Source organism: Oryza glaberrima, chromosome 7, assembly GCF_000147395.1.
Source record: "Oryza glaberrima chromosome 7, OglaRS2, whole genome shotgun sequence".
NCBI classification, from domain to species: Eukaryota; Viridiplantae; Streptophyta; class Magnoliopsida; order Poales; family Poaceae; genus Oryza; species Oryza glaberrima.
The window spans coordinates 9,890,654-9,962,742 of NC_068332.1; the positions used below are offsets into that span (position 1 = coordinate 9,890,654).

The following is a 72,089-nucleotide window of genomic DNA, read 5'->3' on the forward strand; positions in this document are numbered from 1 at the left end:
AGGATTGATTATAACTAATTTATTTGGTTGCTACAGTGACAATACATATTAAAGATAATTATGCTACTGTACAATATCCATTTTTATTTATTGGCACACTATTTAGGTTAACTATTATCTAATCATTTGATATTAATTAATTTATAATTATAAATATATTTTATTAAATAGTGAATTATATATCTTTGGAAAGCTTATGAATTTAGATGAATTTAGGTTCAAGTTTCACTCAAATCCGAGTTAAAATGAATAAGTTATGCTAGTGTAAAGATTCAAATTTGAATTAATCCGAGAAATTGCGAAAAGCTACTGTTCATAAACGATTCATTTTTAATCCAAGACATATCCACAGCCTTGTACCAACTGACAAGTGGGACCCCGGGTTTATTTCTTTTTCCTACCGAATTATTTTCTAAAGGAAAATAGGAAGAGCTAATGACAAGTGGGGCCCACATGTCATAGACTCGAGGCCATAAAACTTCTATAATTAGATTTTTAACCACCCGGATCCACATGTAATAGACACAACTAATAAAGATTAAGAAGGGAATTACTATTCACCAATTACGTGGGGCCCACTCTAATTTCTCCTCTCCTTCCTCTCTCTTTCTTCTTTTCTCTCTTTCTCTCCCTCCCGGCTTCTTCTCCCTCCTCTCTCTCTCGGCTCTCTGGCGACGGCGACCGAGCAAGGGGAGGAGACGGCGGCTTACCGACGGCGGCGGCGGCGACGGTGGCGCAAGGCGGCGACGCACGGCGCGGCACTCGGCGCGGCGCGGCGGCTTCGAGGCAATGGCGCGGCGGCACGTAGGCGGCGGCGCGGTGAAGAGGAAGGGGGAAAGAAAGGAGGGGAAGGAGGGGGGTGATGTGGGATGGAAGGGCGACGGGGGAGGGGGTTTATAGGGCGCGGGGAGGGGCGGCCGGCTCCATGGCGATGCGACGGCACGCGGCGCGTGGGGCGTGAGGCGGCGGGCGCGTGGCGCGAGGCGTGACGGCGACGGGTGCGCGGCTCGGGGCGGCGCGGGGCTCGGCGCGCGGTGATGGCGACGGGCGACGCGACGGCGACGGGCGACGCGACGGCGACAGCGGAGCATCGATGGGACAGCGACGCGGTGACGGGACGGCGCGGCGCGGCGCGGGGCTTGGCGCGCGGTGATGGCGGCACGACGGCGACGGGCGACGCGATGGCGACGGGGCGTGACGCACGGAGGGGTGGGGCTCGAGGTGATGTGACCGGAGACGGCGACGGCGCGCGGCAAGATGGGACACGAGGGGGCACGGCAGCGGCGCGCGCGGCAGCGGCGAAGTGACGGCGCGCGGCGGCTCGGGGCGCGAGGCGCGCGCGGCAGGGGAGATGGGACTGGCGCGCGGCGGGGCAGGGGCGTAGGGCGCGAGGCGACGACGCGACGGCGACGACGATGGCAACACGAGCGGCAGCAGGCAGGGGGAGGAGGAGGGCTAGGACGGCTAGGAACCAAATCGAACACCTAGGGGGCTAATGAACAGTGATAGCCGGCTATTTAACCCTATTTTAGCCTATTGCCTATATAAATTTTATTCTATAAATCCTAATTTTCAGACAAATGAAGTTTACTCAATATTTGTGTTATTCTAACCAATGGATTCACCCTAGATTAATATTACCCATATTTATTTATTTATCACACAAACAAGTTCTTTTTAGATTAATTTAGATTATTGGCCCTAAAGTGAACTTATATATTTTTGGAAGACTTTGGGGTAATATTGAATTTAATATAACGACTTGTCATGATTAATACATTAGCAGATTGGTCAAGTTTAGTTGTATAGCAATATATTTTACATGGATAGGTTCAATCTATTTATTCTATAAATAGTAAATTGAGACTCGGCACAATATTAATCTAATTGTTTAATTAAAACCTCACATAATTTTATAAAGCTTAATTTAATTATATGACCATTATTTCATGTGAATTGGTTTACCTTTATATAGACCATTATAGTTTAGTAATATCCCATTAATTACTCCTAGTGAAACTATGTTATAGATAGAGTTCCACTATAAATGGTCATCATTTCATGTGTATTTAGATGTCATTGCACGCAACACATGGTTCAAGTATTTAGTAATTAATCCATAATTTAAATTAGTAATTAACCTTCCGTTTGTCTGGCTTTGTTTTCTTGTGCGTAATTATTTGTAGGGTTAACAATTAAATATTCTCGTAAATTTATCTATTACTTAAATTTTAGATCCTTACTTTACTTTCTTTGTGATCATTTACGATTTGGCAAGCAATAACAATCATAACAACCAGCATGATGCAAAAGTTTTAAAAAGTTCAAAATTTTAGTGATTTTTATTGTCTTGAATTTTTAGGATGTTACACCTGCCTTGGTTGAAAAAGCACTGACCCTAGCCCCCAACCGTGAAGTTGGAAAACTCAATTTCCGATTACATGGATGGTGAGAACTCTTACAATACCAGATCTTACATGGTCGTTTGTCTCTGCATGATCTGACAAGGCCTTATCCGCTCTGGGCGTCCTCAGCCGAAGTTCCCTTAGGTTCCTCAAAGGCCTTGCCAGGACGGCGTAAAGGGACATGAGGATAGGTTTCAACTCTAGGTGTCGTCGTGGTAAGGGATCGTCAGGAAGGAACACTTTGACAATATTCTTTACCTGAAATTGACTTTATTGAAATCGTGAGATGTCTTACAAATTTGGATACTATTGATTTATATGTAAAATTTACATAATTGATCAATGTTCCAGGAATTTGCTAACTCGCGACCCTCGCCATCTGCAATCTTGAATGCGCCCGGCCGCAAGACTTGCGTGATCGTGTATGGTCCTTCCCACTTGGGTGAGAGCTTGTTGCACCCTACTTGGCTTTGAACCCGTCGGAGGACGTAATCGCCGATCGAAAGTGTGCATGTTCTGATGCACTTCTCGTGGTATCGGCGAAGGGCCTGCTGGTAGCTGGCTGCTCTGACGGCAACTCTTTCTCGATGTTCCTCGAGTAGATTCACATCGTCGCTTCGCTGCTCCTCCTGCTCTTCATCGGAGTACTTCTGTACTGGTGTGCTCTGATGTCGTAGCTCCGTGGGGAGCATAGCTTCTAAGCTGTACACGAGGAAGAAGGGTGTCTCTTTATTGGGTGTTGTCAGTATGGTACGGACGGCCCATAGAACAGAGGGGAGATCTTCGATCCACTTCTTATTGTGTGACATGAGTCTGTTGTAGACGCGGGTCTTGATCCCTTGTAGTACTATACCGTTTGCCTTTTCGACCTGTCCATTGCTCTGAGGGTGAGAAACCGAGGCAAAACAAATCTTGACTCCCAATCCAATGCCGTAATCCTGGAAGTCGGCACTGATGAACTAGGAGCCGTTGTCTGTTATGATGCGGTTAGGCAATCCATATCTGTAGAATATCCCTTTGATAAACTTGATAGCATTGTCGGCCTTGATTCCCCCGTGGGCGCTGCTTCAAACCACTTGGTAAATTTGTCAATAGCCATGAATAGGAATTTGTAGCCGCCATGTCCTCGTGGGAATGGTCCGAGTATATCGAGCCCCCAGCACGAGAACGGCCAAGTAAGAGGGATAGTCTGGAGTGCTTGCGTTGGCATTTTTGTGTGTTTGCTGTGAAATTGACAGGCTTCACACCGCTGCACCATGTCGCATGCGTCTTTGAGCGCGTCGACCAGAAAAACCCATATCGAAAAGCTTTTCCTACCAATGTCCGTCCGCCGGCGTGTGACCCGCAGACCCCTTCATGTATGTCCAGTAGGAGATGTTTGCTGTCATCGGACGAGATGCATTTGAGAAGTACTCCGTTTGGCGCCTTTTTGTACAGATCGTTGCCGATCATACAATAGATCTTGGCTTGTCGGGTTATCTTCTTAGCTTCTGTGTCGTCATCAGGCAACTCGTCGCTACTCAGGAACTTGATGAGCGGGGTCCGCCAGTCGTCTGTGGTCTCGATATCGGCAACGACGTGTTCCGCCTCTGTAGCCCCCGAGCTGATGTCGGGGACAACCGTGCTACCTTCGTCGTTTGCCTCTTTCACCGATGGTTTTGTCAGGACGTCCAGAAAAGTGCCAGGTTCGAGTGGCTCTCGTCTGGACACACGTCGTGCTACGTCATCTGGTTCGATGTTGTCCTTACGGTATACGTGTTGGACCTCGATCCCATCAAACCTTTTCTCCAGCTTCCTGACTTCTGCGAGGTACTTGGATAACTCGGGGCTAGAGCACTTGTAGTCTTTTTGCACTTGGTTCGCGACTAGTTCTCAATCCCCTTTCACGATTAGTCGCTTGGCTCCAAGTGCGGCTGCTGCTCTTATCCCAGCGAGTAGTCCTTCGTACTCAGCTGTGTTGTTGGTTGCCCTGAAGTTGAGGTGAATTGCATGCTTGAACTGATCTCCCGAAGGTGATGTCAAGATGAACCCTACCCTTGCTCCTTGGCTGTTGAGTGCGCCGTCGAATGCCATTGTCCATGTTTCGCTGTTGGTTTGACTGTCTGACCTATTTTCAGGCATAGTCCATTCGGTTACAAAATCAGCGAGGACCTGGGTCTCAATAGCTGTTCATGGCACAAAGTGGACATCAGACTGGCTTAGCTCGACTACCCATTTCGCAATGCGGCCGACAACGTCTTTGTTTCTCACGACTTCTCCAAGGGGGAAGGAGGAAACAACTATGACTCTGTGGGCTTGGAAATAGTGGCGTAGCTTTCTTGATGTCATAATTACCGCATAAAGCAGTTTTTGGATCTGTGGGTATCTTGTCTTCGCATCATGGAGAGCTTCACTGACGTAGTAAACCGGTCTTTGCACCTTCTCTCTCTCGACAACAATGACAGTACTCATAGAATATGGTGTGGCGGCGATATAGAGGAATAATTATTCATTAGGTTGGGGAGCAACAAGTACAGGGGGATTTGACAGGTAGCGCTTGAGCGCGATGAACGCGTCTTTGGCTTCCTATGTCCATACAAATTTGTCTTGTTTCTTCAGTAAGGCGAAGAAAGGTTGTCCTCGCTCTCCCATCCTAGCGACAAACCTGCTCAATGCCGCCATGCATCCAGTTAGCTTTTGGACTTCCTTGAGTCTTGTGGGCGACTTCATGTTCTCGATCGCCTTGATCTTCTCGGGATTTGCTTCGATCCCTCTTCCGGAGACGAGGAATCTGAGGAGCTTGCTCGATGGTACTCCGAACGCGCATTTCTCTGGGTTGAGCATGAGGCGATATCGTCAGAGATTGTCGAACGTTTCCCAGAGGTCATCGATCAATGAGTCGCTGGTCTTGGTCTTGACAACAATGTCGTTGACGTAGGCCTCGACATTGTGTCCGAGCTTGTCATTGAGTGCCCCTTGAACCATGTGCTGGAAAGTGTTTCCTGCGGTTATCAGTCCAAACGGCATCTTGACATAGAAGAATACACCGAAAGGCGTGATGAATGATGTCTTCTCCTCGTCCTCTTTTGCCATGCTGATCTGGTGGTAGCCGGAGTAAGCGTCAAGAAATCTTAACAACTCACAACCGGTTGTTGAGTCCACCAATTGGTCTATTCGAGGGAGAGGGAAGTGATCCTTGGGACACGCCTTGTTGAGATCGGTGAAGTCGACACACATCCTCCACTTCCCGTTGGCCATACGCACCATGACTGGTTTGGCTAGCCACTCTGGATGGAGAACTTCTCTGATGAAACCAGCTTTGAGAAGCTTGTCGAGCTCTTCTCGTATGGCTTGCTTTTGATCTGGTGCAAATCTCCGCAGTTTTTGTTTTACTGGCTTGGCATCGTGTCGCACCATGAGTTTATGCTCGATCACCTCCCTGGGGACTCCCGGCATGTCGGACGGCTGCCAAGCGAACACGTCTGCATTGTCGCGGAGGAAGGTGATGAGCGCGAGTTCCTATTTCTCATCCAGTGACGCCCCGATCTTGACAGTCTTGTCGGGGTAGGCACTGGAGAGCGGAATGATCTTGATTGCGCCATCTGGCTTTGGCATCTTGTTGGTTTTACTCACTTTCTTGGGCAGCTCAGCTGCGGCGGATGGGTTGGGAGTGTGCTCGACCATGTCAAGGCTCCGCTTGTCGCACTGCACTGCCAGCTTCGCGTTTCCCTGAATAGTGATTGTTCCCTTCGGCCCAGGCATCTTGAGCACTTGATACGCATAGTGAGATGCAGCTATGAACTTCACGAGTGCAGTCCTCCCGATGATGGCGTTATATGCTGTGTCAAACTCAGCGACATCAAAGATGTTTGCTTGGCCAAAAGTCACTAGTAGCGTGATCATGCCCAATGGCTTGGATGATGACTGAGGAGTAATCCAATGGAAGGGTTGATCAGTGGGCGTCAACTCGCTTCGTGGGATCCCCATCGCGTCCAAGGTACTGGCGAAGAGTAAGTTGATGGAGCTGCCGCCGTCGATGAGAACCCGTGCGACCTTGATATTCTGAATAGTGGGCTTGACCACAATCGGATATCGCCCTGGAGCGACAGCAGTCTTGGGGTGGTCTGCCTCTGAGAACTCGATCTTCTGCTCTGACCACTTCATCTTGGACGCAGCCCCCTGCCATGTCGAACAAACTTTGCGCTCCACTTTCTTGTACTCTCGCTTTGAGGAGTACGCCGTGGAACCTCTGAAGATATGCGAAACATGGAGGTCGAAGTCTGGGTATGCTGAGTTTGAGTCCTGAGTAGCCGCTTCTGCGGCCTTCTCGACTACACGTACTCGCTTGCCCTTCTCCAATGCCAATTGCTTCGTGAGTGCATTTTTAAAGACGAAACAAGTTTCCAGAGAGTGCTTGTCCAATTTATGTATAGGGTACCATATTTTCTTCGTGTCGTCGCCTTGTGGGTATGGGTACTTGGGTGGGTCAACAGGTTCTGCTGTGAGGACCTCCGTTTGAGCTTTCCGTTTCCCACTCCTGCGACTGTTTTTCTTGCTTGACTCAGGTGCGTCCTTGGCTGGTTTCTTCTCTCCTCCTGTCTTTGCCTTGTCGTTCTTGCGTCTCAGGGCGTCGTCCGCGTGAGCGCATCGATCGACAATCTCGAATAGCTTGTGAGAAGTTGTGATCCGTCTTGTCGCCAATTCCTGGGTTGTGTAGCGATCTCGGACACCAGACTTGAAAGCGCGGATTACAGAAGCATCGGTGATTTCGAGGATCGTATTTCTGCACTCATTAAAGTGCCAAAATAGTCCCTCAATGATTCGCCTGAATTCTGCGTCAACGCGTGTAGGTCATCCTCGATCGCGTGGCGCTGGTATGTTCCTTGGAAGTTAGCGACAAACTGTTGCCACAGATCTGCCCACGAGGAAATTGAGTAGGGTGGGAGGTGAACCAGCTATGAATGTGCAGATCCCTTCAACGCCACCGGCAAATAACTCGCCAATGCGTTGTCGTCTGCTCCGGCAGCATAGAGTACTGTGGAGTAGACATGAAGAAACTCTTCAGGGTCGGTGCTTCCGTCATATTTCTCTATTGCTCCCAGTTGAAACTTCTCAGGCCATCGAACATCCCGCAGAGCAGGAGTGAAAGCCCTGCACCCGCCGCCAGGGGCAATAGGTTGCTGGCGATCATACGCTCGTCGTGGATGTCTGTCCGATGATGAAGATGATGAAGATGACGATGATGATGACGAGTCACTTGGTTCCGGGGCGCGGTTTCGAAGACGACGCTTGGGTTCTCGTGAACCTCGTCGTCGCTCATCGTCGTTGTCCCGGCGTCGATCTCTGTCGTTGTTGTCACGACGTCGACCTTGACCGGTATCGCCCGGCAACCGCTGCTCACGATTAGTATGTTCGCGGCGGTTCTGGCGATCATCATGGTCTCGATTCTCGCTCGGATGTCCTCCTTGTTCTTCGTTCTCGCGACGTCGCAAGGAGACGCGATGTCGGGAACAGTTTTCATTATCTTGAGTAAGTCGCGGTTCTCGGCGTCCGTTTAGATGGTCGTGGAGGTCACTAGTGCCGTGGGGTGGAGGGGTAGCTTGACGCGGTGGTGTCCGCTGTTCAGGCTATTCCCCATTACCGCCGCCGGTCGGCGGTTGTTCCGGTTGTACCCTAGCGGCAGCCTCTGCAAATGCGTTACTGGGGTTAGCCACTGATTCCCATAGTCGTTCTGCCCATTGATCGAGATCAGCGTTCAGGACGGGATCGAAAGGGCTTTCGCTCAATATCGCATTGAGGGTCTTTATATGTTGGGCCGGCGTCGGCGTAACCGATTGATCCTCCGTTACCGTGTTGTCGCCTCTAGATGTGCTGGTCCCATCGATAGCGTACACGTTGTGTGGTGTACTTGTCGATGATGAGGCCTGGTCTTCTAGCAGATATAGGACAAACGGCTCGTGGGGATCGATATCGATTACCCCGACGAATCGATCTGAAATAATCGCTGCTCCTTGTTCCTTTTCCGCATCTCTAGGAGAGATTTGTGACTGCTGGACCTTAGGAGGTGATGTCTTTATAGCGTTGAGAAGGACCTTGCAGCTTGAGAGGTCGTGAGTCTTTGTCTTGTGGATAGGATAATAGACATCCCGAGTCGGAGAAGTACGTTAAATCCCACGCTCTTTGCAGGCACGGATTTCAGCTTGTACATCGAGAAAAACTGAACAAGTTTGCAAGGTGTGCTTGCTAGTCCTGTGAATAGGACACCAAGCTCTTGTCACCCCGGAGGTTATCCTAGTCGGCTCGTGCTTCTTGTCGGAAGGACAAGATTTGGCCGCGTTAGGATCCTTCTCGGTCTCAGATGTTATCGATGTTCCGTTCTCCGCTTCTGCGGGAGGATCTTTCGACATGGAGTCCACCGGGGTCTTACCCACGCCATTCTCGCTCCCGGTAATTGCTGGGCCAGCCGAGATCGGCATTGTGGTGTATGTTGGTATTTCTTAAAGACATTACTAGAAATATAATTTCTAGCAATGGCAAAGAAATACTTCTGGTATATTATGGTTACAGAGTTCATCCGCAAGCGCACGGATATACCATTGTAGCATTTCACCCGAGAGTATTCCAAGGGTATCGTATTTATTTTATCCCGTGGGAAGATCATATAGCGAGAACTCAACTAATAATTTATATATTACTTGTGATAATCATATTCTAAGCAGGGGTTAAGATAATCCAAGGGTAGAGTGACTCACAAGCATTACTACTCATCCTCATAAGAAATAATCTAAGCTAGGTGGAAAGAAAAGAGAAAGAGAATCTATTCCTATACTTCTAATATACATAGTATACATATATTCTAGTTAACTGATATATTAGCTAATACCCTCTATCCGATGCCCTCCTGGTACTTCGAGAAGCCACCCCTGACTGCCAAGTTCCTTACCACAGCCCGTCATGACCATCCAACCGGGGCCAAATACGGAGGAATATCCTCCCCAAGAAATTAACTTAGGATTATATATAGGCGCGGAGGAATACTCCGTACTGAGCTATCACCATCACCGGCCCAACTCTCATCCGCAATATATAACCCCAAATAATGATATCCCGTAATCTAGACACCACGTCTAAACTACCAGATACTACTCTAGTATTATCGTCATAACATAGAGTAATTGCATAAGCAAACATTATACCCGCACAAAAGCATCTCCCAGATAAGCTAACAACATATTCAGTATAACATGAACATAATGTAAAGTTGGTACTCATATATTCGGAAAGTATTTCAATACCAGAAATGTATTTAGAAGAGTATTCTAATAAAAGTACAAAGCTTACAAAAGAGGAAAGGAAAGCTACCAGAGCCATATCCGAACTCTTCCGAAGACTTCCGGACTCCTGATTTCTATTCTAATTCTATTCCACCAGCTAGATACTACTAAACTAAACTTGAGAGGAATGAGAGAGCTCTTGCTTGAGGTGTGTGAGTGAAGTGAGAATGGCAACTCCTTTTATAGCCTCCCAATGACGGTTGTGGCGGTTGGAATGGTCGGAAATGCCGTCCAACCGTCATTGGGGGCTAATCTACACTATCCAGGCGAAGCCCTGGATCGGATGGCGCTAAGGAGGGTTCGTGGTTCGGCCGAACCTGGGCCGGCCCGATCCAGCCCAATTTCGGCTGGCGGCCTCCTCTGTTGCTTCTCTTCGCAGACTTGTGAATTTTGGCCCAGTTTGTCATGTCAATTCTGAGTTCTTGGCCCATTCATGCATAAGTCTAGTTCTCGACATCGCCCGATTGATTTATCGTTGGTGTTGATGTCGATTCTCCTCCACTTTATGATCATTTTTTGCAAAAGGTTCGTAAACGTAATACTTGTGGAATGTTATTAATCTAACATATTTATGTATTGCAAGCATCACTAGTTCTCTCCTGTTTTGGTAATATTGACAGTCGAAACTGATCGATAACAACCGTCAACAGTGTAGATCGGGAAGACCATTTCGCCGACTTGAGTCCACACCAGCATCGTCGAAGTTGAACCTCCTTGGTTGATGCCGATGTTGACGTTATCGTCGAGAAGGCTTGAAATCATAGTAGTAGATCCTTGAGCACCAAGTCCCCCTACCTAGCGCGCCACTGTCGACGGGGGATACCTGTAGACTGGATATAGAGGGTATTGGGGTCCGTTGGTACGAGGATCTATGTAGTACGACATCAAGCAAATAAAAGACAAGAATTATACTGATTTAGGCCCCTTGGTAGGTAATAGCCCTAATCCAGTTGATATGGGATTATTTGATGGAAACCACAGGTTACAAAGGGAATAGCGGAACTTGATGATACAGACGAGACCGTAGTCGAGTTGGTTCGACTAGATCTCCTGGCGACTTGGCTCCTGCACGCTCCGGCTCCGTAGGCTGTGGTGGATGTGTTGGTAGTAATATTCGATGCCTTAGGTCCTGCCCAGGGGGTCCCTTATATACCACGGGTCAGTTGTTCCCCAAGTAGGACTCGGAGATATCGGACCCCTCACGATACAGTAAAGACTCAATCTCGACCGAGTAGGACTCCTCCCATCCGTAGATTCTGTTTCTATGACGTGATAGATTCCCTTAACGTATACCGTATTAGTATACATCGTACATCCAGGGGTAGAGGGTATACCTTATCCGGAACCCTGACAAGCACATTTTTTTTCCATGCGGCTAGACATCTCGGAGCTAATTGGCCGACAACAAAAATAAAAACCGTGGGATGAGATCGTTGTCCACCTGTGAAAATGATTTTCACAGACGAGACCTTATTAGGTCCGCCTGCAAAAAGTTTATAACTTATAAAAATCGCCACCCATGGACCATGTCCACCTACCCCATTACTCCCTCCCTCACCTCACGCCCACCCGCCCCTCTCTCCCCTCTCAATCTCACTCTTCCCTCCCCTCCCTCCCTCCCAGATCTGACCGGAGGAAGGGAGGGCGGTGGCGACGAGGCGCTGACGTGGCGGCGACGGCGGCGGCGGCTCCATCTCTCTCCCTCCCTGCTCCTAGATCTGGCCAAAGGTGGGGGAGTAACGACAGCTGTGCGGAAGTGGCAGTGATGGCAGCGCAGACACGGACGTGTGGGCGATGGCGGCATGGACGTGGATGCATGGGCGACAGCTGCATGGAGGTGGCTCCCCTCTCCTCCCTCTCGCAGATCCGGCCCCTACAAGGAGAGGGGAGGTTTGGCGGCAGCAGAGACCTCCCTCCCTCCTAGATCTGGCCAGAGGGGGGAGGGAGGGTCCAGCCGGATATGCCGTTGTCTGCACGAAGGAGTCCGCCGGCGACGACGAAGTTGTTTTTTTAGTTTACAAATTGATTGATGTTAATTTGCAAGTTGATGCTGTGGATTTGAAGCCAATGCTCTTGTGTTGATGTATGGATGTTTGTGATTGGATTTTGTTTCCTGGATGAAGATTTGTGAGATTTTGTGATATTTGATTTGTGATTTGAAACCCTAGGGAGGGAGCGGGGCTGGCGGGATTTTTTTTTTTTTTGGCACCGAGAGTATTTTTGCTGGCGGGGCTACTGTAGTGCCTGCGAAGATTGGAACTGTCGCATGCGAAAAGCAGGCGGTGCTTTGTTCTGCCTCTAAAAATTGGGAAATTTTTACAGGCCTTTAGGTACATACGAAAGGTTTGGCCACCTGGAAAAAGGTTTTTTCTAGTAGTAGCTCTCACTTGTTACAAATATTGTGAGCTGTTCTCGTCATAGGGTATCCATTGGTCTAGAGTTAAGTTGACTCATTGCTCGTCGGTTCTGAATTTGAATCTTCTTCCCTTTTGGGCTCTCTTTATTTCTTTTTCTTGAAGTGGTGGTTGCGTTCGAATGTTCGCTCCCTTCGAGGGCAAAAAGGGAAAAGGGATGTAGTAGACGTGATTCAAACTTAACTAGATCATTGGCATGGATTTGTATTCCTTTCACCCTAAAATATAGCAACCCAGTACTACATTAGATACATCTTATAAAGGACTAGGATATTTAATCCAGTACTAGCTTGCTATGTTTTTAAACGGAGGAGACTAAGCTACGCACGACTTTGATACACAATATGCCCCTATTATCATTTTAATTCCTGCGGCCACAGGGTTAGCGCCAAGATTCTTAGGTGGTGTTTGGATCCAGGGACTAAATTTTAGTCCATGTCATATCGGATGTCTGGACACTAATTAGAAGTATTGAACGGAGACTATTAATAAAACTAATTGTACAAATGTGAGCTAATCCACGAGACAAACGTTAAAGCCTAATTAATCTATAGTTAGCACATGTTTACTACAGCATCACATAGGCTAATCATGGATTAATTAGGCTCAATAGATTCATATCACGAATTAGTCTAATCATGGATTAATTAGGCTCAATAGATTCATCTTGCGAATTAGTCCAGGCTTATGGAATGAGTTTTGTCATTAGTCTATGTTTAATACTTCTAATTAATGTCCAAACATTCGATGTGATAGGGACTAAATATTAGTCCTTAGTGCTAATTGGACCTGATGTCGAGGTCCATTATTGTTATAGTTAATGTCAGGGTTAATTCCTTGAATAGGTTTCATAAAAGGGTCTAAATATAACAATTGCTGGACATTGGTAGGGATGAAAACGGATTGAATATGGTCGGAGATTAGCTCCATCATATTCGTTTTCATATTTTTTTCAGAATCGGAAACCCGGAAATGAAAACAAAATCAAATATTATCGAATATAAATATGGAGCGAATATGAAGCAAAATGAATACGGTGACGAATATTAATCGGAATATAAAAACCCCTCGCTACTACACAAACAATTTTTGTGTATGAGACCATATGATTTTTGCAAACGAACCATAACTTGCCGCGTCGGCATTTCCACATACGACTCCCTAAGACGCTAAAATGAGCTTATTTTTGCATGCGGACCACATAAGAGCCCGCATGGAAAAATCTTAAGGAGCCCTATGCGAAAATAAAAATTAAAAATATGAAACTAGTTTATCTCACTCGTATGAACTTCAAATTGGATGATTCTTTTTCCTAAATGTTTCTAAAATTATGCTCTATTATGTTATTGTGTTTTTACTACTATTATTTTGGCCATTTTTTCTTGTGACTTTGTTTTATCAATTAAAAATTTGAATTTCAAAACTTCAAATGATATTTTGAAGCAGTATATAATTTCAGCTGAAAAGGTCATGAACATAAAAGTTGTAGAACTCGTTAAGACATACAACTTTTATTTTGGTCATTTCTTCATCCGACAAAGTGATAGTAACATTGTTCTCAAAATTTATAAATCTCTCTCACAGTTTATAAAACCAAAAAAGAGATATGTAAATTTTGTGAATAATGTTACTATCACTTTGTCGGATGAAGAAATGACCAAAATAAAAGTTATACAACTTTGTTGTTAATGACTTTTTCAGTTGAAATTATTTAGTATTTGAAAATGTTGTTTGAAATTGTTATATTTTCAAATTCAAATTCAAATTGTTCAAACAAAGTCATATAGAAAAACGACCAAAATAAAAGTTGAAGATATTGATAAGTTATACAACTTTGTTTTTGACAATTTTTCCATTTGAAATCATTTACTACCCGAAGAATTATTTGAATTTCTTATATTTTAAAATTCAAATTTTATATAGTTAAATGAAACTCGGTTGGAGAAATGACTAAAATAAAATTGGTAGATCTTAAAGAGTTCTACAACTTTGTTTTTTACAACCTTTTCATATGAGTTCATTTAGTATCATAAAATTTAATTCAAAATTCGTTTTTTCCAAAAGAAGTCTGATTTGCTTCCTCCTAGATTGGGCTGGCTTATGGGCTATGGCAGCCTTATGTGTAAGTCAGATATCCGATTCCGACGGATATTACCTATATCATATTCGTTTTCATATAAAAAATATCTGAATCCATTTCCGAATTTGAAAAATTTCCAGATATATCCGACCGAAACTATTCAAATCCGAAAAAAGGTTCGGTCGGACGGAAATTATTCGAATCACTTTCTAGCCCTAGACACTGGTAAACAAACAAGCAGCAACCGTATGGGCTTGCATCTCAGTCCGTACGTGATACGGTGTACAATGCTATGCCATTGTTTCACACACCTCACCTTGAAAAGAGAAAAGTAAGCTGTTCTGAGAAACAAATCTTTGCCATCATACATGAATGTCTATTCGGAATACCAGCTAATTGCAGGGTTTGCAATTTCAAAACTTGTGTTTCTGCCGGTGGGGACCGAAAGAACCGAAATTTCAGTTTTTTTGAATTTTTAACATATTTGACTGAATTGAACAAATTTGACCAAATTTACAAATGTTTGGCAAAAACCGAAAATTTCGGGGAGATTTTGACCTTGCCGGTGGGGGCTGAAATCGCAAACCATGGCTAATTGTTGGCAACTTTTTTCATGCAACCAATTACGATCTAGAACCTTTTATGGTGATTTGGAATCACCAACTATCTCGATCTAGAAAATTACATCAAGATAGGTTTGAAGATCAAAACTAGCTAGTCGAGCCGACTTAGATAAAATAGAGACCAAAGGGAAATCTTTGACCTTATAATTTTAGTTGGTTGTACCCTTAACTAAATAGCAGGGATGAAAACGGATCGGATATAGTCCGCTATAAATATGTTCGAAGTAAGAATATGTTAAGGGTTTTTAGCTATCCGGTAGATATGGATGCCGATGCAGATAGTGATGTGTGGATGCTGATGTGTGGATGCAGATGAGGATATGGTATCAGTAATATCTGACAGTTGTGGATTATCTGTTTTTTAATCGGATTATCTAGTGAATATTTTGACGGATAATCCAAAATTTGCAGCCCATGTCACCTCTTAATTTGGCCCATGGTCATGGGCAATTTCTTCCACAACCCATCTAGGTCCAGCACACCATGATGTAGGTTATCCACCACATCCTATTTATCGATCGATATAGATAACAAACTCTAAAACTCACAACCCATTGCTGCACAGTGTTCTCCCATCCCATCCAACCCTCCCACCGTCCCACACCGACGCAGGGCACTGCCACCCGCGATCTCCATGCCAACGCATTCCTATATCAATGTGATGTGTTGGTACTGTTTTATTAGTATTTGAGAAATTTAAGTGAAAGGTCACGTAGCTTAGTGGTTGCAGTTATAGTATCCCGAAATCCTGAGTTTAAATCTCAATAGAAGCGAATTTTGGATTTAATTTGGTTGTTTGAGGGGCTAAGTTTTCAATTTAAAAGACTGCATATATCCGGTTAGAAATAGAGAGGCCAGATAAAATATACCCTTCTCTAAAAAAAATATTTGTGGAATTTATATCTTATCTGTCATGTGAATGTGATGTATTGTGATGTTGGTGTTTAATGGGTTGATTAATTGTTTATGTACAAATGACATGTTAATAACATCGTTAACATGATATTGTGATGTGATGTATGCTATCATGTGCATTCGGATATTTGTACGTATTGTTGCCCATTGTATTGAGGAATAAATGTTGTACCGATTGTATATATACGTCACATCTGATACAATTCACTCCGCATCTGTATGAAATCCACACCTATTTTGTATCCACTTAAAAGTATGCTATAGGATATGCTAATACTACTACCAGTTGAATCTGATCTGTTTTCACCCATAATAAATAGTGATCAAATAAACATCTCATCATTTAACCATTCAGCTACTGAGGGAAATAAATAGGCCCTAAATTAAAAGGGTTAATTGGATTCATGCCATTCTAATTTTTATGGTTTTAAAAAATGAAATTACTATTTATCTATTTAGAACCATATCATTACAAACCCCTTGAGTGTTTTCTACAAACTTTTTGGATCAAAATGCCCTAGTCTTCTTCAGTTGGCATCCATCTCCTTTTGTTCCCCCCTAATTCGTACATACCAATTGAGAAAAAGCAAAAAAAAACTCTGAAATTTTTGCTCAATCCAACGAGTAATCATCGAATAGAATGTGCACCAACATGACACTGATCTAGATCTCAGGCTGATTCGATCAAAACGAGGAGAAACCAATTCGGAGATGGAAAATATCGCTGCCAAATTGTAACTGATTGGAAACCCTACCCGCAACCGCCCGTATTCATTGCATCATCCTTGCCACTGTCGTGTTGGAGGCTCGGAGCCTAGGACCTGATGTAGCCTGATTTCCTTGCACCCGCGAGACCCTGTCGCCACAGCATACCGCTCCTGGTCCCATTCCTGACCCTGCCGCAGCCAACGGATCTGTCACTCGCACAACTTGCCGCAGTCGGATCCACTACCCGTGCCAGCCACCGAAGCTTGCCACTACGACATAGTTCGTCACCCGTCCTCCTCCTATCCTCGATTTGTCCCCATCCTCCCGGTGTGTGACTCTAGCTACGTCGCCACCAGCTTGTCGATCCACGCCATTGCGGCACAGGAAAGCTTGAGCTCGACCACCTCGCTGGAAACATCCCGCACAGCCTATAGCCTCCCTGGCACTACCTCCGCACACATCGGTCATGGCAGGTGCGTGGCGATGTGCGGCGATGCATCGAGTGGCACATGCTGTCCTAGCTTGGAGAGAAGGGTGGCGGTGGAGGAATGGAGGAGAGAGAGGCTGAGCTACAGCCTGTAGATAATTAGGAAGCGAGAGGATATGACGGTTAGAGAGGATGGGCTGGAGAATAGAGAAGGAAGATGAGAGCATTTTAGCCTAAAAGATTTGTACTGAAGGGGCATGTAGTATATCAAATAACATGAAAATTATAATGCTACAGTTTTAAATAGACGAATAGTAATAGTATTTTTTAAAACCATAAAAGTTGCGGTGGCATGGATCCCATTAACCCATATTAAAATGTTTGTGGTCACACCAACCACATCGTCCTTAACACTGATTTATTAATCTATGAATAAAGATATACAGTATACTATATGTAGTTTGACTGCATAACTATGTACCGGTGCATTAATTTGGATAGACAATATATACATACACGTGTTTACTATTTATTTCTAGTGCATATTTTTACAACCATATGTGTTTATATGTTTTTTACAATCACGTGTTTAATGGCACCAAAGCTATGGGTATTTGCGACGAGACACCTGGATTATATTATTTCGTTAGCTAGCCATGAATTCCATGAGGTACGGAATGATACATGCGCTATTAGCCTAGAACTAAATATTTTTATCAACAATATATACAAGAACAATTGCAACGCAGTCATCATCGTGTCATTAGCAGAATAGTGTGAATAGAACAATCGACGATAGTGACCAAAGAAAAGATTTAAAAAAAACCTCTACTGGTCTTAAAAATGTACCAACAATCTATGTGATAGGTATTTATTTGAAGCTACCAAATAAAATAAAACAAATACAATCACCTGGTTGTCTGCCACCGATTTGGATGCACTGGTGGAGAGTTGCTTTTTAGTCCCAGTTCATAACCCCTGCTATCTTTAGTCCCGGGTGAAATAACCGGGAGTAAAGATCGATCTTTAGTCCCGGTTGGTATCGATAAGGCAGTCCTAGGGCAGTTCCTATTTTCTTTTTATTTTCTCTCAAATCAAGTTGGATGTATATACCCAAATCACACAACAAATCCCCAAATTCCCAAATCTGATTGCCATGCATATACCCAAATCCCCAAATCAATGTAACATCCCAAATACAAATCCTAAATCTTACAAAACATCACAAATCTTAAACAAATTGCACACAAATGAAATGCATCACAGATCGATTATACATCTTAGATTTATGCAATGAATCACAAATTGTAATAGAAGAAATTATACATCTCTCAAATCACAAATAAAAAAAAGGGGGAGAACCGGCTGCATGCCACGGCCGCCGCCTGCCGCCGCGCCGGTCGCGGCCCAGCCGCCGCCGGCCCTCGGATGTGAGGAGGAGAGGGGAGGAGGAGGAAGGGGAGGAGGGAGAGGAGGAGGAAGGGGAGGAGAGGAGAGGAAGGAGCTAGATCTGATCTGAGAGATAGGAGGAGAATATGAGGAGGAAGTTGGTCTGGGACTTAACCGATTAGATGTGGGAGAGAAATATTTACTTCCAGTTGGAGTTTTTAACCGGGACTAAAGATAGATCTTTAGTCTACCAATCGGGAGTAAAGATCAGACTAAAGTGGTAATCTTTAGTCCCGGTTGGTAGTACCAACCGGGACTAAAGATCCTCGGCCTCCTGACATGCCTCTGATAGGCCACGAACCAGGACTAAAGAAAATTTTTTTAACCGGGACTAAAAACAATTTTTAGTCCCGGTTCTTTTTGGATCCTTGACTATTGTGGAATTTGCCAGACCGACCAGAATGATGCATGCTCCCATCGACGGTGGTGATGTTGTTGTTCCGGTTGGAGGGGCGCGGTTCTGGATGTCTGTGAACAGAGGCGCGACCCACGGGATCGGAAGCGATGATGCGGGAGGGGGGCTGGTGGTTCGGTGCGAGTTGCTCTGAGGCGACCAGAGCGAGGCGGCGGCGACGACTGGTTGAGTACTGAGCAAGGACGTCTTTGACTGGGGATCGGCAGTGCCTGCACTGATGCTTGGAACGACGATGATTCTGAACGCTTGAGGCGAGGCCACACGGCTAGTGTTAGGGAGGGTCAGATGGGGCGTGTGAATGCGGGGAGGGGGAGGGCGCGATTGTGCAGGAAGGAGAAGGGAGGTGGGGTGAGTCTGGTGCGTTGGATCGGAGTGGGATGATCCTAACCATTCCATGCTTAATGAGGTATATGTAAAGCATTGGCACTTAATGTAGTTATTGTCTAAAAATATATGTCATTATATTTTTCCCATGTTAAATTAAACAATCTGGTAAGCAGATCAGACCTTTAAAACGTAATCAAGGTTAGCAGTCACCTGATATAAAATAAAAATGAGCAAAACCTTGCTATGTCATTGTTACAGTTAGAAATCCTTCATTGATCTGGCAGCAGAGGATCACACGTATATGTCACTACATTTATCTATACACCTATCGGAATCATCTATCAACTGTAGACACCAGACCAATTGCAACGCTGTGATCATCATCGTGTCATTAGCAGAAAAGTGTCAACAGAGCAATCCACAATAGTCACCAAAGAAAAGATTAAAAAAAACCTCTCTGATTGGTCTAAAAAATGTACCAACAGTCTATGTGATGAGTGTTTTGAAGCTACCAAATAGAAAAAAAAACCAATCCAATCACATCACATGGTTGTCTACTGCGACACGAACGGGGATGCTGCTCCTGTAGACGGTGGTGATGTTGCTGTTCTGGTAAGAGGGGTGCGGTCCGCGATGGCCGTGAACAGAGACGTGATCCGTGGGATTGGAAGCGACGATGGGGGAGGGTGCTACGGGTGACAGTGGTCCGGTGTAAGATGCTCTGAGGCGACCAGGGTGAGGAGGCAGGGTGTCGTGCCGTCAGTCTAGCGAGGGCAGACCGATGGTGGGCGAGGTGGCGGCGGAGACTGGTCGAGGACAGGGCGAGAACAGCTTTAACTGGGGATCGGCATCACCTGCACCGACGCTTGCAACAACGACAATTCACAACGCTTTGAGGCGAGGCTGCGGGGTTAGGGTTAGGGAGGGCCAGATGAGGCGCTTGGATGTGGGGAGGGTGAGGGTGCAACTGTGCAGGATGGAGAAGGGAGGTAGGCTGAATCCGGAGCGGGATGATCAGGACCGTTTTACGAGGAATGAGCTATGTAAACATTAGCACTGAATGTAGTTATTGTGTAAATTATCTATCATGATATTCTCCCATGTTAAACTAAACAATCTGGTAGGCAGATGAGACCTTTAAGACGTAACCAAAGTTAGCAGTCACCTGATAGAAAATAAAACTGAGCAAAATCTGGCATAATTATTATTCTAAGCATATCTATGCTATATCATACATTCATATTTTAAATTACATTAATGTAATGCTAATTTCACCTTTATTGGAACAAAACATAAAATAAACTAATTGTCAAAGTATGATATTGAAAACCATGTAAAAAATATAAGTCTTAAAATTTAAAATTTAAGACATAAGGAGTAAATTGCATGACTCGTGCACACGAATATTAGGGAGGCACTATTAGGGCAGTAGCAGTTTAAGCACCTCATCTGAGTTACCTTGTACACCACGTAGGACAAATGCACATCGAATCCACTACTCCCACAGTGCAAAATACTTTCACGGGAACCCCAACCCAACCACCCTGAACTTTCACTGGCCTTCTCTCTCCCACTTTCCCCTTTCTCCTGATTATCCCCTTTCCTGGCCACAGAAAGAGAATAGGCGGCCCCAATCCAATCGACGACGACAAGGTCAATCGGCGGCCATCAATCGGCAGAGCCAACAGGGGGACACAGTGGCGGTCGAGGAGGCGGCGGACCCACCGACCGAGCTCCTTGGCACGCGAGCGAGGGACGACGACGACGAGAGACGACAGCGACGGTGAGGCGCGTGAGTGGGCGACGACTTGACGATGGCGGCATGGATCTGGAGGGTGACGAGCTGACGACTCGACGAGGGGAGCGCAGATCCGGAGGGCGACGAGCCGATGATGGTGGCGCCGATCTGGAGGGCGATGACGACGATTCGACGACGGCGGCGGCACGGCAGCGACCCCGGCCCTCCTCTCCCACTCCCATAGTAGCGGTGGCATCCTTGGGGCCGAGCGGCGCTGGCATCCTCAAGGCCTCGCGAAGAAGTGCCGGCGAGAGGACGCGGGTGGCGGCGCTGATCAGGAGCCGCTCGTGGTCGTCGTCCTCCTCGCTTCGTCTCCAATTCCCGCCGGCGACGAGGTTTCGGAGGGCGGCGGCACGGAGCGGAGCGCGTGGACGACGACGAGGTCGGCGACGCAGAGCGGAAGGGTGCGAGGGAACCGCGAGTCGGAGGCACGCCCTCCACAGCGCAGGCTCCAACCGTTCTCTCCGCCTCGCATGGTCTCGCGCGGGCGAGCGGCTCATGAAGGACGTGGAAGGACGCGGTCGCGCTCGCCACGTCCGCAATTTTCCTAGCTAGCACAAGTATGTAATTGTTGAAACAATATTTTGGCAGTATAAATGGGGTAGTGCACGAGACTTATAAGTGGATGGATGTGGAGACAAAAGATTTGAACAGGTTCAGGCCCTCTCAATGAGATGCAATATTCTACTTCTGGTTGGGGATTTGAATACGCCAGGTGTTGTATTAATCTGATGATCTAGTTGTGAATCTCTTGCCCTATAGGGCCTCCTACCGGCCTTATATAGGATGGGGGCAGAATTACAAGATAGAAACATTAACCAATACGGTATCGGTTTCCTAAATCTATTTTACAATATTATCAATCTAGAACTTTATGTCGTTCCGTAATATACAATGAAACATTATACCCAAGTCATGATGTGTACATATTTCATAGATACTTCCTCCGTTTCATACTATAAGACTTTCTAGTATTACTCACATTCATATATATGTTAACGAATCTAGACATATATGTGTGACTAGATTCACTAACATCTATATCTATATGAATGTGGACAATCCTAGAAAGTCTTATAACCTAAAACGAAGTTAATATAAGTTATTCTCTATAACTAGTCGGATAACCATATCATGTGCGTATCAGGTACCCATAATTCTCAGTGTAACGCTCGATGAGCACTGTGAAAGGCCTTACCCAGCAAGAACCAATGACACATGAGGTTCTTTTTTTTTTTCTTTTGTACTCTTCTCAATTGTTTATTACAACTGTCGTGACTGTGCTTTACACCCCGAGTAGTACGTGCCTTACTCGTGCATCACATACTCCCTCCGTCCCAAAAAAGACAAACCCTGAGTTTTCGTGTCCAACGTTTTGACTGTCCGTCTTATATGAAATTTTTTTATAATTCGTATTTTTATTGTTGTTAGATGATAAAACATGATTAATATTTTATGCGTGACTTGTCTTTTTAATTTTTTTAAAATTTTTGTAAATAAGACGGACGGTCATTTGACGGAAGGAGTATACGGCACTATTGCATCCATCACTCCTATCAATAATTTACTATGGGTCCCGAGTAATAGCAATGAGACACACACAAGTTGTACTGTGTAACCTGCTCCACTGCCCACTAGTGACGCTGTGACTTGTCCATTAGCCTGCCACCCCAGATCCATGGCCTTCTTGTCGGTCTCGGTGTTTTTTTTTTTACTTTTTACACATATAAATTTAATGGCGGTTTGGTTGTCGTCACTTGCCAGGGCCACACCATGTAATCTATAAAAACGTATCCAAAGCTAAGCCCAACGAATGAAGAGAGAAAATAATAATGGCAGCTCCCACCTCCATGGCGAACGCGGATGGCGAGAGCACGCGCACCGGCTACTGCGCCGCGACCAAGTCGTTCCGCAGCCTCCGGCCGCCGGTGCCGCTGCCTCCGCCGGACGTCCCGCTCTCCTTCCCGGAGTTCGCGTTCTCGCTGCTGCCGCGGTCGTCGTCGTCGTCGTCGTCGTCGTCGTCTCTTCTCCCGGCGAACCCGGCGCTCGTCGACGCGGCCACTGGCGAGGCCGTCTCGTTCCAGGCGTTCCTGTCGCGGGTGCGCGCGCTCGCCGGAGCCCTCCGCTCGCGCGTCGGGCTGCGCGGCGGCGACGTCGCGTTCGTGCTCGCGCCCGCAGGGCTCGACGTGCCCGTGCTGTACTTCGCGCTCCTCTCCATCGGCGCCGTCGTGTCCCCCGCCAACCCGGCCCTCACCCCCGCCGAGGTTTCCCGCCTCGTCTCCCTCTCCGGCGCATCCGTCGCCTTCGCCGTCTCGTCCACAGCCACCAAGCTCCCCGCTGGCCTCACCACCGTCGTCCTCCTCGACTCGCCACACTTCCGCTCCCTCTTGATGGATTGCGGCCAAGCCCAAGGACAGGAGCCGCTGCCGGTGGTGGTGGTGCGGCAGTCGGAGACGGCGGCGATCCAGTACTCCTCGGGGACGACGGGGCGGGTGAAGGCGGCGGCGCTGCCTCACCGGAGCTTCATCGCCATGGTGGCAGGGTTCCACGCGCTGCGGGCCAAGGCTCGGGAGGTCAGGACGCTGCTCGGCGCCCCGATGTTCCACTCCATGGGGTTCTTGTTCGTGCTGCAGGGCGTCGCGCTGGGGGCGACGACGGTGGTGGTGACGGACGCGGTGGCGCGGGCCGGGATACGGGGGCTCGTGGAGGCGGCGGAGCGTTGGGCGGTCATGGACATGACGGCCTCGCCGCCGGTGGTGCTGGGGATGACCAAGCAGAGGTGCCGGCTGCCGGCGCTGGAGCGGATAACCTGCGGCGGCGCCCCGCTGCCGGCGGCGGCGATCGAACGGTTCTGCCGGCGATTCCCCCACGTCGATTTGTGCATGGTGAGTCACCGTCACGTACAGTCTGAAAACTTCTTTTCTGGTAAGCTGCCTGTTTCTACCTTCTTTTCTTGCTGCTGAAACTACGCTACCACCGAAACACCAAACACTAATGCAAACATGTAGGAGTAGTAATATAACGGCAAAAGTTGATGTATTTCAGTTAAATTAAATTTTTACTGTTAATTGGATAAAAAAATACTCAAAATTTATACTACCTTCATATTTTGATGTATGACGCCATTGACTTTTTTTCAACATTTGACCATTCGTCTTTATCAAAAAATTTATGTAATTATCATTTATTTTACTGTGACTTGATTTATCATCAAATGTCCTTTAAACATGACATAAATATTTTTATATTTACATAAACATTTTAAATAAAATAAATGGTTAAACGTTAGTTGAAAAGTCAACGGCGTCATAAATTAAAATACTAAAGGAGTATGTCACCATGCTGACACGTTTTCAGCCCTTCTCCCCGCTCCCCTGTTTTTTATCTACTGGTCCAACCAGCACGTTGATGTAAATAATTAGGCGCGACAAGTCGTTTGTACGCTTGTAGAAAGGAGAGCATCAGTGCGTTACATATTCTGTATATAATACCAGGTGAAACGCCGCACGTTACTGTGAAAATTTACTATGATAATCATGAGTAAAAATAATATGTAAGATAATTTAAACAACATGAGCTTACATAAAAATAAAAATAAGTTTACATAAGTTGATGTGATTAAATCTAAATAGTATGTAGAATGATTATTTAAATGTAAAAGTAAGATGACGTGGCTTTATGAAAGAACAGAAAATAAAAGATAATTTAGACCATATAATCTAAGGGCTAAAAAATTTGACATGATATGACTTAATAAGAGAAGAAAAAGAGAGATAATTTGATTCATAGATTGATCATCTAAGGAAAAAAAAATAGATGTGATATGACTTAACGAGAGAAAAGAAGAATAACATGAAACTAAGTGAGGATGAACTATGTAGGATATTATAGAAAAAGATGAAGAGATATATTGAAATATTATGTGAATTATGTGGGGTGATTTAACATGCTTACATTTTAAATCTCTAAAAATTAATAAATTATTAAATTATAGATAATATAGTACGCTTGGATGATACTTAAATGTAATAATTGTTAGTGGATAATGATGTGACATCTTTGTATGCTAAGTTTTTGAGAGAATAAGTAAACAACATGGTTATATCATATATGATTGAGGCAATTTAGTTGATACTAAATGGGAACATATCTTATGCACGTAAGTTTTTCGTGCACACTCCATACACACAAAATAACAAATATCACGAAAAATTCTTGAAAAAAATAATCGGAATTGAGTTCCTTATTAAATATATGACGTTGATCTTTTGATAATCTGAAGATCGGACTTGAGTCCCTCGTAAAAGGATTTAAATTGCAATAGTAGTTTTTTTATTCTAAACATGTGAAGTGTGATCTGTGTAAAATAATTAAGAGCCAATTAAAGATCGATGAGGTGTTAGAAAATCTTCCCTCTGATCTCAAGACGGACCAATAACCGATATTTAAAGGCCAGGGAGATTACAAAGCGAGCCGCTCTGAAGTCGCTTTTCTTGTTTGTCTGAAGTCGCTTTTATTTTTTGTCAATTCACGATGTCTTTGTACTTTGTAGTTCGTACTCACCTATTAAATCTGTACGACATGTAGCATTAACAAAAGACAAAAACTACAAATGAGTAGTATGACCCTAAGTCTATATTTGATACTAGTTTGACCAGCGTGCATCTGCACGTGAGATATATTTTAAATAGAACCCGGATTTTAAAATTATTAAATCCTGGTAATATTATAATTCAGATTAATAACTCAGTATTTATTATTTTTGAATTTTTAGTTATCAGATTATAAAAAATTGATACTCCAGACCAAGCACAACTCAATGTTTATTAATTGATTATAGAAAAAACAGTATACTAAGCTCAACATAATCATGGAGATTACATTTCCACAAACCGTACAACATGGTATTTATTAACTTTTGAATTTATAAATTGTTAAATTTCAAAATCTATAATTCAGACTCCGTATGTACTTAAGTACAACTTAATATTCACAATTCCTTTGGAGGATCCAGTTCACACAACAAAGGGGGTGGTTGTGATGCTGCTACGTATATGCATCTCAACCGGCATGATTGACTAATACCGGGGAAGTATCCGATGCAACCACCTAATTCGGTGCAATAATGCAACTTTCATCCTACACCGTTCGATCGAGAAATGGACGTCCAAGATTCGTCCACGTCACCATGAGTTAAAATTTAACTCTCGTTAAATTTTAACTCACGAGTGAATCTGCGAGTTAAATTTTAACTCAGGGTGACGTGGACGAATCTCGGACATCCATTTCTTGATCCAACGGTGTAGCATAAGAGTTGTATTATTGCACCGAATTAGGTGATTGCACCCGATACTTCCCCGACTAATACCATCCCATTATATTATTCGTAACCCACTATAATATTATGAATCTAGATAGACACATGTCTAGATTCATAATACTAGAATGTGCCGTATCCCATACTAGCTAGGTTTTTTTAAGGGACGGAGGGAGTAACACCCACCATCGTGCACCATGTTCTTCCTTACATATACCCCTCCGTTCCAGAAAAAACCCAATCCTACCTACAAACTTAGACATATGCGTGTCCAGGTTTGTAGCTAGCTAGGGTTTGTTTTTTTTTAAGGACGGAGTAGTAGAGCATAAGCAGGGTGCTCCTTTTGCTGCTATCAAGAAGTGATAAGGAGTTGATAGGCTCTGTTTGAATCTCCTGAAGATGAATATGAAGATGAAGATTAAGTGTTTATGTAAAACGAGGTGGTAATAACTTGTGATTAATTGAGTTTTAATTATTACAAACCTGAAAAATGGATTAATATGATATTTTAGAACAACTTCCATATAGAAAATTTTCGCACGAAACGCGCCGTTTAGTAATTTGAAAAGCGTGCCATAAAAATCCAAAACTTTTATCTCTCCTCAATTGGGTTCTCAAACAGGGCCATAGTCCTCGTGGTCTCGCACCAAAGCTGATGATAAAGTTTGGCCCACGAAATATTTGACGTACGATAATATCTCACCTGACAATGTTAAAAAAAATGAATTCGTAGCTACGAGCTTGGACACATTTGTGTTCAGGTTTGTAGGTAGGATTGATTTTTTTTGACGGAGGGGCATACCCGTAAATGATTGGTCCCGCGTGTCAAAGGACTGCGTTCCTCTGACGATCTCACCCCACTTAGCTCTCAGGTAGTGATACTAGAAAAAAACATGTGGCGTCCAGCTCCTCGTTGGTATATGGGGCACTCAATTTGTAACATTTTGGATTTGGAAGCGCAAGGTTTAATTAGAAAATCTACGGATTTTAATAGAAAGTTCGAGATTTTAAAGTACAAAAGTTCCTTGTTGATTAAATATAAAGTGATTTGGTGTCCTCCTTTTTTTTCTCTAAAGACATAGCAGAATCGTCAAACAGGACATCAAAAGTGGGAAGTTGATAGGATTTCTATTCCTCACTGTCGTATAGGAGCGAGAAAATGGATGCGCGGAAACTTTGCTAGAAGAGGAAATTCAATAATTCCTCCCGCATGGAAAACGGAATGATTCATTAGCGTGTGATTAATTAAGTATTAGCTAATTCTTTTTTGAAAATGGATCAATATGATTTTTTTAACAATATTCGTATAGAAAATTCTTATAAAAAACATACCGTTTAGCAGTTTGAAAATCGTGCGTTGAAAAATGAGTGGAGTTGGGAACTCACTCAAACGAACTTAGCCTTAGATTCATTATGAAGGGGCTCAAGATTATTTTCTGTCCTCCTTGACTAAACTATTTTGGTCGATGTTAATTCAATCCAGGGTTATGGATCAACCGAGGCAGGTGGCATATCAAGGATGATCAGCCAGGAAGAGTGCAACCACATAGGCTCTGCTGGCCGTGTCACTGAGAATGTCGAGGTAAAGATTGTTGACCATGTAACAGGCAAGCCATTGCCTGCCGGGCAGCAAGGGGAGCTTTGGGTGAGAGGGCCTGCCGTCATGACAGGTGATCATAATACACAACACGAACCTCAGGACTACTACTATTATTGTGCAATAGGAATTTAACATTGAGAATGATGTGTCAGAGGAGACTTATATATATGGGATCCGGTGGGCGGTGGCTAGCAGTTTCGAATCCTCCCTTATACAAAAATATTTGGGGGACTGTCTATTCCTTCCAAATCTCGTATTTTTAGATTGATATGTCAACTGCCCCAATCTTTCAATGAGTATGAAAATATCAATTTGGTGGAGGTAGACTTTTCATTGATCAAGCTACCAACTAAGCGTGACTAGAAAGCCCCGGGTAATCGTCAGGTCGTCATAACCCTTCATGCACAGCGAGTAACCGCGGCTGTTTGTAGCTGGATCTTCGAAGTTATCTGAACCAAATCAACGCTATCATAGACTTATATTGAGAGCTTGAGAATGCCTCGCTAGAGTTGACTTACACTTTTGTTTTCGCAGGTTACGTGGGTGACAACGAGGCCAATGCAACCACCTTTGATTCTGAAGGATGGCTGAAAACTGGTGACCTTTGCTATATTGATCAGGACGGGTTTCTTTTTGTAGTTGACAGGCTAAAGGAACTGATTAAATACAAGGCCTACCAGGTTTACTCGACATCCCTGAAAGAAGTGTCAAGTAGTACTACATTTGCAGTTATTCGTATTAATCATTTACTTGTAAATAAATGTTTCTCAGGTACCACCTGCAGAGCTGGAGCTTGTCCTGCATTCTTTGCCACAAATTGTTGATGCTGCAGTTATGCCGTGAGTGCACAAATCACTGGTCATCCTACCTGATCATTTCGAAACTAATTTACACATTGTCCAAATCAAACCAGTGGTTCTATTCTGTACATTCTGCAATAGAAAAACTAATAGATACAAAGCATTTTTTCTTTCCTAGTAGTACATTACATGCGTAATTATATAGAAAAATATCAATGACCGAAAGATGGCTGGTGCGAAGAATTGGGTAACCATTATGATGGTGTTCAGGTATCCTCACGAAGAAGCAGGGCAGATACCAGTAGCACTTGTCGTAAAGCAACCAGGAAGCAAGCTTACTGAAGCAGAAGTCATGTACAATGTCGCCAAGCAGGTAGCTCCATACAAGAAGATCCGGAAAGTGCTGTTTGTTGACTCCATACCCAAATCGCCATCTGGGAAGATCTTGAGAAGGGAATTGGTAAATCATCTGCGGTTGTGTGAATTGTCGAGATTGTGACTGTGCGAGTGTTGTACCCTATAGTTCAATTCTTGTGTCAAAAAGGAAAAAGTAAAAAAGAAAATGTGCTGCAATTGTACCGAAAGAAGAATATTGGATAAACGGAAGGCTCATAACATATGTTTATGAGGGGCTGCACTATACTGTCGAACATGATGCTGGTGTACAAAGAAAAGTAAGTTTGTTGAGATTGTTTAGTGGGATTAGCTACTTGTATAAGAAGCAATAAACAAGTCTGTCTCAGTTTCTCTCCCTTCTGCGCCATTGCTTCATGTCACACCTGACGGTGTATCACTCGAAGGAAAAGCAGGGACGCATATGAAGGAGAAGCAGAGGTGACAACTGACAAGCTATGGGGCTTCGAAATTTCGCGGAATTCGACCGGTTTTCGTCGGAATTGTGAACACTGTTAGTAGCCTCGTAAGGTCTGGTTTAGTTTCCAACTTTTTCTTCAAACTTCCAACTTTTCCATCATATAAAAACTGTACCACACACGCAAACTTCCAACTTTTCTGTTACATCGTTCCAATTTCAATCAAACTTACAATTTTAGCGTGAACTAAACACACCCTAAATGTGAGAGGCCACCGATCACGTGGGACCGTGTGTGTGTGAGAGAGACAAAGGGGTTAAAAGGAGCAGTGAGCGATGTAATCAGAAATACAGGAATGAAATTAATAAACTATCTCTGTTCCTCCCCAAATTTCTTACTGCCATTTCCACTGCCTAGTGGAGTGCGGCACGAGATACCATAGTCGGCAACTGGGACACTACAGGTTGGTAGTAGAGTTTTCCGGCCCTTGAAAGTAGCAAGTCCCTCGCACTCTCTCGATCCAGTTGGTAAAATTCCTACAGCTGAGTTGGAGATCCTCTTTTGGGTTGAATGTAGTAAATTCCGTGCTCGGTTCGACTAGGTTTGGAGGAGCTGTGGGCCCCTGGTTTTGTAGACTGAAAACCTCATGTGTTTTCTCGTACCAATGTCTATATCAACAGTTGCTGCACACATACAAAGTTGAGATATTATATAGTTCGTACTGAATAAAGGTTAAAAACTTATTAATATCTTTATTGGAGCCATTATGGCTATAAATTATCAAGAAAACAACAACGGAAAACCGAAATACCAAGGTATTAGCAACCGTTCAACATGCCCACAAGCAAGTTGAGTGTGTGTCACGACCTTAGTTGTAACCGGCACTCTGTTCATCGTCCTTAGGACCCAAAGAAGGTCTTCCTCTTCCACCATACTAAAGCTGAAAAAAAATGGAGAGGCGTGAGTACAAACATTCTCAGCAAGGCACCGCAAGCCACTGAGAACAAGTGCATCATGTATAGGGGATTAGTCAAATTGTTGGGTATGCGGTATCCGGGTACCTCATAGTGGGCCTTCGAGTTGTAAGTGTAGGGTGGGCCGAATGACCTAGGCTCATCCGTTTAACTTTTAATCTAAGAAAGGGATTAATGATAAGGCTATAAATCTTATCTCGTGTAAATAGATGGTGGGTACCCGGATAATAAGGGAAACTGTACCATCCTTAGTCGGTCTCCCGACATCTATATAAGGGGACCTAGATCCTTGAAACGAGTGATCGCTACGTGCTATTGCTTACGCCATATTGCAAAACCATCTACACAAATTTACACAACTGGACTAGGGTATTAGATCTTGCTGATGGCCTAAACTAGTATAATCCCCATGTTACCATCTCTCCTTGATCTTGTGCACCCCATAAGTATTATTGCCGATCCATAGAACTGACAGTTGGCGTGCCAAGTAAGGGACGCTAGATTGTGTTCTCTAAGGAGGAGATGACATCCACCATAATCAAGATCATGAACCGTGCTTGGCTCCCCATCGGAAGCAACATCACCTTCAGCTCTCTTCGGATCTTCGTCGACAATTCTAGCTTCCTCACAGGTGCACCGACACCGTATGCTTCGCCTCGAAGCAGAATTCCGCTTTGGCCTCCTCAACTTCATCACCACCCTGGGTGGCCTCCTGAAGCCAATTACATCGCACGAGGAGATGACTCCATCATCCTCACCTGGTCTATTCCAAGAGCTCGATCATGGTTATCCTGCTCCACTCGGCATGAAAAACGTTGTTGTCGTCACCACCGAGTACCTCACTGACATTGCTAAACTAGTCTCATCTTATTCGAGGACCACTCAGGCTCGTGAGCTTCACGCCGTCAAATCCGAGTGCCTCGAGAACTCGGCCCTTGTTGGGTTGGCTTCCTCGATGAGGCCATTAGGCTCTCAGATTCCAACCTGGATAGTTCGGGGAGCATCTCCGAGGAAACCTCCCCTCCTCGTTGCACTATCTTCATCGTGTGAACAACAATGGTAATTGAAGCCGAGACCCGAGAACGAGAGGCCGAGGAGCAACGCCTGAACTAACAGTAAGAAGAGCTCGACAAACATCGGGTAGACCTCTGTCTGAGAGGCGGAAAGGCAAATGACACCATCCTCTAGACCGAAATGGGGATCATGAAGTATCCAAGACACCCTAGCATAACATTGTGGCGGCCAAGCTGCTTTTGGATACCGTCCAAGACAAGTTACGCGAAGACCACGCTATCAACTCACCTGTCGCCCAGGTGATGGCCATGGTGGAGGCACCTACCACAACCAACTCGGCAGCTCAGTCTTCCGAATGGCCCATGCATCACCCTAGCCCTAGGGCCTGACCTCCACATCATTGTCAACATTCTCAAGCTAGGAGCTCACGTTCGATTGTCCCGACTAGCGACCTACGCGAGAAGATTGAAACAATAAGAGGATGAACGCGGACCTCCGCAACATCATGAACGAATGATGACGCAGGCGCGACATGGACCGTGCTCTCATTCGTGATGAAGCACCTAGTGAAGGCGTTACCCGTCTGTTGGTATTTCTTAACGGCATTACTAGAAACATAATTCCCAGCAATGGCGCAGAAATACTTCTGGTATATTATGGGTACAGAATTCATCTGAAACCACACGGATATACCATTGTAGCATTTCACCCGAGAGTATTCCAAGGGTATCATATTTATTTTATCCCATGGGAAGATCATGTGCATGAACGATCCTTCGGCGGTTATGTCTAGATAGAATGCAGACTCCTTATCCAAACCCGTATGGAAATGTTGCAGTAGCACATACTCGCGTAAGGACAGGGTTGGTCCAGACTGCACTAAATTAGTGAATCTGGACCAGGTTGCACCAATTGATTCGTTTTTTATCTGCTTAAAACTGAGAATTTCTACCCGAAGGGCAGTAATACGAGTAAATGGGAAGAAGGCAAGACAGAATCCGTCTCGCAACTTGTCCCAACTACCGCTTACACATCCAACGTCAGAGGTGTACCATTGCTTTGCTCTCTCATAAAGAGAGAACGGAAACAATTTCCACCACACAGTTTCTTGTCTCATGCCATGAATCTTAAGGCACGAGCAGACTTGTTCAAAGTCTCGCAGATGATGGTAGGGATTTTTTAGATCAGAGCCAGAAAAAGGATTTTTCCTAACCATACTGATTAGCTCAAAAAGAGGTTGCTCCATAGTCGAGAAGAGTTTGACAGGAATACTTCTCTAGGATAGCGGGGGGAAAGGTAGAAAAAAAAGTAAAAAGGATACGAGGATGAACTGGGTTCGGAACTGATCAGCAACCGTTCCCCGGCAACGGCGCCAGAAATGCTCGTTGGTATTTCTTACAATCACACATAAAATCTGCAAGCGCACGGATATACCGATGTAGCACTTCCCCTACAGAGTATTCCGAGGGTATCGAATCCAAAGGAACGTGTGTGGTCAGATCTTCCTCCGATTTATCTAAGGACACCAAGCAAAATATAGGCCAGGATAGAGAGGATTTTCTAGTGTGAAACAATGTCTAGGGAAAGCTTAACTTTAATCCTAATGCAATACTTCAGGCGCTGGCAACCCGCTGTTCCCAGATGTCGTTCTATTACGTACCCGGACAAGGAGGATTTAAGTGATCTTGAGGGCTGTCACCACCTCTACACCTACCTCAAACGTACTGTGGGATATGCAGCAATTACTGGATAACAATTGCCTAAACACCACATCTAAGCAATTAATATCTACTTTAGTATTTATAACCCACCAAAGCAATCACTATATTTTAATTGATTATAGTGTACAATAATCCCGTATGCTAATTAGGAACTAACCAAGAGATAATTCTCAAAAGATAAATCTAAATTACTCAGGAAGAATATTATATTGAATTCAGAGTAATAAATAGAATAAAAGAAATAAGAGAAGATTACTGACAACTCTGGAATTCTTCCGACTTCTTCTACTCTACTCTCTTCCTATTCTAGTATACAATATAGTACAATAGAGCGTCTTATAATTCAGCTCAAGCTTGGAAGTGTGTGTGTGAAGTGAGGGAGTGATGTCCTTTTATAGGGTAGTTATGACGGTTGTGAGAAGGAGAAATGTCCGAATTGCCCCGCAACCGTCATCAGGGAGTGATCTGGAGCGTCCATGCCAAACCCCAGGATCAACGGTGATCAGGGGGGTTCAGCCTCCTAGCTCGGCCCTCCTGGCCTGGCCTTCGGCTGGTGGACTCGCTGGACTCTCCTCTATCCATTTCTCAGAATTTTGGGCTGATCCACTGATGTTTTGATGAAATTCACAACCCATCCTTGTATGGATGCAGAATTCTCCTCACTTTAGTCTAGATTTCCTCCCAACATTGGGGTTTATCCTCTACATACAAATATATACAACACTTGTGGAATATGTGAGATTAAGCACCTATCACTATGTTGGATGTTTTATTATCTGAACTTTATGCAGATGTTGGCGGTATAGAATTGACATTTAATAGCCGTCAACAGTGGGGGCGAAGAGATGTCCCTCCCCGAAGCTTGGTTTTCACTCAAGGTCCTTGATAAGGATTGAACCCCTGGAAGCGGAAGTACGCTTGAAGGTCATCGTGCTGTGCTGCATCATGTTGTTGATGTTGGCGAACTAAGCATTAGCAGATTGTTGCCATTCTTGCGTTTGTCCTATGTGTTCCGTGAAGTTGTACTGGATTTCTCCCGTCTACACATCAAGGGTGTCCATTCTCCTAGTTATTTCACCCAAGTCCCAACGAGAGGAACTTGAGCACCATTCACTTGGAGATGGAGGCACACCACTTGATCTAGGAGGTTGGTTGTCCCCCCATTGTATGTCATGAGGTGCACGCCACCGGTCCTCACTGGCACTTGCCTAGCTTGAGACTCCGATGCTGTGGCGTGGAGCTTGGGTCCATCCAGGTGCATCCCGAGTTGGTTCCCAACCTGCCTCATACATCTGTACGGGTGTTGAGGATGATAAACTTTCTCGTTCATTTCTTGTCATGTTGCGTGTCTCCTGTATGCTCCACTTGCATGAGATTCTTCTATGGTCTGCAGCGGAATGGTTAGTTCATGGCAGTTGTACAAATGATACCCCACATTCGGCAACGGGATTTCATTTATACAACGGGGAAAAGGTATATCAAAGATCCATCTACTCTATGTTTCAGAATATGCCCTTGTACTAGATAATTCTGATCAATACACGGACGAGCGGCTGAGATAAAAGCAATTTGGTCACTAACGACCCCTAGCCCTTTTGCTATCCGAATAATTAGAGAAGTGCACTCAATAGGAGCAGAGAACTTTATACTTTCTAACTATTGCATTATCATACATTTCACAGGAGAAATTTTGATCTTTCTAACAATGGCAAACATGATAATCAATTCAACCCCCCTAAGGGCAGTCCCAACCCTCCACCTAGGATGGTGTCTATGGCATTAACTACATTGCCATGTAGGACTTTTAGCTTATAAGGCACTATATTAATTAAGAGAGAGAGTGAAGAGAGGAAGAAACTGGGTCTCATGCAAGACACAGCTTCAACACGAGAACCTATACACTAGACACTATCAAGTTTTGCATTGGGAGAGAATAGTGTCTTCATAATAGATGAAGAATAAATATGATTGGTAGAGAAGAGAGATGATGTATTTATTAATGGCTCACTTTAAGAAACCATGGGTTGTAGAGTGTAGTTTCTATTGTGATGTATTATTGACATGGCACCATAGACACTGTTTATAGACACTATGGGTTGGGACTGCTCTAATGGGTCTAAGATCACCTCTAGGAAACAAAGTCATAGAAATCCATTATGCATGAGCCTAAGTGTAGGATTATGGATATCATTCGTCCTAGGTTTCTTGCAAATTGGAGCACCAGAAATATCTTCCCAAAACCAATTTTTCTCGAACCCAAAAATTCCTTTCTGCAGATTAATTTTACAGGAATCGTGAAAACCAAGAGATTTGCTCATCTACCACAGCAAATCTTTGCCAACCAACAGCTTTCCAAATAGCACGAAATTCAACATCCATACCTATCTTTTTTAGCAGCTCTGGAGAGTATTCTCGAGTGTGAGCATACTCCCGATCACTCAGCATGCAGTAGGCTTGTCTTTCCCGATCACCGACAAGGTCGAGGTCGATGTCGTTCAGGAGTCGTCGCGGAACTTCGGCGTCTTCCATCGAGACATCGGCAGATGAACGAGCACTAGACTCATCATGATGAAGAGCCAGACACCTTGAACAGATGAGACAATCGCCTCCTCATTCTGCACAATGGAGCAAGAACGGACTAACTCGGCGAGGGTTAGAAATGACAAAATTTTCACCCGCCGGCTTGTCTCACCAAAGCAACTTGTATGTATGCAACTAAGTATTTGAATTTGAGGGAAACTGTCAAAGCTTGAATGAACTTGAGAGCAAACTTTGGAGGGGGAATGAAAATGTGTTGAAATTTGGTGGATTTCCCTCTCCCGGCCGGCTAGCTTAAGTAGTGCACCCACAACAGTCAAAACTGACCTGTGGGGCCCACTAGCCATTGCCTCAAAAAGGAGGCAGCCGACCGTTGGGCTGGTTGGTTCGGCTGAACCAGTGGGTTCGGCCGAACCCCTAGTGGGCCCAACCGGCCCCACTTTCGGCCGTTGGGTTTCAACGGTTAGTGCGGTCGTGGCACATTGAATTTTTGTTGAAAATTTGTCTTGGTTTGCTCTGAAAAGTTTATTTGAAGAATTTCTTCAAAATTCAAAAAACCTAAATGCAATTTTGAAATTCAAACATGTGATGATGCAAAAATTCAATTTTTTGGAAATAAACATGCGGATACATACCAATTTACCTGTTGGCGAAGGTCGCGTCATTTAAAGTCCGATGTGCAAGACTGTACCTCCTTCCGGTTTAGTGCGCGGATTTTCCACCTGTCTCCGGAGGTGATGCAGCGGGCGTCTTGGGCTTCTCCTTCCATACCTTCTTTGGCTTTGGTGCGGAAGGCGGCTTCCTCTGAGCCATCTGCTCTGGCCTCTTGGCCGGTTACTTGCTTTTACCGGCGTCTTCCAATAACGGTTCCTGGGCATCGTTGTTTCCTTCTCAAGGAAATTCTGCATGAACCTTACCAGGCTATCCGTCTTGGGTGGTTCCACTTCGACCACTTGAATATTCTGCGGGTTTGGCCCATACTTTATTCTGACCATGGAGCATTGTTCCGTCCTCAGCCGGAACTCAAACTTTTCCTCCTTCCCGTTGATATGGAAACGGATACTCCCCGTTCCCACGTCAATATTGGCTCCCGCGGTGCTAAGGAACGGACGCCCCAAGATGAGCGGTGTCTCTTTTCCTGTGTCCATCTCCAACACCACGAAGTGAACCGGGATAAAGAAATCCCGTATCTTGAGTCGCACATCCTCCGCTATCCCTGCCAGGTAACGGACTGACGAGTCAGCCAGTTGTAGGCGCATCGGTGTTGGTGCCAACACCGTGAAGTTGAGCTTGTCAAAGACGTCCTTTGGCATGACGCTGACACTTGCTCCAAGATCACATAAAGCTTGGTCGAATTGCTGTGCCCCGATCGAGCAGGTGATCGTAGGACACCCCGGATCCTTCTTCTTTTCCAGGAGCTTGTGGAGTATTACTTTGCTGCACTGCTCCGTCAGCTTAACCACCTCTGTTGTTGGGAGCGGTCTCTTGTTGTTGAGGATATCTTTAAGATAACGGACATATGTTCGTACTTGCATAGCATCCAACAACGGCACGTTGATGTGGATCTTCTGGATTACTTCAACAAAACGAGCAAATTGCTCATCCACTGACGGTTTCCTACCCCGTTGAGGAAACGACAGCAATTGTGTGTCGCAGTACTCCTGCAGTACGGTCTTTTCTGGCCGAACCTCTTTGTCAGCCGAGTTACTAGATGGCACTTCTCTTGCTATCCCGTTTGTTTCTGCAGGGTTAGGATATGGCGGATCACGAGTGGACTTACCTCCCCTCGTCGTGATCGCCTTAACATTTTCAACAGAGGAGTCAGGTTGCCCCGAAATCCTCCCGGTTTCATTTGCAGGGACATAGGATGTCAACTGAGCTAGCTGGGTTTCTATCATTTTATTAAAGCTCAGCTAGTTTTGGAAAGTAGAAGCGAAGCCATCTAGCTTAACATTAATGTTTTCGAGGATCTTGTCATTAGCAGCGAGCTTTTTGCTTAACGCATCAGTGGTTTTAGCTTGCGCAAAGACGAGATCCTTCAAGGAGGGCTGGTTAGAGAAGTTACCGTTGTTGTTACCTCCTTGATAGTATGGGCGTGGTTGGTTCCACCCCTGACCTCCTTGTGGATGGTACCCGTTGTTGTTGTTGCCCACGTTCATCGCCTCTTCACGGGTTTCTGGGCAGTCATTCCCAGAGTGACCCGTCTTGCCGCAGACCTCACACATAACGTTGAATCCAAGGCCATGACGGTGCCTTGAGGCCGTTTGTCGTGGTCGTCCAATCGCTTCATGAGGAGGTCTAGCTTGGCAACAAGTAATTCCATCTCCTTGACGGTGTGCATGCCTCGCTGACGGGTCTAGAGTTGTTCCTCGCTCCAACCCATATTGGAGACCATCTTCTCAATTAGATCAACGGCTTCTCGAACCGTTTTAGAGAAGAAAGCTCCTCCAGCTGCCGCGTTCAGGTGATCGCGGGACATGGGCGTAAGTCCGTTGTAGAAGTTCTGCAGGATCAGCCAATCGTCCATCCCATGATGAGGACAGGCGGCCACATACTCCTGCAGACGTTCCCATGCTTCAGGAATGTACTCATCCCTTGTCTGGTGGAAACTGGAAATTCTTCCGCGAAGGGCATTGGTTTTGCCCTAGAGCATTTGTCCTAGGTGTTGACAGTAGCACGGTTGGCATAGAACCACTGCTTCGCTCTCCCAAAGAGGGAAAACGGGAACAGCTATAGCCTGACGGCGTTTGGACTGACGCCCTTTATGGTGTACGTGCTACAGATCTCTAGGAACTGTTGCAAATGAGCATTGGCATCCTCGTTAGGCTTGCCACAGAACGGGCTAGCCTGCGCCATTGTGACGAGGCTGGACTTCAAGTCGAAATCCACATCTCCCATGTTGCTCTGTGGCCCAATGGCCACATTGTCAGCGGAGGGAGCAGCGAACCCACGAAGGGTCTTGTCAGCCATAGTCTTGAAAGTCGGTTGCGCGGGTACGGCTGGTTTCTCTGTCGGTAGAGTTTTTTGCGGAGCAACGACTCGCGACCTGACGCTCCGGAAGAAAGCTTCTGGATTTCCTTTGAAGTTTTCCGGCAAATTGAAACTAGTCATGCACTACCCTGTTTTCACAACAAAAGTAAAAACAACCAAGATTAGCCTGCAAAGGAAAATGATTACACAGAGGTAAATATAAAGTATTAGTTCAGGTAATCTCTATTATGAATCTTTCCCGGCAACGGCGCCAGAAATGCTTGTTGGTATTTCTTAACGTCATTACTAGAAATATAATCCCCGGCAACGGTGCCAGAAATGCTTGTTGGTATTTCTTAATGTCATGACTAGAAAAATAATTCCCAGCAATGGCGCAGAAATACTTCTGGTATATTATGGTTACAGAATTCATCCGCAAGCGCATGGATATACCATTGTAGCATTTCACCCGAGAGTATTCCAAGGGTATCGTATTTATTTTATCCCGTGGGAAGATCATGTAGAGAGAAGTTGAGTAATAATTTATATGTTACTTGTGATAATCATATCCTGAGCAGGGGTTAAGGTAATCCAAGAGTAGAGTGACACACAAGCATCAGCTACTCATCCTCATAATAATTTATCTAAGCTAAATGGAAAGAAAAGAGACAGAAAATCTATTCCTATATAAAGTATACATACATTCTAGTCATCTGATATACTAGCTAATACCCTCTATCCGATGCCTTCCTAGTACTTCGAGAAGCCACCCCTGACTGCCGAGTTCCTTACGACAGCCCATCATGACCATACAACCGAGGTTAAATACGGAGGAGTACCCTACCCAAGGAATTAACTTAGGATTATATACACGCGCGAAGGAATACCCGTACTGAGTTGTCACCATTAGCGGCCCACCTCTCATCCGCAGCATATAACCCCAAATAATGATATCCCGTAATCTAGACACCACGTCTAAACTACCAGATACTACTCTAATATGATCGTCACGACATAGAGTAATTGCATAAGCAAACATTATACCCGCACCAAAGCATCTCCAGATAAGCTAGTAGTATATTCAGTATAACATGAACATAATGTAAAGTAGGCATTCGTATACTCGGAAAGTATTTCAGTACCATACATGTATATAGAAGAGTATTCTAATAATATTAGAAAGCTTACAAAAGAGGAAAGGAAAGCTACTAGAGCCATACCCAAACTCTTCCGAAAGCTTCCGGACTCCCGATTTCTACTCTATTCCTATTCCACTAGCTTGATACTACTAAACTAACTTGAGAGAATATGAGAGAGCTCTTGCTTGAGGTGTGTGAGTGAAGTGAGAATGGCAACTCCTTTTATAGCCTCCCAATGACAGTTGTGACGGTTGGAATGGTCGGAAATACCCTCCAACCGTCATTGGGGGCTAATCCACACCATCCAGGCGAAGCCCTGGATCAGATGGTGCGGAGGAGGGTTCGGCCAAACCCCCTGGTTCGGCCGAACCTGGGGCCGGCCCAATCCAGCCCAATTTTGGCTGGCGGCCTCCTCCGTTGTTATTCTCTGCAGATTTGTGAATTTTGGCCCAGTTTGTCATTTCAGTTATGAGTTTTTGGCCCATTCATACATAAGTCTGGTTCTCGACATAGTCCGATTGATTTATCGTCTGTGTTGATGTTGATTCTCCTCCACTTTATGGTTATTCTCTGCAAAAGGTTAGTATACCTAATACTAGTGGAATATTATTATTCTAACATATATATGCATTACAAACATCACTAGTTCTCCTCAATTTCGGTAATATTGACGGTCGAAACTGATCGATAACGACCGTCAACACTGTCATGCCAAATACCTTCCCAATGGGCGTTTAGTGGTGCAACTACCCGTTCAAGATCATTCGGGTGGGGCTCTAGATTATCGACATCCCCATGTAGACCACACCAATGGGGTCCTAGCCTTCACCAACTCTTTCTGCCAATTGACTTGGCCCTCTAACTTCAAGCCGACAGGGATTGAGAAATATGATGGTAAATCGGATCAGCCTCTTAGCTGTCGGTATACTCGATCTCTGTGAGAGCCACAAGAGGAGATCAGTTGGTTATGGAAAATTACTTGCCGATTATGTAGACATCAGTTACTCGGGCCTAGCTAACTACCCTCCCTGAGCGCACTGTCGGTTCTTAGGCTCATCCCAAAGCCCAGTTCATCACCAACTTTCAGGGAACCTTTCCTCGCTCTGAACGCCTTGGGACCTATAGTGGATAGTCCAACGCAAAAACAAATGCTTCATGGACTACATCAGGAGGTATACAGAGAAGCACAACACCATCCCACACGTTAAGGATTCGGAAGTCATCGCAGTGTTTCATCAGGGCGCCAAGAATGAAGACTTCATCAAATGGTGGGCCCGAAAGACCCCGACAAGTGTGCGTCATATGTTTAATCGGGCCAACAAGGATGCTAACTCTGAGGCAGCGGTTACGGCCCACCTTGGCAAGCATGCTGCTCCTAACTCCTCCAGAAGAGACTACCCCAAGTCCTCCAAGAACAATGGAGTAAAACGGAAGGGTAAAGAAACTGTCAACATTGTCAAGCGCGGCAATTACAACAACCACCAGCCTCGACCGCCCAAGGCTGATGACTTCAATAGAATCATGGACGACCCATGCCTCTATCACCTGAGGTCGAATCACTTGGCGAAAGACGACTACCTCCTTGACGCCTACTCAGGATATCATCAAATTGCTCTAAATCCAAATGACTGCTTAAGACATTGTTCATCACTCCGTTTGACGCTTACTGTTACATAACAATGCCCTTCAGACCCAAGAATATTGGTGCTAACTATCAGTGCACCTTGCAAAACTGCCTCCACACACAACTTGGCCGCAACATTGAGACCCACGTGGACAATGTCGTCATCAAGTCCCAAGTAAAAGAAGACCAATCGCTGATGTAAAGGAGATTTTCGACAACCTATGTACATTAAAGATGAAACTCAATACAGAGAAATGTACCTTTGGCGTCCCCTCCAAGAAGTTACTCGACTTCATGGTGTCTCATCGCGACATCGAGGCAAACCTAGGCAAAAAAATAGCTCCATTATATGGAGCCTCCGGTGGTGAACTAGCAGTCAACCTCGAATTCCCTCACCTCAAGCAGTAGAATCAACACCTCAAGTTCACAAGAGCCAGATGTGGCGTCTACGGGCTTGTAGGCGCTAGATCTGGAGTCGGTGTTGATGAGTAGCTCGGCAGAGCTCGGCCAACCACTGTGGAGACCTCGCCTCATCGACTCCGCCACCCTTCCTAGCCATTGCCAGCGTTGCATCCCTTCTCTATGAGTGGCTAGGAGCAGCAAGTGCTGGTGAAGCAAACCGATGACGATATCTATGGGGGGATTTTTTTTTTCTCTTTTTTCTTTTCTTTTGAGAGAAGAGTGGAGGAGGGCACATGGCGGGGCCGGATAGAGGCGAGCGGTGGAGGAGCGTGGTAGTGGCCAGCGGCAGACGTGCTGGGAATGGCCGGCAATGATGAGGAAAGGACAACTCCTCTCCTTGACGACAACGAGGAGGCGAAGCGCTCCTCTCCTTTTTTTTTCTTTATCTTTTGCTTTTCTTTTTGTTCATCGCTTTGCTATGAAAATGTGATGTGGGGGGATTTCAGTGTTTCTTTAGAATTCAAGAATTTTTGGTTCTGGTACTTGTTTGTGTAAAGAATGTTGGGTGATTTTTAACACTAATATTATTTATAGTATGTGATAAATTGTTCAAAGCTATTGCCTAGTTAAATATGATATTTTAATATTTGATATTATAGAGGTAATCTTACCTAACTAGATGAAGAGGTAACCATACTCAAATCGATCCAGCCAACCAAATAAAATCTCATCCAAACCGTATCTCTGATGAAAGGAACCAAACAAAATCTCATCTCAATGGAGCTAAACTGATGCAAACAACCAAACTGTTGAATGTGTATCTCCTCATCTAGGTTAAGTTTAGCCTGGATGAGAGAGATGAGCCAGGCTAAAGGAATGCAAGTAACCAAACTCACCCTAAAAGTACCCCAATAATTGAGGGGGAGCCAGTTGAGACCGGGTAAATGGTATGGAATCTCAGAACAGGTATGCCTCACCTTCCCATCAAGGAAGAAAACGAGCAGATGGAGTGCACACCAACGCCGGTACACTAAAAGGATCATACCCATGTCAAAGAATCAAACAACAAGAAGAAGCATACGAGAATTGCATACCCCCTTATATCTATGGATTCTTGCAAAGTGTTTCATGCAATCAATAGGAATTGGCAATGAGACCCATTATGGGCAATGTTCTTTTCATATAGCAAAACCTCATTGTAGTCAACCGGAAGTTGAAAAAACAATTAAAAAGATCAACCCACAAGTTGAGTCGTAGTTGACAATAGATGGCTAAAGAAATTTTCGATTGGGCATTCGCATACTAGTATTAAAAGCCTCAAACCAAGATATGATCCGAATATCATCGCATAAAGAAAGAAAGCTCACTCTTTTGGAATGACTTTGTGATAATTTTGGTAGAAACCAATGCTGCTTAGGCCTGTAAGCCTACAACAAGTGAAGAATGAACCATAGTATATAATAATGTGAAAATACATAGGTTCCTCGCACATGGTTCCCCATTTTTAGTAACATGGTTCGAATATTGTCCAAACCCCAAAATCATTATCATGAAGATAATGATATGTACGTCGCACCAGTACTAACGGATTATACGAACTCTATAAGTCATGGAAAAATCATGCAAGATTGGACCATTGGAACATCACTCGTATTATCTTTTGAAAAGATATAAGTAATGAGTTCAAATTTAAAGAATATGAAAAATTTAGGGGGAAAATTTTGCTAGCCTATTAACAAGACTTGATCCGAAGAATCAAGTATCCAAAATTGATTAAGAAAATCAAAGCAAAAATTTGGGTAGATTTTACTCGTTTTCCCTTGGATAAGTTTTCCTGCAGTTTCTTATCAAAGTTTTTAATGAGACAATCCGTGAGAGGTGCGACATACATGCATGTCAGCGTGTGCTATGTACTCTTTCTCCAATTTTTCCCACTGGGTTTTTATAGAGTTTTAGCGAGGCATAGACATCACACCGTGAGTGCCAAGGGAGAGTGTCAATGCAATTATTGGGCCCATCACCGAACTTTCCATATATGAGATTACATTGTATAAAGAGGGAAGGGGATGATCATTTGTACACTTGGATGAAGGAATTGGAATAAGAAAGGGAGTCCCACCCTAAACGTTGTGTCTCCACTTTTATTCTTAGATTATACAACCCCGTTGTACTACTCTGCAGCGAGGCTATATAATATAAAGCATATGTGAATGCCTTGTCACAGTGGTAATTAAACCTAACCAAAATGTAATTAACTTTTTTATAAAACGGACTAAGGTTAAAGTTACTTTATTAAAATTTTCACCGGCCTTACTTTTTTTAGCATACCATGTTAAATCAGTCGAAATTTCTATTTTTTGTATGAACATATGGTATGCATGTTTCAACATAAATAATTAATTAATGCATGCATGTATGTATCATGCCGTAATCAGCCTCCACGATTTGTATACTGGAAATAAAGTTATTGTTCATTTTTAGCCTCCCTGATTTGTTACAGAAATGATGTTAACTTTTTTCATATGATTTTCTATTTATAATATCTATGTATAGAAAGTTTATATGCATAAAGTTTATACGTAGAAAGTTTACATGTGCATTAAGTTTGTATATAGAAAGTTTATTTGTAGACTTTTTAAAAATATCGAAGGATTTTTAATCAAAATTTGTTATAATTATCTTGAAGAATTATTTTTTTATAATTTTTTTGTCTTATTTAGGATGAATTTATCTAGTGAAATTTATAGTAAAAAATATTTTCTAGTAGATAGAGTTATTAGAAATAATAATAACGAAAAAAATATGCATAAAATTCGCACACATGGCGGCTTGGCCTATTCGACCGCTTGCTTGCGACCGCCGCGACCACTCGCCGACTAGATTCACCCGACGAACAGCCCTAGTAGAATCTAGAAAAAAATTTAGAAATATAGTTTTTTTAATAATTTGTGTTTATACACCTGTATGGGAGGGTTTATATACGATAGTTGCTTCGGTTCCACGGAGCAAAAACGCAGAATAGGCCCGGTTCCACGGAGCAGAGGAGCAGGACCACCTTGCTCCCGCGGCCCTGCTCTATGGCAGAATGGTGGAAAGCAGGATCTCCTCGCTCCCGCAAAACTGTGGCACACCACCAAAGCGGTTCCGCGTCCCAGATGCACGGCACCGATCCGGTCCCGCTGCTCGCGCACCTGATGATGTAAAAACACGAGGCCTGGGAGATCTGCTTAACTCCAGTGCAGGTCCAAAAGCTTGCCTTTAGGTTCGTGAGCGTGCCAGTTGATTTGATCCTGCAATCAACAAGAAATAAAGACAAAGAAACCACGGTTAAATCTATAAACGATAGTCGATCGGCTAGTGGCTGATGACATATCATTTATCTTTAAGCCGATGTCATATGTGAATCGATCGACAGTCATGGATAAGTAAGAAAGAACTAAATCTACTCGATCGGCTATAGATACTAACAATATATAATCCTTATGTCAGTATATACTTAAATCAAGTGATTGGGATAGATCGGTCGCCATGCCGAGACAGTATAAATCACTTAAATCGAAATATATATTAACAACAAGACTATATATGTTCATAGCATAGCCGATCAGATAGATCTAGCATGTATCGGCTAATACTCCGATACCACTCTATATTAAGATATTAAAGCAAGTGGAATATACCAAACAGAAGCCTAATATACTTACATGCAACGAGATCTTAATATAAAGGATAGATTTAACATGTCAATCGAGCATATAAGATAAAAGTAGTTAAATCAGGTAAGATTGGCTGAAACCCCGATACTACCCTAATTGGCAACCAAAAAGCAGGCTAGAGATTATGATTCTAATCACGACTTATAAGGTCAAACCTAATTGATGCAGCTATAAGTATGAAAAGAAGGACAATATCTAGACAATCAAGCCGTTAGATATCTAGACAATATCTAGACAATCAAGATTTACCATAAAGATGGAAGCACAAATCCCGAGAACGCAAGCCACCATAACAAGTTTTACCTCTAGTTGAAGATCGAAACCGGTGCAGCTCAACCCGAAAGCAAGAACTCGTCGAAACAAAACGAAAGTAAAAGGGTGGCGATGTGCCGAGATTGTATTGAACGTGTGTTGTTTGATTACATAGGGCTCGGGGTTTATTTATACCCAAGATTACAAAATATGTCCATATCGGACATGACTCTTATCGCTAACAAACTCTAAGATACCATAAGTCTTTGCGGCAGACTTTTACCCAAACATATCTCTAAGGAAATTACATGAAATATCCTAATTAATAGATACAATTGACTTCTTAGGACTCTATCCATGCATGGAAACCCTCATGAAGCACATCAACCCAACACAACAACGTATGCCGTATCATATTGTCGGATTCGGCTCAATCGGCTAACCTTGTCCAACTCAGACTCTGCCGATCCTGGCCGCAGCCGATTCGGATTTCAGCCGATCCCTACTCTGTTTCCGGAGCGATCTCCATCTAGAACTCCGCTTCGATTCTATCTTCATCTTTGATACTTAGATTACCAAATTTTGTCGCTAACACATGCCCCCCAAGTACGGAATATTTGGTAATGTTTCGGATTTGCTTTATCTGAGACTCCGAGAGAATATCGCACTTGCCGTTCTTCCGACCGTTACCGCCTCGCTTTAAATACTAACCGTTGTCCCCGATGTTGTCCCTCAAGTACATCTTTACTTTATCAATTTTCCTTGAATACTTATTTAGTAGCCGACTTGAATCTTAACTAATCTCTCCCTTTACTTTGCAGACAACAGAATCTTCTACTCCACGCAAAAGCAATAGTGGCAGAGATATTGAGTATGCTCCAGGCCTCTTGCCAAATGGTGGTGGATTAACTCCTCCAGTCATCGGCTATCATGCCCCCAAGACCTCATGTCTGCTTCAAGGACAGATGAGAGAACCAGCCAATGTTGGCAGGAAAAAAGATCAAGGCACCAGCAATCAATCCATCTGCTCTGGCTCCCAAGAAGAAAGCCAAGAAGCAAAAGCCTAAGCCAGCGGATGCTTTGCCAGCCTTAGATCCATCCATTGAGCAAGCTCTGGATGAAGAAGATATTGAAGAGGATGTTGATCAAGCTGCAGCCGAAGTAAGTAACACAGAGAAAACTCCATCGGCTTCACCCAAGCAAACTCCTCCAACTCCTTCTGCCCCAGCTCATTTTTTAAGGGTAAACATCTCTCCCTGACCTCCTTTCGCAACTATTTACTCATAGCCAATTTCTTATAAATCTTGTACTTGTAGAAAAAGAAGACTGCTGTGAGGAAGAAATTGGTAGCAACAACCCTTAAACCAGCTCCTCCAGTAAGATTGTCGTATAAGTTCTCTCACTTATTTGATCATAGCCGATCTTTCATAACACTTTGTCTTTTGTAGCCCCCTCATTCTCCTTCACCTCCTATGCAGCCCGAATCAAGTGATCATACTCCATCAGCCGCAGGCAGTCATAATGTTGAGGAAGAAGAACAACCCACTGCTCCTACACCCATCGGCTTCACCCAAGCAAACTCCTCCAACTCCTTCTGCCCTAGCTCATTTTTTAAGGGTAAACATCTCTCCCTGACCTCCTTTCGCAACTATTTACTCATAACCAATTTCTTATAAATCTTGTACTTGCAGAAAAAGAAGACTGCTGTGAGGAAGAAATTGGCAGCAACAACCCTTAAACCAGCTCCTCCAGTAAGATTGTCGTATAAGTTCTCTCACTGATTTGATCATAGCCGATCTTTCATAACACTTTGTCTTTTGCAGCCCCCTCATCCTCCTTCACCTCCTGTGCAGCCCGAATCAAGTGATCATACTCCATCAGCCGCAGGCAGTCATAATGTTGAGGAAGAAGAACAACCCACTGCTCCTACCATCCCAGTAAGTTTTGTCTTCAAAGAATCTCAAATCGGCTGTATAATTTGTCTTGATGCTTAACTCTCCTCAACTTTCTTTCTTGCAGGTCTTAGCTGATCTGTTCTTGTTTGATATCAAAGACTATCTTGATGAAGAGACAGAAGATGATACCACCAGCAAGGCTCTAGCTCCCTTGTCTGATGACGTGAAGAAAACACTTGAAGACATTTCCCATCGGCTAGAGCAGTCATCACTAGACAGCTTGGTGGTAGGCTGTGGGTCGAATAGGACTCGGGTCCATGAAGTTCAAGCTCTGATCCCTGATGAACTAGCCAACGCCCTTACTCCAGTCGTTTATCTTGAGCAACATCAATTTAAGCTGGGGAAGGCCAAGCAAAGATTAGCCAATCGCCGAGAGCGCAGGGATATTGAAGCTACAATCCAGGTCAATCGGCAGCTTGTGCATGAAGAAAAGCCCAAGCTTGATCGGCGGTCTAAGGGTCTGATCAAGTCCAACATTGATCGGCTTTGACAGGGTTACGGGTAAGGTATACCCTCTACCCTTCGATATACGTCACATATCAATATGGTATACTTGCGCGTATACGGACGTTTTCGGCATAAGTTAAGGAAATCCATTATGGAGTTCACAGATGTAAGGAGTCCTACTCGGATAGAACTGGGTCGTCATTCTATCGTGTCGGGTCCGATGTCTCCGAGTCCTACTGGGAGACCAGTTGACCTGCGGTATAAAAGGGACCCCCCCGGGAGGACCTAAGGCATCGAATCTTACTGCCAACACATCCACCACAGCCTACGAAGCCGGAGCTTACAGGAGCCAAGTCGCCGGGAGATCTAGTCGAATCAACTCGACTACGATCTTGTCGGTATTGTCAAGTTCCACTATTCTCTTTGTAATCTGTGGTTTCCATCATATAATCCCATATCAACTGGATTAGGGCTATTACCTATCAAGGGGCCTGAACCAGTATAATCTTTGTTTTCTGCCTGCTTGATGTCGTATTACATAGATCCTTGTACCAGCGTACCCCAATACCCTCTATATCCGGTCTATGGGTATCCACCGTCGACAGTGGCGAGCCAAGTAGGGGCAATTGGTGCTCAAGGTTCTACTGCTATGACATCCAGCTTCGTCGACAACTGTCACGTCCCAAAACGACCCTAAAATATATCCTTTAAATTATGCCTAGAATAATTAAAATCCATGTGAAAGCCTCCAAAAATTAAAATGTGCAAAGTAAAAGACAAATAAGGCTTAGAGGATTTTTGTATATTTCCTAAAAGCCTAAAATGTGTAAATAAATTTTAGTGGAATTTTCAGGGCACAAATAATAATGGTTAAGAAATAAACAAAGTTAAAAAGGTTTTATAAAAAGAAAAACCCTAAAAAGTCCCCTTCCCTCTAATGGGCCGGCTCGGCCCATCTCCCTCCCCCTCTCCCTTCTCTCCCCGCGGCCCACTCGGCCTCTCCCCGCGCGTGCGCCGCTGACGGGCAGGCCCGCCCGCCACCCTCGCTGACGGGTGGGGCCCACCTGTCATCCCCGTCCTCCCGCCACTCCCTTTGCCCCGCCCGCGCCAAGCGCCGCCGCCGCCGCCGAATCCACCGCATCCCGCCGTCCCCATGTGCAATAAAGTGGGGGGAAATATTCCCCGTGATCCCCTCCCCCTTTCCCCCCATTTTTCCCTCTCTCTCTCGCATTCAAACGGGCGGATTTGCTCCCGCAAATCTCACCGGCGCCATTGATGGCGGCCGGACCTCCCGGCCGGTTTCCTTCCTCTCCCGGCCGCCCTCTCTCCCTTCCAACCCTATTTAAACCCTCCCCGCGCCTCCCTCGCCCATTTCCACCCCTTGCCGTACCGTCTTCCTGCCGGAATCGAGCTCGCGCCGTCGCCATCTCTCTCCTCCGTCGCCGACGACCTCCGGCCGACCTTCTCCGCTCGCCGGGACCGTCTCCCGCCCCGGCGTCGCCTCCTCCGGCTTCGCCGCACCGCCGTCGACCCCGTCCACCCCCTCGCCGAGCTCGCCGACCGCCGGAACGCCGCCGACCCCGTCGACCCGAGCCGCGCCGCCACCTTCCTCCGCTCCGGCCGCCTTTTTCGTCGTCGCCGTCGACCTAGGGTGAGCCGTGGACCGCCGCGTCTTTTCCCCCTTCCCTTCCCCTCTCTCGGCCGCTGCTCCGCCGTGCCTATGGCCGCCGCCGGCGACCATAGGGGCGCGGGTGCCACCTCCCACCGGCTGCGCCGTCGTGGCCGCCTTCAGGCGCGCCGAGTGGCCGCCGCGTGGGGCCCGGCCGTCAGCCGCCCGCGCCCTCGGGTGTGCCTGACGCGTGGGGCCCACGGCGCCGGCGGGTGCGAGCCGAGTGCGCCCGGTCCACCGTGGACCGTGAGGCTGCCGCGTGGGCCCCACTCCCGTGGACCCGGTCCGCGCGCCCTCTCCCCTCGGCTGACGCAATAAATCCTTTTTAAATTAAAATTTAAATGAAGAAATTCGCAAATATTCACTTAAAGAGCATATAAACTTCAAAGGGCCGTAACTTGGCCATTTGAACTCGGAATTGGACCGCTCAAGTCTCTAATTTTTCCTTAAGAAGTCAAGAACCCATTTTTGTGCTTTGTTCCTGCTTGTTATATGGAGTTTATTAGAGTAAAAGCCTTTTTCCTTTCCATTGGTCGTGTAGACGCTGCAGCTTCGGAAGATCCGCTCTACGTGGAGGTTGAAGCTGATGTTTGGGAAAGCGAGCAAGGCAAGTCACATCATCCTTGAACATATTGAATTCCAGTTTATAAAATTATTTTGATTTAAATTATTGCATTTTCGCTTTATTTAAATTCCCGCGTTATCACTGTTTTATTTAGCCATGCCTATTTACCTTTGTTATGGCCTTATTATTATTGCTATTGTTATTATTACCTTGTTCACCCTAGGAAAATAAAACCCCAACTAGTAGGTACTCTATTTATGGTTCCACTAGTATAAACTTAGGTAGATGCTTCGCTGGTTAATTAGGCAACATTAGGTGGTTTACAACTCTAGACTTTGGGAATATTCATATCACCTGGACACTATGGAATGGTTGGATTATTGTGGAATTGGATTCACACCTCCCCCTCTATTCAAAATCCTCAAAATGGTTTTAGGCTGAGCTCGGGGTGCATGGTTTTGATAGTAGCACCTCGGCCACATAAGGACCGGTCTTCGGGCCTCTGTTGCAAAGCACTACCGTACTTCCACATGTCTAGTGGGTAAGGCTTAGTTTGTGGCTCAGTCTGGTTATAAACAAAAGTACACGGATGGAGATGGACGAAGTCGGGGGTCGATGGACATCTCTAGGGCAAATGAAGGCTACACGAGCTGCGGCCCGGTAGTCGAGATGTCATGGCACAGGGCTGGTGTTCTGCTACTAGGGGCTCAGTCCTGCCTACCTGTCCTGGAGGTTCCGGCCGTAGGTGGGGTTGGGTCGGTACTCTTGTCTATGGCTGGGATGGGTTGGAAACTATGTCATGTCTTCTGTCCGTATGCCGTGGTGGTATGTGGCACGTGGTTACACGTGAGGAAGACATGTCTTGTGGGTAAAGATGTACACCTCTGATCAGAGTATAACCTATTCGAATAGCCCGCCCTCGGTTATGGGCAAGCCTAGCAATGTACCTAAGTTAGTGTTTTAAATTCTTAAAACCTGCTTAACAACTAAAATGTGAAATGGTTGGCCTGGGTTGGCTTGGGACGAGCTGGGACCCAGGGTCGGGTTACCAGTTCGGTCTGAATCATCGTAGGCCTTGGGTTAAGGCAGGTTCGTGTGGGTTCACGGCCTTGATTAATAATCTTGTATAGCTCTAGGATCGTGTTTACCAAATAGCTTGAGCAACTAAGTGTCTTTTAATGCTGTTTACTGCAAACCCTAACCCCCTATATTATAACTCCCTTGTACTCCCTTGCATTTATTCTGCACTTGTGGGTATGTCTTGTTGAGTACGGTGGTTGTACTCAGTCTTGCTCAATTTTTCCCAAACCCAGAAGAGGAGTTCCTGGAAGATGAAGGCTTTGGTGTCTAGCTCGTGCCTGCCGTCAAGCGCTTGTGGTCGTCGCCCTAGTCTTCCGTTGTTTTTCGTTTGTCTTCGTGTGTGCTGGGCCTTCGCCGCCCATGTAATAAATTATCTATTTACGCTTCCGCTTGTTAAACTCTGTATTGTATCAACTTTTGGTGTACCTTGCCTCCTGGGACCAGGAATAATACACGCACGTAAGGAACGCCCGTTGGGTTATTTCCGGTCGTGACAATATGCAAACACTATACCCGCACCAAAGCATCTCCCAGATAAGCTAGTGGTATATTTAGTATAACATGAACGTAATGTAAAGTAGGCATTCATATACTCGGAAAGTATTTCAATACCACAAATGTATAAAGAAGAGTATTCTAAATAGAGTACAAAGCTTACAAAAGAGGAAAGGAAAGCTACTAGAGCCATACCCGAACTCTTCCGAAGACTCCTGATTTCTACTCTATTCCTATTCCACTAGCTTGATACTACTAAACTAAAATTAAGAGAATATGGGAGAACTCTTGCTTGAGGTGTGTGAGTGAAGTGAGAAGGTGAAGTCCTTATATAGAGGTAGTTATGACGGTTGTGGAAGAAGAATTGTCCAAAGTGCCCTCCAACCGTCATTGGGATGCAATCCAGGACGTCCACGCCGAACCCTTCATCCGACGGCGCCAGGATGGGTTCGGCCGAACAACCAGGTTTGGCCGAACCATGGGCTGGGCCATCGCGGCCCATCTTCGGCTGGCGGCCTCCTCTACAGCTCCTTTATGCTGACTTGTGAATTTTGGCCCAATTCATCGTGACAATTCTGAGTTCTTGGCCCATTCATGCATAAGTCTGATTCTCGACATTATCCAATTAATTTATCATCCGATTCAATGTCAATTCTCCTACACTTTATAGTTATTCTCCGCAAAAGGTTAGTGAACCAAATACTAGTGGAATATTATTATTCTAACATGAATATGCGTTGCAAGCATAACTAGTTCTCCTCCATTTTGGTAATATTGACGGTCGAAACCGATCGATGGCGTGGGCAGCGGCCAGCTGGGCGAGCCGGTAGAGGGGGAGGTCCGGCGGCGGTCGCCCTCGTTGGCAGTGGTGGTGGCCGTAGGCTAGACCAACTGGCACCATCACAGAGCACGACGCGAAGCCCGTCGGCCCGAGGGTGGACAGGAGCCCGCCGAGCAGCGCCAGGACTTGGTCTCAGTGAAGACCATGGGGAAGCTGTCATCGGCAAGCGCATGATGAGGGAGGAGATGGGGAGGCCGGCGGCGAGCGCGCATGGAGAGGGAGGAGGCGGGGTCGGCAGAGGGGGCGGGGAGGCCGATGTTGACGGTCGTTACCGATCAGTATATTATTATTCTAACATGTATATGCATTGCAAGCATAACTAGTTCTCCTCTATTTTGATAATATTGACGGTTGAAACTGATCGCCGAACCCACCGTGCCGCCGTTGGATCCAGGTTTTGGCTGGACGGTTGAGATGAAGCCCCAATGACGGTTGGAGGGTATTACTGACCATTTCAACCGTCACAACCATCATTACCTGCCTATAAAAGGAGCTTCTCTTCTCACTTCACTCACACACCTCAAGCAAGAGCTCTCTCATATTCTCTCAAGTTAGTTTAGTGTTTTTAAGCTAGTGGAAGAGGAATAGAGTAGAAATCGGGAGTCCGGAAGCCTTCGGAAGAGTTTAGGTATGGCTCTAGTAGCTTTCTTTTCCTCTTTTGTAAGCTTTCTATGAATTTTAGAAGATTCACTGTGTTTTTAAACGGAGCACGGCTAAGGGGCGAGAGAGAGAGAGAGGAAAGGGAGGGGTTCCTCACCGATGACGATCGACGACAGTGAGTGGCGGAATGAAGATGGCGACGAGCGGCCGAGCCTTGGGATCACCTAAGGAATCAAAAGAGAGGGATTAGAGAGAGTGAGAGACCATGGATGGCTAGGACGCCGGCCGAAGGCGGCGGCCATGGCGAAGCTCACTGGTGTGCGGTGCGAACGGGACTCTTGCGGCGGAAATCGGCGGCGGAGGGGCAGACGGCGTGGCCCTCGGGCTCGCGAACCCGACGGCGGCGATGGCACGGCTCGGCGCGGCGGCTAGCGGCGGCTAGTGGTGACCAGAGCGGTGGCGGCGGCGGCGGAGAGGAGGGCGACGGCGCTAGGGTGGAGGAGGGCACGGGGGAGTTCGGCGAAATGGGGAAAAAGATAGAGGGAGGGGCGGTGATGCTTAAATAGGGAGAGAGAGGGCCGGACGTGGCCGGGAGCGGCACGATTTTGCCGGGCGACGTGGGGGAGGTGGAGGTGGAGAGAGAGGCGGGATTCAAAAATTGAATCCCGGCCATCTTGTCGGCGCGGGCGAGCGGGAGATGGGGTTGAGGGGCGTCGGGAAGGCGGGCGCACGCTCGGGCGTGGCCGACATGGCGCGCGGAAGGCGGGAGAGGCGGGAGCGGCGGTTGGGGAGGCCGGCCTCCTCCCCCGGCCGGAGGTTGGGGGAGGACCCGACAGGTGGGCCCCACCTATCGGCGACCCCGGGTCAGAGGGGAGGCACGGGCGGCTGCTAGGCCGTGGCCTTCGGGCGGCCTAGCGGGGAGGGGAGGGGAGAAAAAGAATGGACCGGCGACCCATTAGGAAAAAAAAAAGAGGGGAAAAAGAAAAAGAAAAGGGGAAAATGAATTTCTAGGGATTAAATAATTGCTCGGGCTCATTTTTAATTGGTTAAAATTATTTCTAGAGCTCTAAAAATTCCACTAAAAATCCTATTAGCATATTTTGACATGTAGAACCCAAGAAAAATTCCACATGCCATTTCCGATTATCATCTGCATTCATTCAATTAGGGTTTCTCTCTTGCTTTTACACAGGTAATTTCTCGAGAACATTTATTAATTACTCTAGCCTTGGGAGAAGAACTTCAGGGTGTGACAAACGGCTAGTAGGCCCCACAGGTCAGTTTTGACCGTTGTGGGTGCACTACTTAAGCCAACCGGCCGGGAGAGGGAAATCCACCCCATTTCAACACATTTTTATTCCCTCTCCAAAGTTTGCTCTCAAGTTCATTCAAGCTTTGATAGTTTTCCTCAAATTCAAACACTTAGTGACCGGGAGTATGCTCACACGCGAGAATACTCACGGGAGCTGCAGAGATTTGCTGTGTTAGATGAGCCTGGTTCTCGTTTGCTTACTTTGCAATTTTTGTGCACTTTGAAAGAAATATAAGATGGAATTTCCTTTCGCTTTTTCCATAAGGAATACACACTTACATGGAAAGGATTAAGTACACTTCTGGGTTTTCACGATTCCTGTAAAATCGATCTCTCGAGAAAAATATGTTTTGGGAAGATATTTTTGGTGCTCCAATCTGCAAGAAACCTAGGACGAATGATATCCATAATCCTACACTTAGGCCCATGCATAAGTGGATTGCTATGACTTTGTTTTCTAGAGGTGATCTTAGACCCATTAGGGGGGATGTATTAATTATCATGTTTGCCATGGTTGGAAAGATCAAAATTTCTCCTATGAAATGTATGATAAGACAATGGTTAGAGAGTATAAGATTCTCTGCTCCTGTTGAGTGCACTTCTGTGATTACTCGGATAGCAAAAGGGCTAGGGGTTGTTAGTGACCAAATAGCCTTTATCTCAGTTGCTCGTCCGTGTATTGATGAGAATTATCTAGTGCAAGGGCATATTCTGAAACATGTAGTAGATGGATCTTTGATATACTTTTTCCCCGGTTGTACAAATGAAATCCCGTTGCCAAATGCGGGGTATCATTTGCACAACTATCATGAACTAACCATTCCCCTGCAGACCATAAAAGAATCTCGTGCAGGTAGAGCATACAGGGAAACGCGCAACATAGCAAGTAATGAACGGGAAAGTTCATCATCCTCAATACTCGTGCAAATGTATGATGCAGGTTGGGAGCCAACTGGGGATGCACCCGGATGGACCCAAGCTCCACGCCATAGCATCAGAGTCTCAAGCTGGGCAAGTGCCAGTGAGGACCGATGGCATGTGCCTCATGACATACAATGGGGGGACAACCAACCCCCCAAATCAAGCGGTGTGCCTCCATCTCCAACTTAATGGCGCTCAAGTTCCTCTCGTTGGGACTTAGGTGAAATCACTAGGAGAATGGATACGCTTGATGTGCAGACCGTAGACATCCAGTACAACCTCACGGAACACATAGCACAGACGCAAGAATGGCAACAGACTGCTGATGCTCAGTTCGCCAACATCAACAACATGATACAGCAACAGCACGATGACCTTCAAGCGTACTTCCGCTTTTAGGGGTTCAATCCTTATCAAGGACCCTGAGCGAAAGCCAAGCTTGGGAGGAGACATCTCCCCCCCCCCCCACACACACTGAGGTAACTTGTATCACATTGCATATTTCCCTTTACAATTGCATATTTGCTTTACAATTTGCATCTTATAAACCTAAAAACAACATAAAAATTTGCAAAATAGAAAATACCAAAAAGATAGGCTAGGTAAGACAAACTAGTTCTCTTTGTTGAAATGATGAATAGTTGCTTTGTTTTATATATCTTATATATGGGTTCATAGGTAAGTGCTCTCTTAAATGTCAAATATAAATAGCCAACAATTATCTGGGAACCTGAGGTAAATGAGATGCACTTGCTGATCTGAGTCTAAGTTGTTGCAAGATATGAGATAGTAAATAAGAGTTGCTATGGTCCTAATCCTAGTTTGACTTGAATTCCAGATGTTTTGTTTTTTAAAATGATAAATTTGAAAGTTCCTCATTTGATGTAAATTCCTACTAGAGCCAAAAATGTGCCATCTTGATTAAACCATTTTGGTTACTTGCCATTCCATTAAATTTTGTCAAATTCTTGTGACTTGTGTAGATACTTCTCATGCTCTATGATCAAGATCATACACCCACATATATGCACATGCTAAACTCCTGAACTGGGAACTAAGCAATTATCCATTCCATTTCCATCCTACCATCAAAATAAATTCTCCATGCTTTCATGTACTTTCTTCTCCTAAAAAGAAAGTCCTTTTGAAAAAAAAAGGAGGGAAAGGCATGGTTATGAAATTAAAAAAATAAAGTTATGCTCTATCAAGCATGAGCATGATAAAAAAGAAATGCAGCCATGCCCTCTCCTAATCAATAAAAGAAAGATTTTTGGGAGAAGGAAGTAAGTACAAAGGAGAAGCATTTTCTTTATTTCCTTCATATGCCATTTCCACCATATATCACATACACACTTTGTACGATCTTGATCTTGAGTATGTTTAGTTATCTGCTTTAGTCTGAGTTTTTGACTTAGTAATAAATGTGAATGCAAGTATGCCATGTTTGATCCCTACCGAGCTTCACATATCAAACCTTAGAGTAGGAATAAAAAAGGGCAAAAATGGTGAGGAATTCATATTGATACACTTAGAGAGACTGAGTGAATCATATGAGGAACTTGGCTTTCTTTTGCAAAATCATTTGAAAACTTCCGGAATAAAAGTTGAATAAAGGTTGGGTCATTGGTGCTCTGATTGCTGTTCTGTCTTTCAACTGCCCAATGCAAGGAGAAGCAGTGTCTCGTGGGAATCAGGGGTAAGGATAAGCCACCGTGCCAAAGATTATTTAATCTGAGAGAGCGTACATATACCTTGCACCTGTACCTTTAAGATATACAGCATAGTAGCAACTTCTGATGAACAACCAAGATTTTGTTTCCTTTTGTCCTTCACTCGGGACGAGCAAAGGTTCAAGCTTGGGGGGGTTTTGTTGACGGTCGTTAGCAATCAGTTTCGACCGTCAATATTACCAAAATAGAGGAGAACTAGTTATGCTTGCAATGCATATACATGTTAGAATAATAATATTCCACTAGTATTAGGTTCACTAATATTGAAGTGAAGACCATGGGGAAGTTGCTGTCGGCGAGCGTGCGATGAGGGAGGAGATGGGGAGGCCGGCGGCGAGCGCGCACGGAGAGGAAGGAGGCGGGGTCGGCAGAGGGGGCGGGGAGGCCGATGTTGACGGTCGGTAGCGATCAGTATATTATTATTCTAACATGTATATGCATTGCAAGCATAACTAGTTCTCCTCTATTTTGGTAATATTGACTGTCGAAACTGATTGCCGAACCCACCGTGCCGCCGTTGGATCTAGGTTTTGGCTGGATGGTTGAGATGAAGCCCCAATGACGGTTGGAGGGTATTACCGGCCATTCCAACCGTCACAACCGTTATTACCTGCCTATAAAAGGAGCTTCCCTTCTCACTTCACTCACACACCTCAAGCAAGAGCTCTCTCATATTCTCTCAAGTTAGTTTAGTGTTCTTAAGCTAGTGGAATAGGAATAGAGTAGAAATCGAGAGTCTGGAAGCCTTCGGAAGAGTTCAGGTATGACTCTAGTAGCTTTCTTTTCCTCTTTTGTAAGCTTTGTACTTTATTTAGAATACTCCTCTTTATACATTTATGGTATTGAAATACTTTCCAAGTATATGAATGCCTACTTTACATTATATTCATGTTATACTGAATATGCTGCTAGCTTATCTGGGAGATGCTTTGGTGCGGGTACAATGTTTGCTTATGCAATTACTCTATGTCGTGACGATGATATTAGAGTAGTATCTGGTAGTTTAGACGTGGTGTCTAGATTACGGGATATCATTATTTGGGGTTATATGCTGCGGATGAGAAGTGGGCCGCTGATGGTGACAGCTCAGTACGGGTATTCCTCCGCGCGTGTATATAGTCCTAAGTTAATTTCATGGGGAGGGTACTCCTCCGTATTTAGTCCCGGTTGTATGGTCATGACGGGCTGTCGTAAGGAACTCGGCAGGGGTGGCTTTTCGAAGTACCAGGAGGGCATCAGATAGAGGGTATTAGCTAGTATATCAGATGACTGGAATGTATGTATACTATGTATACTAGAAGTATAGGAATATATTATCTTTCTCTTTTCTTTCACGTAGCTTAGATATTTTATTATGAGAATGAGTAACTTATAGCTTGTGTGTCATCCTACCCTTGGATTATCTTAAACCCTCCTTAGACTTTGATTATCACAAGTAACATATAAATTATTAGTCAAGTTCTCTCTACTATGATCTTCCCACGGGATAAAATAAATACGATACCCTTGGAATACTCTCGGGTGAAATGCTACAATGGTATATCCGTGCGCTTGCGGATGAACTCTGTAACCATAATATACTAGAAGTATTTCTGCGCCATTGCTGGGAATTATATTTTTAGTAATGACATTAAGAAATACCAACAGCCAACGAGCTCACCTACTCCACTCGGCGTGCGCGAAGAGGGAGGCTGCGGGGATGCTAGCGGCAAGCACGCACAGAGATGGATCAAGGAGGTGATGCTTGGGGAGGGGGGCGGGGAGACCGACGAGCTCGCTCGCTCCGCCCATCGCGCGTGAAAAGGTAGGAGGCGGGCGCACGGAGAGGGAGGAGGTTGGGCCGACGAGGGTGGGGCAGGGAGGCCGGCGAGCTTGCCCGCTTCACCCCGCGCGCGCGACGAGGAAGGATACGGGAATGCTGGCGGTGAGCACGCACAAAGAGGGAGGAGGCTGGGCCGACGAGGAGGCGGGGAGGCCAGCGAGCTTGCCTGCTTCGCCCAGCGACAAGATCGAAGTGAAGCGGCAACAAGGTGGCCGAGCTCGCCGCCCTCCGCCACGAGAACCTCGCATCGCTCCGTGCCTACTACTTCGTCGGCGCCGGAGCTCTGTCCTCCCTCCTCCACAACAGCAACGGTGCTGTGCGTCGCGCGTGCCTCGGCTTCACGTCGCGGGTGCGCATCGCGCAGGCGGACCCGAATGGTGTGGCGTTCATCCACGGCGACAGCGTGGTGCTCCTCAAGATGCTCACGGGGAAGCTGCCGGCAAACACGGTGCCGGGGTTCGACGGCGTCGACCTGTCGCAGTGGGTGCGCCGTGGTGCAGGAGTGGATGGGCGAGGTGTTAGACGCCAGCATTGCCGACTAGGCATGCGCAGATGAGGAACCGACGAAGAGAAGAGGGGGATAGAGATGACGTGGCAACATGACATATGGGTCCCACGCTGACTCAGCCGCCATGTAGGACAAAAGCCAGGGTCAAAACCACCGAATGACCTATTGTGACCAGTTTTGAATAGTTAAGGGACGTCGGATATCTGGTTTTGCGGTTGGGGGATGATCTTATAACTCAATGACAAATTGAGGGACCTTCTATGTACTTTTTCCTAATTCTTTTTGGAATAAGTTCACTGAGTCCCTTCAGTAGTGCCTGAATCTGATTCTAATCCCTGAAACCGGTTTGTACTGTCCTTCGAACAAGGCAGTTCACTATCAAGTTAGCCAGTAATTAGCTGTTAGTTGGTTATTCAATATTGCATCTCGACGATAACAGCACGATAATGAGTAAGTTCCAATTCCCAGTTAACGGAACAAAATTTAATGGCTGGACAAGATCCAGCATGTTCCTCAGTTTTTGATTCAGATAAGCAATACCGGGTAGTTTTACTGCTAATCACAAATTAGAACATACAAAAACCGGTTACCAACAAGGGTTACAATCTCCCACAGAACAGATTCCAGGAATACAACATTACCAATAAAAGATTAAGTCATTCCGTTCTGGGTTGTCTGTTGCTGAGGGCCTTGACCCAGCTGCTGCGTTGCCGGTGCTGGTTGTTGCGATGAGCTAGCTTGCGACTGTGCTGGTGGTGCCAGCATAGGTTGATAAGCTGGGTACTGTGGTGGCTGCTGGTATGGCATGCGAGGTAAGGGCATGTAACCGCCATAAGGTGGATAGTAGGGGGGATACTGACCACCATGGTAATATGGTGGTGGCGGCTCAGGATAACTCTGTCCTGAGCTGCTTGATGCCTGACCTTGCCCAGCCTGCTGTGGACCTGGTTTGCCATCGCCCTCCTGTGACTCGACCAAGGCACCCATCCTCTGGGGATCCATCGAAGGGTACAGTGTCCGCTCTGCCGCTGGCGGTGCTGGAATGTTGAAGTAGTATGATGCCGAAGCAGGTTGCTGCTGGCCTTCCATCCCAGGAGGTTGAGGCTGGTCACCACTCTGCTGCTGAGATATTACAGCCCTAGGGAGCATTCCTCCATGTGCAACATGCCCTTGCCTCCCAGCTTCATCTTCCTCCGGTTTTGGTGCTTGAGGCTTGCCCCACATGAGCTTCAGACGCACACCCTTGATGACTAACTTGTTAGCGAGCTCCTCTGCAGCTTTCTCAGCACCTTCTCTTGTAGTGTAAGTCACAAATGCACAAGCACGCTGCAGAACCATTCTTATGGTCTCAATCTCACCATGGGCGTAAAATTGATCCCTCAAATCCTGCTCAGTGACTCGACTATCAAGGCCACCAATGTAAAGTGTCCTTATACTCTCATCATCTGGGGGTGTCAGGGATGGCATCTCACCAGCCTTACTCAAAAGCTTCAAAGCAACTGGATCGTTAACTCTGCAAAGTGTAAGAAAATAATATGTCAGAGAACGCAGAAGAAATAATATATAGAGAGGACTAAGTGCAATATGAACCAATGAGTACAGAGGTTTAACCCAGCTTGTAACAGGGAGTAAGTCAGTTCATCTCATGAACATGATTTTATAGATCTGTGCTTGGTGTGCATCTAACAAGATACCCATGTGTTGTAACAGATCGTTTAACATAAAACATAATTATGAGCTCTCTTGATCATAAGAAGAACATCTGGCCTCTACTTGGCTGGGCAGTGTTCTTCATCTGAAAAGTGAAAAGGCAAAGATTTGAATGAAGCTTCTCCTCTTGCACAAATTTCAGCTAGCAGGAACCACATTGACCTGATCGAGGAAGGTCATTAATGCCTATAATTTTCATTCATAGTTTTGCTCGGTGTCAGGAAATATTTTGGATCCTTCATGGACCCCATAAATCTAAGTTCATGAATATAGGACTTACGACCCAATCCGAATAAAAACATGTCACCAAAAGAATCCAAAATGGAGTATATGATACAAGATATAATACAGATAATCTCATATGGTATCTGCGTAAGAAAACCATTGCCTCGTACTGTAGATATATTTTGTGTTTGTGATTCTGTTTTATTTGATCGAGGCGATGAAAAGCAAAGCAATAAGAAAATTGACCACAGAAGTTCTTCCTCGCAAAAGCTGCACCAGCACTGCCTGCTTTTCTTCCTCCCTTCTCCATATTCTCCCTTCTAAATCCTTTCTCTTTCTTTGTCTCAACTCTGGACAACGTCTCCTGCACCTGCTGCTAGTGACGACATTCGAACTTGAGAGGATACAAGTCAGCTCACGTGAAGGCATTGACAGGCTCTTTCCCATTCCTCTTCCAATCCAAGTAGCACACCTGAGCTCTGCTAACTCACTCGTGGAGAGAGCAGCACACGGTGGATGCCTTCACCTCCAGACTCCTCTCCCGTAGAGGGCCTCCACCTCCCATCACAGCATCAGCTCCCTCGCCTCCCCATCATGCCATCACTCCATCCATGGGACAGCGCCTTGGCTTGTCCGCTGAAAACAACTGCATGTGGTGGCCTGTACCAGTGACTCCAAGCGATGCCCTTGATTCTTCTGCCAACCAAGGCAGCCGCCGCTTCCTCGATCAGCCCAACTGGAACACTTGACCCTCACAAGGCTCCCACTGTAAGCAAGTCAAATGGCTAGGAAAGGGGAAAGGGGAACTGCAGAGTGCTCATGTGGGAGCCACCAATCTCATGCACCACATGTCAGTTGGTGGTGGTGGAGGCAGAACTACCGCCACCACTAGGAATGTTTGAAGGAGTATAGATATAGATAAGCCCAATTTTCATCCATGTTTGGATAGAGAAATTAATTGAAATATAGAAATATCTCTTTTACTTTATCAATCCATAGACATTTTTGATACAATTCATATCCAGAGGTACAAGTAACTGCATATGCTGGTTTGCATCCTGAGACACTACACAGGGATTTAATTCTGATGATACAATCTTAATATAAAAAATAGAAATAACAGGTCTAAAAGGTACAAAAAGAGATCAATATGCATCTTTGGAGTACAATGATGAAATAATCGTTAATTGAATAATCGTTGCCTCTGAATGAGATATAGAAATACAGCAATATCTATAGAGAACTACAAGAAACATGCAATTCGAAAAATTGTATGCACAATCACTACAAACATACCCGTAGTAACGATCTTTGATGTTCTGCTGAGATAACTCTCCAGTTTCAGGCATCTCATGTCGATAAGGGCATTCAGCACCTCTTGTACATTCACCACGCACATAGAAACTACAGACATGGGCTCGATTCCTCTTGTAATATGGCGCTGTTCTCTGGAGTTTCAGAATGGTGTCGTTGGCACGTGCCTTACCATTGGAAGAGTCATAATCAATTCCAGCTCTGGCCTACATTTTTGATAAACAATGCATACCATTAGCAAAGCAATGGAGAAAAATAAGTTGCTCATGAATGATGTAATCAGAAAACACGTGTAGGTAATCTGTCAGATCAGAGTACTTCAAAAAGTGAACAATTTTGTTATTGAGATCCATAAGCTTAAGGTGCATTCATTTTGCATTTCTCAGTGGATCATGGTAGACCATTGATTTCTGGTGTAAAGAAAGCCCATTAATTTCTTTAATGTGTTATCCTACTCCTACAGTACATTAATTTCTTTAATGTGTTATCCTACTCCTACAGTAGAAGACAGTAAGAAACGAAGAACACTGGGGACACACCTAGTTGCAGGAGGAAAAAAAGTGAAAAAAGAACAGGGATATGGATGTAAACAATATTTAGTTGAGTATTGTAATTTCTGAATGTTGGTTTAGAATAATATAAATGATAAGTGATGAAAAAGGAGACATACCCTGCGATCATGCTCTTCCGCAAAGTACTCGCGGTTCACGTCACTCCTTGGGATTGCATCGTTTGAATTAATAGAAAGTGCTGTATCCCTGACCTGGACCGGCAGACCATATTCAAGATCTAGAAGGCAGACCTGGCAGACATTTTTCAGTTTGCAACAAGTCTGGCAGATCTCTGTCTTCTTGTACCTTGCATCCCGGCCAGGTCGCCAACGGAAGACAGTAAAAGGACGTGCACATATTTTGCACTCTTTATCGTATTCTGCTCTTAACTGCCAAGAAAACAAGAAAGCCAGTAAATCTTGTGCCTACGTCAAGAAATGAAGGAAAGTAAAGATGAAAACAAGGATAATTTGATTAAGGCAGCCAATGTCTGACATCTAGGACACATTCTTGGACCCTAATTCAATGTCTTAGCTTGATAATTTCTCATTCTGTTAGCTACGCCAAATTACTTGAAACAACTTTTATAATCATGCTGACTTCATTGCAACACAAGCACACCAATTTCTCTAATTATACTAACTGACATGAAAATGAAGAAGTTAAATTCACCTCAGAGCTCTGATAGAACTATCAACAATCATTTTAGTTGGTCTCAACTAAAATTGCTACACACTGACTGTAACGCTCAGTCCGCCGAATCAAACACCTAGGTTTGCAGCCGATCTACCCGAAAGTCCCCAACACACACAACAGAAACCGCACCAAACCAGCCCAGATTACAAATCCCTCGGCCGCAACGCCAACCCACCCACGGCCACGCGGAGGAATCAAATCAACCAGAGAGGGTTAGGGTTTGGGGGCGAGGTTACGATACCATGCGAACGTAGGGGTTGTCGCCGAGGCAGGACTCGCAGATGATGGGGAAGTCGGAACGCTCCCACCCGTCCGCCTGCGCGTCCCGCAGCAGCCGGTGGGCCATCTCCGCCTCCGCCGCGCCGCCGAAGCCGCCGCCGCCGTCGAGAGGGAAAGAGAGAGAGAGAGAGAGAGGAGACAGCACGGAGCGTGACCAGGCTCGAATATACACGCGCTAGTCGCTACGGCTTGCTCCATCTCCTCTTTCGGCCTGGATTTGCTGCCTCGTTTGGGCTTCATTAGGCCCGTTTGGTGAGTGGGCCAGGCCCACGCTATTTTTCAAGGTGCTTTTGCCAAGGTCACATTGTTTACTTCTCTTTGTCTTAGAATTGAGGGTCCTTTGATTTGGAGAAAAAATATATGAATTTTGGAGAATTTCAATATTATAAGAAAATTTACTATGAAGGCCTTTGAAACAGAGGATTAAAACCTATGTAATCCTTTAAAATTCCTATGGAATGGACAATTTAGCAAGAGCTCCAACCTCTTGGAAATTTCCCTTTAAGTCTATCTCTCTTATTCGATTCTTGTGTTTTTCTTGTGGTCCAATCAAACGATCATTCATGTGTTTTTCCTGTATTTTATAATTCTCTGTTTTGCACTTTCATTTATATTAGAATCCTATGTTTTTCATATTCCTTCATTTTTGTATTCCTGCCACTACTGGAGAATGCATCTTTGATGGGTTGAGAAAAACCCACAATAGTCCCTGTTCCAATAAGAACTGAGACAAAAAATACTCTTTAGTCCGGGTTTAAAAGTGTAAGGGGACTTTATGATCTTTAGTCCCGGTTGGTATTATCGACTAGGACTAAAGATCATTGTTCAAAAAGCTGTCAGGCCCCCATTACCTTTAGTCCCGATTGTTTATACCAACCGGGACTAAATACCGGAACCGCCTCGATCTCCTATCACGCCTCGTCCTTATGTAGTACTACTAGTACACCAACACTCCTCCTCCTAACTCTCCTCCACACACTCCTCCTCCCCCCTCCCCTGCTCCCTTCCCCTCTCGATCTGAGCTAGGCAGCGGCGGTGGGCAGCGGGCGATGGCAGCGCACGAAGGGGAGGCGGCGGGCGGCGGCGGTGCCCTTCCCTCCGCCGGATCCGGCGGAGGAGAGGAGGTAGGCGGCGGGCGGTGGGCGGTAGGCAGCGGCGGGCGGGCGGGAGGCGGCGGCGGTGCCCACCCTTCTGCCGGATCCAGTGGGAGGGGCGACGACAGGCGGCGGCGGGCAGCGACTGCGGGAGGTAGTGAGCAGCGGCGGCGGTGCCTTCCCCAGCAATGAAGATTTTTCATGAATTTGTTTGATTTTTTTGTGAAATTGTTTAGTAAATAATCTGTGGATTTGTGATGTATGTGTGGATTTGTGGAGTATGTGTGAATTTGTGATGTTAATTATACATAAATTTGTGATGTCAATGTTCGATTTTGTGACGTTGATTTATGTGATTTTGGTGTGAAATCAATATGCAAAGAATAATAAAAAAGAAAAGGAGTAGAATAGGGATTAGAGAGCCCGGCGTTATCCTCTTTTGTTCTAGTTGGTAACTTTCCCGGTTGGTAACACTAACCGGGAATAAAGATCCATCTTTACTCTCGGATATTTTAACCAGGAAGATGTGCATCTTTAGTCCTGGATTCGTGGTCCCGGTTGGGGTTACCGACCGGGAGTGATGCCTCTTTCTCCAGCTGTGTGCGATTCGAAGGAGTCCGTAATCATTTTTTCCCCAGCAGTTTGTCCCAAAATAAGCTCATTTCTGAGCAACCATTGAATCGGATTTTGTGTAACTAGAGGATAAATGCATCTGGAGTAGACAAAGAGAGAATTATTTGCATTGGGACTTGATAAAGTGGAAACATTCTGGTCAGTGACGTAGTCAGGATTTTTTCGGTGGGTAGTCCTAGTTAGGGGTGTTAGTGACTAGCACCCGAATCTACTTATAGCATACTCTTAGTCCTAGTTCACCATAGCAAAATAACACTTAATTAAATTGTATATATAAGTACACCTTAAATTGTATATACAAGTACGAAGTTAGTGAAAATGTAGCAATAAATTCTTATATCATCCATAATCGACCAACTTAACAAGAAAGTTTCAGGATTGACAGGATTAGGATAGGAGTCTGCAATCTTCTTTGCTTGAGCTTCATGACTCCAGAAGAGTGAAGCAATATCCTTATTCATCTCCATGTTCTACAAATGCTACAAACTACAATAGCAGCAAATCAGTAACACACTCAAATTCAATTATTCACAAATAAAATTCCATTCACTGATTCACAAATCAAATTCATAGATTCACTCATTCATAGCTCACGACTCAATGATTTACTTACCTTAAAGGGGGCAAGGGGCAACCAACATGTAGATCAACTAGGGTCAGGGCCGCCACGCATCTCGTTCAAAAGCATGAGAGCAGAATAAAAAAGGGTGCAACAATGATAGAACATTGTTGGAAGACGAGTTTTACACATATATGTGTAATACTATTGAAATTACATGCAATTCTTTTTCCTAGAATTTTTTGTGACAGTTATCAGTTGGCGGGCACGATGTATTAGTCAAAACTTGCATGCACACATAATACATTCCCAGCACATCATGCATTCTTCAGCTAAGGTAACTAAAAAGGAAAAAAAAAACAGAGGACATGCATATAATAAAGCTACAGAAATGTCAGCATAAATTCGAATCCTTTTTAACCGCGCATGCACACTCACACTACGGTTTAATTTCCATTTAGATGCATGCCATCTCACGGACACACACACATTTAGAATGCAAAGACGCCGGCGACAGCGGCCATGACAGCGGCGGCAAGTAGGGTCGTGGGTGTAGAAGAAGCGGTGGCACCAGCGGAGCTAGGGGGCGCGTTGGCCGGGAGCTCCGGCTCAGGTTTGGTCATGGTGGTGCCGATGGGCGAGCCCAAGGGCGCAGCTTCCATGTCCTCCAGGGCGTCGTCGGCGATGGGCCCGTCGGCGCCCTCGTACGAGCCGAGCGGGGTGTCCGCCACGGGAATCAGGATGCTCGGCTTGGACGACGACTCCTCCGACGAGGAGGCGGACACGGCGGCCGCGAGCACGCTGGCGAGGAGGAGGACGAGGAGCAGGAGTGATCTCGCCATGGCGCGCGACGTCTCTCGCAGCGCGCGCGCCCAAGAGGATGTGTTTCCGTTCGGCGTGGGAGATGAAATTAGCTAGGAGCATGTGAGATCGAGATAAATTTGGGCAAGACTGATGGAGATATGCACGTCGCTAAGTATATATCTGCATGCATGCGTGAATGCGTGGACATGGTGGGGGTTTGAGAGGAAAATGGGTGGTGGCGAGATGACCCTAACCGCCTAACGTGAGTGGTGGAGGTATAAGGAGGCCGAGGTGTTATTGGCTCAGGTCCTAGGCATAGTGTGATAAAGATGGCGAGCTTTTAAAAGTTGTATGTCGTAATCTTAAGACAATGGTTATGCAATTGTTTGCTAATTTTGGATGGAGATTCATAAATAGAATTCAATAATTGTGTACTCCTTATATTGGGTTGGTAGTATTTAGTTTGTTTCTTCTTCATCATTGATGTCTTCATTTATTTATTTGAACTACACTCGTTTTGAATGTTACGTTGTGATAATTGGTTGTAACTTATTGAGCAAAGACCACGGGATGTTCTATTCCATTATAAAAAATGGAGGCTAAGGTGTTAAACATAGAGCTTATATATGTGTCTCTACGATACGGTTGTTATTTATATAGTATGTGGTAAGTAGTACACCAAATGAAAATGGCACTCTTTTGTTGTCACGATGGATGTACTTCAAGGAATGAGCGGATCTTTCTTTTCTCTCGTCCTCTCCGGCCTCTAGCTACAACTCTAGCTAGTCATGGTGACAACTAAGAGCCTATGCACTTGTGGTTAATTAGTTATCTAGAGATGTCAGTAATGCAATTGTGGCTCCATTAGATCTGGCGATAATTAGCCATGCTTAGAACACTACATGACATGCAACCTTAGCCGACGAATAACGTAAGAGAATATCAGCGACGAATGCCGAGGGATCTCTGTCAACGTGGGTGCGGTACGGTCGCCATCCCCATCTCACCGATATCCGCGCATGCCGCTGCCTGTTGTCACGCGAGTCGCTTGGACGCCATTGTCGACCGCATGACCACCTGCTGCCGTGAGGATTGTCTCCGATTTATGATTGTTTCTTATGTGCTCTTTCAATCCTTCTATTGTTTCTTTCAGATTTGTAGCATGTATTCTTGAATGATTGAATCCCTTTTTCCCAGATCAAGATTTCTGTCCTTAATAGCAATAGTTGCAAGTATATGCTTGTGATTTTTCAGTACACTACTAGAAAACTGATCTTTTATCGTGGTATCTAAAAACACAAATATGTTGGCGGATAGATTAAGAACCGGTACTAAAGATGTTTTTAGTATCGGTTCTAAATCTAAGTCCCAAAAACATCTTTAGTTCCGGTTGGTGTTACCAACCGGTACTAAAATGGTAACACCAACCGAGATTAATGTTGGAAAATCTTTAGTCTCGGTTGATGTTACCAACTGGTACTAAAAATGTATTTGTAGTATCGGTTGGTAACACCAACCAGATCAGATGTGTGGAGTTGGTGGGATGGCTACGTGCGTGAGGCTTAAGTGAGAGATTTTGAGTTGGAATCCTACATCTCACGTAATTTTTGACTTAATATGCATCTTTAGAACTAAAGGTCATGATCTTTAGTAGCGGTTGAAGCTTACTAACCGGTAGTAAAGATCACTTCTCTACTAGTGGTAGCCTATTCTGACAAGCATCTCATACGAACCTTTTTTATCATCCTCATCTGTAACTGCAAGTTTGGCCATCCGCAGTCTAGTGCGGCAAAGAAGGGTTCAGTCTGGTAGGTTAGACCGAAGATCGAGACTGATATATCGGTTAACCGAATTGTCGGTTCACAAGTTTCTCCAGACAACTCTGGTTTCCAATTTTTAAAGACAGAACATGTTTAAGACTAAGAAATCAGACCGAATTATCGGTCTTGACCTGAATACCCACCCCTACGGATCCAGCTTTGATGTACTAGGTCTAGATTGGGTCCTGACATCATTATGACATCTATCCTATATATTCCCATCCAATAGACGAGGATTACGTCCTACAGCAGCCATCGACTCAAATACGGAAATTAGCTTGTCCTATGAAATAAGACATGCTAAATAATTATTAGAATATTATATTAAAAATATTTAATTAATAAAAACATGTCCCAATGAGCCCCCTACTTTATAAGTGGACCAACCTAGCTTCAAGCCTACTTCCTAATTGATTCAGAAATGAATTTTTGTACTCACCGAGATGAGAGAAGTAATTTCCTCAGCTAGAGCAAATTCAGTAATACAGCTAATGGTTAGCAATAAAAATGACACATCATCTAGAACCAATACTAATATAATCTACTTATATAATAGTTAGCTATAAATATATAATACTACATCACTAGCTAATATCTAGTCCATCTTTTCCTATCGCAAAGGTTATTGGAATACGCAGTTCTAAAATTTCTCTTCTGTCTTCTCTTATATTTTCTTTGAACTCTCGTCACAAATCTAATGTACGACTCCTACAGGCCACTTAATTTACTTGCTAACGTGCGGTGGAATTTCTCTCCGAGCAGGCCAGCTAGGACGTGCAGAACGTACATAATGAGCGACCTCCTCCATCCTCCGTGCCTCCTTGTAATTTGTAATATCTCACTACGCCAGATCGACCTATCTGTGACGGCCTATCAGTGACGGACCAAAGTGCCTCGTTAGAGATAAACTCATTTGTGACGGGTTACAATAAATCACGTCATAGATAGGGCTCAAGAAAATAACCCGTCACAGGTAAGTACTCATCTGTGACGGATCTATATAAGGATCCAACATCTGTTGGAGTTCTAATTATAGGATCTTAAGCTTTAGTCTACAAACAATCACCTCTTACTTATGCGGAAAAATAATTGATCTACTGACCTGCGTTTGAAGCCACTGCTGTTCTTCTTTCTTCTTCTTCTAGAGATGCCTCACGAACCCCTTCCAGTGCCTATATCGATCGGGCGATTAACTTAGGGTTTGAGATTAGAGAGAGAGAGTTCGGTCGTCTGCCTCCTTCCTTCTCTTTCTTTATATAGGCGACACTGGTGGGGCTCGGGGGTTATCTCAATTAGTTTAGGATTCTATTTTCTGTACCGATCACACAAAAAACGAATTTATCTCTTAGTTTGTTTCTTGTTAGGATAAGGAAGCCGGTGGTTTAGATCCTCTCCTAACCCTTATCGACACAAGTCGACCAAATCAACTAACATTCTCTCCTTGATTTTGAGACTTACTTACGAGTCTATTAAATAAAATAGCTCCCCAAGGCAATGTGTCTTCAACAACATTATGCGTCACTGAGACAACAAGACCTATAGCTCACTATAGTACTCAAATAAACTCAAGCTTAACTTAGTGGGTGTTGATTGAAAATTTTAGTCCCTCTCATCCAGGATCTTAGTAAGGCTCTAATTTACATATGTACTGGCCAGAACATAATCTTAATTAATCTTAATTTTATGAGCCTTTAGAGTATGGATCCATTAGCAAATGCTTAGCTTAATAATTCGATCCTAGGACATATCTTTCACAACCATATCAATGTGTTAGGCAGAAAACACACAACATGTTGCTACTAGAATAGAAAACTGTGTTCAATTAGTGCACAACTTATAACACAGTATATTTTGGGTGGTTTACACCTTTTGAGTGGTTTATGAGCGCTATTTACCACTCTTAGTTCTGGGAAATATTCTTATGATTAATCATAACATGCTTTAAAATCTAACTGCATCGTCGACTATGCAGTAAAAGATTATCTTGGAGCTTTTCCATGGTTATTGCTCCCCTATGTGTGGACATAGCTTGATCTTAGTAATCTTTATAAATATCCACACATCTTAGAAAAATAAGTGTCCAAATGTCTCTAAACTTCTGAGATCATTGGACTTTAGAAAAATGAGCATGTTACTTAAGATTGTTTTGAAAATAATACAGAACATTCTTAATACCAGTGGTATAGTCTAGATTTAATTAAATACTGCCAAGATTCCCAGTAAAAAATATATGTGCCAAATCTGTATGCATCCAGATTTGAACTAATCTCAAGCTTCTGTCGGCTGAGTCTAATTTTAGTATTTAATCTTAGCTTGACTAACTTTAACTGAATTCTCTCAAATTATTTCTTTAATTTATGTCAATGTATGACTTACTAATATAAACACAGTACTCCTTCAGACCAAAATAATTCATGGAAAAATTTCCTTAGTTTCTAACAGCAATATGGATTGCTTGACAATAAAATGTCATTAGTATAGAGTACCGGTGAATGAAATTCCCACCTTTAATTTTCATGCAGCTGTCCACCTCACTTGAATTGTTCGAAATTTCCATTAGAGTCAGGCTTAATTTTATTAACCCACTTAAATGGCCTGGTTTTGACTCATTTAGAAACTTCTACTGAATTCTTTATTACATGGTTCGAAAACCATTTAGATGAACACTTTAATGTCTTATTTTGTTCATCAATCTCAATTTATTCT

The 72,089-nt window shown here is 44.8% G+C and overlaps 3 protein-coding genes and 1 non-coding gene across 4 annotated transcripts; 2 read left to right on the forward strand and 2 right to left on the reverse strand.

The window, feature by feature from the left end:
• The first annotated feature begins 22,661 nt into the window (after positions 1-22,661).
• On the forward strand, positions 22,662-29,228 carry LOC127780812 (4-coumarate--CoA ligase-like 7). The gene is made up of 5 exons (XM_052307786.1): positions 22,662-23,759; positions 27,675-27,861; positions 28,326-28,471; positions 28,563-28,630; positions 28,862-29,228. Exons 1-5 carry the CDS (start codon positions 22,707-22,709, stop codon positions 29,088-29,090), a joined length of 1,683 nt encoding a protein of 560 aa, XP_052163746.1. The 5' UTR covers positions 22,662-22,706; the 3' UTR covers positions 29,091-29,228.
• Positions 29,229-38,175: 8,947 nt separating this feature from the next.
• LOC127780975 (small nucleolar RNA R71) lies at positions 38,176-38,282 on the forward strand. Its single transcript, XR_008018866.1, has one exon. It is a non-coding gene; the product is annotated as a small nucleolar RNA R71 (small nucleolar RNA).
• Positions 38,283-60,166: 21,884 nt separating this feature from the next.
• On the reverse strand, positions 60,167-64,614 carry LOC127780408 (zinc finger CCCH domain-containing protein 49). The gene is made up of 4 exons (XM_052307318.1): positions 64,436-64,614; positions 63,618-63,887; positions 62,930-63,153; positions 60,167-61,211 (listed from the first exon to the last, which is right to left on the reverse strand). Exons 1-4 carry the CDS (start codon positions 64,538-64,540, stop codon positions 60,350-60,352), a joined length of 1,461 nt encoding a protein of 486 aa, XP_052163278.1. The 5' UTR covers positions 64,541-64,614; the 3' UTR covers positions 60,167-60,349.
• Positions 64,615-66,456: 1,842 nt separating this feature from the next.
• Positions 66,457-67,838, reverse strand: LOC127778800 (uncharacterized). Its single transcript, XM_052305428.1, has 2 exons — positions 66,814-67,838; positions 66,457-66,686 (listed from the first exon to the last, which is right to left on the reverse strand). The coding sequence occupies exon 1, from the start codon at positions 67,599-67,601 to the stop codon at positions 67,251-67,253; it is 351 nt and encodes a 116-aa protein (XP_052161388.1). The 5' UTR covers positions 67,602-67,838; the 3' UTR covers positions 66,457-66,686; positions 66,814-67,250.
• Between the last annotated feature and the right edge of the window lie 4,251 nt (positions 67,839-72,089).

What these genes read in the sequence shown, in the direction of transcription:
- LOC127780408 (XM_052307318.1), bottom strand. Translation starts at nt 64,540, where the DNA reads ATGGCCCACCGGCTGCTGCGGGACGCGCAGGCGGACGGGTGGGAGCGT. An exon ending in CGGAAGAGCATGATCGCAGG is followed by an intron (nt 63,154 to 63,617) that starts GTATGTCTCCTT and finishes TCAAAAATGTAG; the next exon opens with GCCAGAGCTGGAATTGATTA. An exon ending in ATCAAAGATCGTTACTACGG is followed by an intron (nt 61,212 to 62,929) that starts GTATGTTTGTAG and finishes TACACTTTGCAG; the next exon opens with AGTTAACGATCCAGTTGCTT.
- LOC127778800 (XM_052305428.1), bottom strand. Translation starts at nt 67,601, where the DNA reads ATGGCGAGATCACTCCTGCTCCTCGTCCTCCTCCTCGCCAGCGTGCTC.
- LOC127780812 (XM_052307786.1), top strand. Translation starts at nt 22,707, where the DNA reads ATGGCAGCTCCCACCTCCATGGCGAACGCGGATGGCGAGAGCACGCGC. An exon ending in CCCACGTCGATTTGTGCATG is followed by an intron (nt 23,760 to 27,674) that starts GTGAGTCACCGT and finishes AATTCAATCCAG; the next exon opens with GGTTATGGATCAACCGAGGC. An exon ending in AGGGCCTGCCGTCATGACAG is followed by an intron (nt 27,862 to 28,325) that starts GTGATCATAATA and finishes TTGTTTTCGCAG; the next exon opens with GTTACGTGGGTGACAACGAG.